General features: G+C 42.8%; 1 pseudogene; it reads left to right on the top strand.

The window, feature by feature from the left end:
* Positions 1-44,635: 44,635 nt before the first annotated feature.
* Positions 44,636-51,001, top strand: LOC139255895 (probable G-protein coupled receptor 139; annotated as a pseudogene).
* The last annotated feature ends 21,088 nt before the right edge of the window (positions 51,002-72,089 follow it).

Below are 72,089 nucleotides of genomic sequence, written 5' to 3'. Positions count from 1 at the left end.
TTGCATTTGGGTTGTATGCTCATGAAATGTTGTTGGTAATGTTCAATATTGAAAGCTATTAATTTGTTGTGCGATGGATAGGAGGTGTGGTGGGGTGTTTCTATACAGTTATAATTATGATTCCTTACAAATGTTCTCTTTAAATGTTTTGGGCGGAGAGGGTGAACAGACAGAGCACGTGGTCCGCATCGGTACCAATGACATAAGTAGGAAAAGGGATGCGGTCCTGCAGCTAGAATTTAGGGAGCTAGGTCAGACATTAAATAGCAGCACTTCAAAGGTATTCATCACAGGTTTACTCCAAGTGCCACGAGCTATTGTGTACAAAATGCGGAGGATGGAGCAGAAGAACATATGGCTGAACTGATGATGCAGGCGGGATGGATTTAGGTTCCTGAGCCATTGTGACTGCTGCTGGGACAGGTGTCACCTGGACATGCAAGACGGTTTGTTCCTCAACAGAGCCGGGACTAATTTATTCACGGTGGGGGGGGGGGGTGTTGGGGGTTTTGGGAGTGTCGTTGGGGTGGGTTTAAAATAGCGTGACAGTGATTAAACTAGTTTGAAAATGATTCAGTAGGGAGGGGAGAAAAGCTGGAATTAGAAGGCAAAAATAAAGAAAGTGCGTTCGAATGAGAGAGAAAAAAGTAGGCGAAAAGTGTAAAAAAAACTTTGTCTCAATGCACGTTGCATATGTAAAACATTGATAAGTTGATGTGGCACACATTGAGACATGTGGGTATGATCTGATATCTATCGCAGAGATGTGATTGCAAGGTGACCAGGACTGATAATTAAATATAATGCGGTATTTGACAATCCATTGGATAGCCAGAAAGAACTGGAGTTTGGGTAGCTCTATTGATAAAGGAGTGAATCACTGCAATAGTGAGAGACGATATTGACTCACATAATCAGGATGTTAGATCAGTTTCGGTGGAGATTTGGAATTGTAAGAGGAAACATTCACTGGTTGTTGTAGTCTATAAGCCACCTAACAATAGCAACTCTGTTGGTCGGAGCATAAACCAGGAAACAGTTGTTGTGAAAAGAGATAAACATGGGTGATTTTAAGCTCCATATTGATTGGACAAATCAAATGGTCAGGGTAGCTCGAGGAAGAGTTCATAGCTTGCATAAGGGATGGGTTCCTTGAGCAGTATGTAACGGAACCAAACAGGGGGCAGGTAGATCTGGTCATGTTTAATGAGGAAGGATTAATAAACAATCACCTAGTAAAGGATTCGCTTGCTTTGAGTGATCATGGCATAACTGAATTTAAATTCACATGGAGGATGAGAAATATGGATGTCGAACCAGCATACTAAGCTTAAATAAAGGAGACTATGAAGATATACGTGCAGAGTTGGCTAACATGAACTGGGAAAATAGATTAAGCTGTAGGACGTTTGATGAACAGTGGTGTACAGTTAAGGCGATATTTCAAAACTCTCAAGAAAATATATTCCAGTGACGAGGAAAGGGTGCAAGAGAAAATATAGCCATCCGTGGCAGACTAAAGAAATCAAGGATGGCATCGAATTAAAAACAAGTGCATAAAAAATGTCCAAAACTTGTGGGAGGACAGAAGATTGGGAAGCTTTCAAAAGGCTGCAAATAATTACGAAACAATGATTAAGAAAGGTAAGATAGATGATGAAAGTAAATTAGCACGAAATATGAAAAGAGATACCAAAAATTCCTAGCTATATAAAAAGCAAAAGAGTAGCTGGAGTAAATGTTGTTCCCTTAGAGGACGAGACTGCGGAATTAGTAGTGGGGAACATGGATATGGTAGAATCTCTGAATAAATATTTTCTATCAATATTTAGGGTAGAAGACACTAACAATATCGCAACAGTGGATAGTCAAGGCGCTTTAGCGGCAGGTGGGGGTGGGGGGAGGGGAGGGGGAAGGAACAGATTCAGAATCACGAAGGAGGTGGTACTCCGTAAGATAATGGGACTAACGGCAGATAAATCCCCCTGGACTTGATCGCTTGCATCCGAGGGTCTTATGGGAAGTTGCTGCAGTGTTTGTGGATGCAGTAGTTATAATTTACCAAATGTCCCTGGAGTCTGCGGTGGTACCAGCAGATTGGAAAACTGCCCTTATTTTAAAAAGAAGGCAGACATCCAGTTAGCTTAATATCTGTGATTGGGAACATATTGAAGTCCATTAAAAGAGAAACAGTAGCAGGACTTTTGGAAAAGCAAAATTCGGTCATTCACAACAAGCAAGGATTCATGAATTGGAAGTCATGTTCCAAAAATTTGCTGAAAGGGGAACCAGTTAATGCGGTTTATTTCGACTTCTAGAAAGCATTTGCCACGTAAACGTTTATTGTACAAGATAACATTTCACAACTTGAGTGTAATATATTAGCATAGATAGAGGATTGGCTAACTAAAAGAAAACAGAGAGCCTGCATAAATGGTTCATTCTCAGGATCACAATCAGTAACTAGTGGGGTGTCGCGTTATTCAGTGCTGGGACCACTACCATTTACAATCTAAATTAAAGAATTGGAAGAAGTACATGCTGTAATGTAGCCAAGTTTGCTGACGATAAATGGATGGGAGGAAAAGCAATGTGCGATCAGGACACAAAAAGTATGTAAAAGGACACAGACATGCTAAGTGAGTGGGCAAATATTTGACAGATGGACTATAATGTTGGAAATGGCGAAATGATGCACTCTGACAAGAGAAAATCAAAGAGAAAGTTATTATATAAATGGTGAAAAATTGCAAAGTTACGAGTACAGCGGGATCTGGAGGTGCTTGTGCATGAAACACAAAATATTCGTATGCATGTAGAGCAAATAAATGATCAGGAAGGCCAAAGGAATCTTTGCATTATTTCAAAGTGGATGCAGTATAAAAGCAGGGAAGTTTTGCTATCGTTATTCATCATATTGTTGAGACCACGCGAATAATACTGCATGCAATTTTGGTTCCATATTTGGAGGCAGTGCAGAGAAGGTTCACTAGGATAATTCTGGAGATGAGTTGGTTGACTTATGCAGAAAGGTTGAGTAGGTTGGGTCTCTACTCATTGGAATTCAGAAGAATTTTAGGTGACCTTATCGAAATGTATAAGGTTATGAGGGTGCTTGACAAGGTGGACGCAGAAAGGATGTTTCAACTGATATGGGGAGACCGTAACTAGAGGGCATAATCTTAGAATAATGGGCATCCCATTTAAATCTGAGACGAGGGGAAATTTATTCTTTCAGAGACTTGCAAATCTGTGCAATTTCGTGCCTCAGAGAGCGGTGGAAGCTGGGACTTTGAATAAATTTAAGAATGAAATAGACAGTTTCTTAAATAATAAGGGAATAAGTGATTATGGGGAGCGGGCAGGGAAGTGGAACATAGCCATGATCCGAAAAGCCATGACCGTGTTCAACGGTAGTACTGGCTCGACGGGCCATATTCTTAAATCCCTCTCATAATTTTCTTGTTCTTTTGTTGATATAACATTGTTGCTCATTCTCACAGATAGCTGCACCATTACAAAATTGTCATTCCTGAACACGAAAGTGGATAGTGAAAGTTAAATTGAATCAACTTAAACTGAAACTGTCACCAAGGTAATGCACAGCATCCATGTATGAGCTACAGACACAGCAGTGTTGCAGCTTTTTAAAAACGACCAACGTTATTTCAAGCAAAGCGCTCATTTATGAGCTCCTACCGTTGGAGTATTAATGCTACCGTTGCCACCACGAGCCATTTCCTACGGTCTGGAGCGGGAGTGGGCATGATTTCATTGTCAGACTGATAGTCTGCCCTGAGGTCAGCATCCACCTCCTCGTCCTCCTCTTCCTCTCTCCTGATGTGGAGCGGCGGTCGCTGAAGGCAATTCTTGTCCTCTTCTGATAGCCAAATTGTGCAGCATGCAGCACACAACCACGAATTGAGCCACCTGCCCAGGGTGACATTTGCAGCTCGCCTCCTGAGTGTTCTAGGCATCTAAAAAGCTTAAGCACACCAATGGTCTTATTGACGATACTGCGTGTGGCTCTCGTTTTATCACTTTTCGGCTTTTGTCTGGGTGTTATGTAATGGGGTGGCGGGTGTGGGGATTTATTACATGGTGGCAAGGCCTTATCCTTTTTCACTAAGCATCCAGCATTGACCTTGTGGCTGATTGGTATACATGTCAGGTACAGCACTCTCAGACAGGATGTGAGCATCATGGATTCTGCCGGAAATTTTGCATTTACTGCCATTATTCTTTGGTTGTTGCCGACAACGAGTTGCATATTCAGCGAATGCTATCCCTTTCCGTTCCGATAAGCCTCTGCATCCTGAAAATGTGGCGGAATGGCACTGTGTACACAGTCTATTGCACCCTGCACCTTGGGGATGTTTGCAATACTAGAGCCTCTCAGTCTGTGACTCACTGGTCAAAGGGAAGCTGGAAAACTCTATCCTGCATGTGTAAAAGGGTTCAGTGACCTCTCAAATGCAGCAATGTGTTGCATGCTGAGATATAATGCAAATGTTGCCAGCTGAGGCCTAAAATGAATCCTATGTATATAAGGCAAGTCCGGCAGTGTCAGAGACCTCGACGGACAGTACGTTACTGAAGATGATGGCAGACGGCACATTTCAGCTGTTGAGCTGGCATATCTCACTGATAACCTCTTTGTGGAAGCGCGGTCTCCTAAGGCATGTGTTATGGACAGATCAGGTAAGACTGGTTCTGCCTGTAATTGCATGATGTAAAAAGTCTCGTCCTCCTCAACAATCTGGCACTTCTTTGATTGTGCACATCATGCTGATCAATATACCTTCTGCCTTCTCTTGTCTGCAGCATCTGGATGGTCATCAAGACAGGCTGCGGAATTAAAGGACGAATTCCAAAATTCTCAGTGATATACCAATTGTTCACCAGCGATATTTTTTCCTACTAAGACACCAAAATTAACTTCAAATCGTCCAAATTATGATAAGATGCTTTTCAGATGTTCAAATCACCTTAAAAGACCTCCAGAGAACATTCAAACGCCCCAAACGTTGTAGCACCTTTTATATGAAACGACCTCAAATTTACAAAAAGGCGTCCATACCGAATGGTTTCTATCAGGATAGAGCAACTTTTTCGCAGCAGCTTTTTCAACGAGCGTTATTTTCGGCAATATGTGGCCGAGGTGCCAAAAGTAAGGCTCGGCGTTATAATGGTCATTAACTTCGGACATTCTGACCTTAACGACAAACCAAAATGGGCAGGCGGTATTATTTATTCGTGCTAATGAACTGCTGAAAGTAACGCTGGGCGATAAGTGAGCGAAAAGCGAGCGTTAGGTTCCATTCTGTGCAAAAATGGCCGATTTCTGAGCGTTCACCTCATCTTGGCTTTAAAGTAAATGTTGGTGGCCGGTATCGATGCAGAAAAAGAGGGGTGTCTAGCCCACTCGAAGGAGGGATCCATTTTGTCTCTTCCTGCAAACTCATTGATATATATATATATATATATATATATATATATATAAAATTAAGAATCAATTTCATTATTAATAAACACTTTTATCCTTACACTCTATGTTAATTATCATATCCAACTTAACAATTACATGTAACATGTAACATGTGTATTGATTATCATCCCTACTTTAACAATGACTTTTAACAGTTTTAACATGTGTATTGCTTATCATTCACAATTTCTCAAATAAATGTAGCAGTCGTACACTTTGTATTGGTTATCATAACAAATTTAACAATTAATTATATGTTTTACTCTTTGGAGACATACATTCATACACACATTTTACAATTAAATATTGTTTATCACACCCAATTTAACAATGTAGTCGAAAGTTTTTATCCTATTTATTCGTTATTGTTGTGTTTGTGGACTTGTACTTACGATGTACAGCCAGCAGAGGGTTCATTCCCTGAAGTCCCAAGGGATCTTATAATCCCTTGGGAGCACAGGTATTTAAGGAGGCTTCACATGTTGGAGACGCACTCTGGAGATCTGCAATAAAAGACTAATGTCACACTTTACTTTGAGCTCAGAGTGTTCAGTCTGACTCTTTCTCCATACACAGCAGTTTCATTTCCAATTTAACAATTAGATTTAACAGTTTTATGCTTTTATCAATTATCATAACCATCTTATTAATTCCAGGTAAGGTTTGCCCTGCGTATTGGTTATAAATTCAGCTTTAACTATTAAATGTGTCAGTTTTACACTGTGAATTGGAAATCCTACATACTTAACAATTAAAATCAATATTCCTAAACTTGTATTGGTTATCATAACCAATTTAGCAATTAAATGTAACAGATTCGCTCTTCTTTTTATTATTATACCCAAGTTAACAAATAACTGTAAGAGTTTTAACCTGTTTATTAGTTATCATATGCAATTTAACAATGACATGTAAAGCTTTTACCATATGTTTTAGTTATAATTAATTGAACAATTAAAAGTAACGGCATTTTATTTCATATTTGATATCATGCCTTTTTTAACAATTAAATGTAACAGTCTTAACCTGTCAATTAGTTATAATCAATTGGCAATTGAATGTAATAATATTACGCTGTTCATTATATATCATATTCAATTTAACAATACCGTGGATATTGATTATCTCACCCAATTTAACAATTAAATGAAACAGTGTACCCTGTCTATTAGATATCATACCCAAATTTTCAATTAAATCTAACAGTCTTACACTGTGTTTTGGGTGTCATACTTGATGGAGACGGTAGGTGCCGCATTAATTACTTCAGTCACCTGAGTACTCATTTAAAGTGTGGAAGCAAGTCATCCTCGACAAGGAGAGACGGCCTGTGATGATGATGATGGTTATCATACACAATTTAACAATTAAAAGTAACAGTTTTACACAGTATATTAGGTATATCCAATTTACATTTAACTGTAACAGTTTAACCTATGAATCATACACAATTGAACAAGTAAATATAACAGTTTTACGAATGTATTGGTAAGCATACCCAATTTGAAAATCTAATATAAAAGTTTACTCTGTATTGGTTACATACCGAAGCTAACAATGAGCTGTAACTGTTTTACCCTGTATATAATTTAGTTTTTCCAATTTCACAATTAAATTAATTTTTAGCCCGTGCATTGATTATCACATCCAATGTAGTTAAATAACAGTTTGCCACGGTGTTTTTGCTACCATTAACAAATTAACATTTACAAGTAACAGTTTTACCCTTTGTATTGCTTACCACCCCAAATTCAACAATGAAATGAAAAGTATTACTCTCTGTATTGGAAATTATATCCAATTCAACAATTAACTGTGAAAGTTTTACACTCTGTATTAGTCATCATACGACGTTTTACAATTCAATGTCACAGTTTAACCCTGTGTATTAGTTATCATACACAATTCAACAATTACATCTAACAGTATTGCTCTGTATATTGGTTTTCATCCCCAATGTATTAATTGAATATAAGAGATTTTACTTCAGAAATTGATTATCATACCCAGCTTAAAAATGGCAAGTTAAGGTTTTACTTTGTGTAATAGTTATACCCAAATAAAACATTATATGTAAACTTTTAAACAATATTTCAATTCTTATACAACATTTTACATTTGAATGTTAACCGTTTTACACTGTGTATTGGTTACCATACCCAATGCAACAATAACATGTAAGCGATTAACCCTGTGTGTTGTTGTCAAAATCAATTCAACAATTTGTTGTAGCAGTATTACCAGGTGCATTCCTTTTCATCCTCAAGTCATAAATTAAATGCATTGGTTTTACCTTGCGTATTGGTTATCATATCCAATGTAACAATTAAATGTAAGCGTTTTACCCTATGTATTGATAATCAGTCCCAATTTAACAATGTAATCCAATAGTTTTACTTTGTTTAATGGTACTCATACGCAATTTAACAATTAGATGCTCCAGTTTAACAATGTATAATGGTTATCATGCAGAATGTATCATTTAAATCTATAATTTTGACCCTGTGTGTTAGATATTGTACTCAACATAATAATTATATAACAGTGTGATATTATGTATTGCAAAAACTTCTATAGATATGTCAAGAAAAAGATTATTGAAAAAAAACGTCGGTACCTTGCAGTCAGAATCAGGTGAATTTATAATGGAGAACAAATAAATGGCGGACCAGTTGAACAAATAATTTGGTTCTGTCTTCACGAAGGAAGACACAAATAACTTTCCAAAAATACTATGGGACCGAGGGCCCAGTGAGAATGAGGCACTGAAGGCAATCATTATTAGATGGGAAATTGTTGTTTGGGAAATTGATGGGATTGAAAGCCGAGAGATCCCCGGGGACTGATCGTCTGCATCAAAGAGTACTTAAGGAAGTGGCCCTAGAAATAGTGGAGGCATTGCTGATCATTTTCCAACGGTCTTTATACTCTGGAATGGTTCCTATGGACCGGATGATAGCTAATTTAACACCACTTTTTAAGAAAGGAGGGAGAGAAAAACCGGGTACATATAGATCGGTTAGCTTGACATCAGTACTGGGGGATATGGTCGAATCAATTATTAAAGATGAAATAGCAGCGCATTTGGAAAGCAGTAACAGTATTGGTCCAAGTCAGCATGGATTTATGGAAGGGAAATCATGCTTGACAAATCTTCTAGAATTTTTTGAGAGTGTAACAAGTAGAGTGGAAAATGGAGACCCAGTGATGTGGTGTATTTGGACATTCCAAAGGGTTTTGACAAGGTCCCACACAAGAGAATGGTGTGCAAAAACAAAGCACATGGTATTGGGGTTAATGTACTGACATAGATAGAGAACAGATAGGCAGACAGGAAACAGTGAGTCGGGATAATTGGGTCCTTTTCCAAATGGCAGGCAATGAACAATGTGGTGCTGCAGGGCTCAGTGCTTGGACCCCTGCTTTTTACAATATACATTAATGAATTAGATGAAGGAATTGACTGTAATATCTCTTGGTTTGCAGATGACACGAAGCTGGGTAGCGGTGCGAGGTCTGAGAAGAATGCTAAGAGGCTGCAGGGTGACTTGGACAGGTTAGGTGATTCGGCAAACGCATGGCAGATGCAGTACAATGTGGATAAATGTGAGGTTATCCACTTTATTGGCAAAAACACGAAGGCAGAATATTATCTGAATGATGACAGATTAGGAAAAGAGGAGGTACAACGATATCTGGATGTCATGGTACATCAGTCATTGAAAGTTGTCATGCAGGTCCAGCAGGCGGTGAAGAAGACAATTGCTATGTTGGCCATCATAGCTAGGGGATTTGTGTATCAGATCAGAGAGGTCTTATTGCAGTTGTTCAGGGCCTTAGTGAGGCCTCATCAGGAAAGTTATGCACAGTTTTGCTCTCATCATCTGAGGAAGTACGTTCTTGCTATTGAGGGAGTGCAGCGAAGGATCTCCACACCGATTCTAGGGTTGGCATGACTGATATATGAGGAGAGACAGGATCGACTGGGCCTGTATTCACTGGAGTGTTGACGTTTGAGGGGGGCTCTCATAGAAATATATAAGACTCTTACTGGACTGGACAGGTTAGATGCGGGAATAATGATCTCGATGTTGAGGAAGTCAAGAACCAGGGCACATAGTCGAAGGATAAGGGGTATGCCATTTGGGACTGAGCTGAAGAGAAATTTCTTCACTCAGAGAATTGTGAACCTGTGCAATTACCTACCGCAGAGAGCTGTTAATGCCAGTTCATTGGATATAATCAAGAGGGAGTTAGATGTGGCCCTTGCGGCTAAAGATATCAAGGGGTATGGAGAAAAAGCTGAAAATATTACTTAGGAGAATGATCAGCCATGATCTTATTGAATGGTGATGCAGGCTAGAAGGGCCGACTGGCCTACTCCTGCAACTGTTTTCTATGTTTCTATTTTTCTATGTTTCTATGATTATCTTTCCCAATTTAACAATTGACTCCAACAGTTTTTCCCCAGCTATTAGTTATTCTATCCGATTTAACAAGTAAATATATTTTCTCACCTATATATTGGTGGTCTTGCCCTATTTCACAACTAAATGAAACAGTTTATGGCTGCATTAATTATCTTAGCAAATTTAACAATTAAATATTGTTTTTACACTGGTTATTGTTAATCATACCATATTTCGCCATTAAAGGAAGGTTCAAGATTTACCCATTATTGATTGCATACTCAAATTAGCAATGCGCTGCACGAGCTTAACGCTGTATACTGGTTATCATTACTAATTTAACAAATAAATGTAACACTTCGACAAAAGAACATCTGGGAGGAAATCGGTGTTAAATTGAATATTTACAAGACGTGGGATAAAATCCCATTAGGTTTCAAATCCAACACCTTGACCATTCTGACATCTCAATGCTGCAAAAACTCGGAGTCTGTCACTCTGAGAATGCGCGAATCAAGCCCCCGCTGTCAACGTGTTGAGCAGAGCAGAGCTTCCCAAGTTTTCAGGACAGGTTATTAGAGCTGTTGACAAAACATATGGGATCTTGGGCTTAATTAACATAGGCACAGAGTACACAAGCCAGGTACTTATCTTAAACCGATATAAAACGCTAACTCGGCACCAGCTGGAGTATTGAATCCAAGTTTGGGCATTAATAAATTCAGCGAGGAATTGAATGTTTGTTAATCGATTAAGGCACATCAACACAGACATGCAAGTAGGCAAACACATAAACACAGGCAGATACAGACATATAATCATAGAATCATAGCGGTTTACAACACGGAAGGAGGCCATTTCAGCACATCATGCCCATGCCGGCTAACAAGAGGCTGTCCAGCCTAATACCACTTTGCAGCTCTGAATCAGTAACCCTGCGGGTTACGGCACTTCAGGCGCATATCCAAGTACTTTTTTAACGTGGTGAGTGTTTCTGCCTCGATCACTCTTTCTGACAATGAGTGCCGGACTCCGACAGCACTCTGCGTGAACTAAATTCCCCTCAAACCCTTCCAAACCTTTGACCAACCATGTTAAATTGATGCCCATTGGTTATTGAAGCCACGACTAAGTGAAATCGACCCATTTCATCCAATATATCTGGAGCCTTCATAATTTTATACATATCTATTGAATCTCCGCTCCGCCTCCCCTGTACCAACGAAAATAAATGCAACCTATATAATCTGTCGTCATAACTTAAATTGTCCACTCCCAGCAACATCCTCATAAATCTCCTCTGTAAGCTCTCAAATGCAGTTACGTTATTCATGCAAAGTGGTGACCAAAACTACAAGAATTACTGTTGCTGTGGCCTAACCAGTGTGTTATACAGATGAAGCATAACGTCCCTGCTGGTATATTCTATGCCTAGGCTAACGAAGGAAAGCATTCCGTATGGCTTCTAAAGCACCTCATCTACCTGGTCTGCTACATGCAGGGATCTGTGGACATGCACTCCAAGGTCCCTTTGTTCCTCTACACTGCTGAGTATATTTAATGTGCATTCCCTTTTCTTGTTATCGCTCCCCATAATGCATTACTTCAAACTACTTTGGATTAAAATCAATTTACCACTGTCCAGCCCACCAGAAAAGATGAATGAAATCTTCCTGCAGTCAGCAACTGTCTTCTTCATTATCAACAACAGAGCCGATTTTAGAATCATCATAAAACTTCTTCATCGTACCCACTATATTCAAGTCTACATCAGTGATGCATATCAATAAAAGCAAGGGAAGTAGTACTGAGCCATGCGGAACTCCACTGGACACATCCTTCCAATCACAATTATACCCAGACTTCCTGCCTCTGAGTCAATTTTGGATCCAATTTGCCACTTGCCCTGCATGCCATTGGCATTTACTTTTGTGCCAATCTGCACCGTGGGACCTTGTTAAAAGAATTGCTACAATCTATACACACTTTTACTTCGCCGACGCTCCCGGTTATGTATTCGATAATTGCAGTTAAGTTAGTCAGACACGAACTTCCATTGACAAATCCGCGTTGACTATCCATCAACGCAGACAGACATACACACACACAGTACTGAGTGAAGCACAAATCAGACAGTCACAGGTAGACACATGTTAAAGTACAGAAAGCACAGAAAGACATACAAATAAACACAGAGAGACAGAAACATTAACACAGATTGAATGAGACACAAACATCTGTGATTGGGAAAATGTGGAGTCCATGATGAAAGAGGCATTGACATGATATTTGTAAAAGCATCAGTCATGCTCAGTCAGCATGGATTTATGAAGGGGAAGTAAGGTTTGACAAATTTACTGTCGTTATTTGAGGAAGTAATGAACTGAGTTGATAACAAGTTAACAGAACTGGACACCGTGAGAATGAGGCAGATCAATTGAGAGACAAACATGCTCTGCCCGTGAGAGCTGTAAAGGCTAATCATTGAATATATTTAACGCAAAGATAGACAGATGTTTGAGCGTTTAGTGTGCAAAACGGTTATGGGGAGCGGAGCTGAGTCCATGCCCAGATCAAACTTGATCCATTTGAATGGCGGAGCAGGATGAAGGGATTATGTAGTCTGTTGCTGCTCCTATTTCTTATGTTACCCATAGTCGGCAGGATTCGAATTTGCGCGGGAAAATCCCAATGTATTTTTAGTCCATCCCCTAAACCACTCAGCCACAACTACTGGATATCTGCCTCTATAAATGTTACTCAGGCAAAACTCCATCATCCATCTGTCTGCAGCAGAAGGGCACATCATCCAGAAACCTTCTTGAAGAGACAATCTCCATTTGCCGTATATGCATTGTTCTGTACTGCTCCGGAGCATTTAAAATCAATCTGCACCAAGAAACAGAAGTAAATTCCATATCATAAAAATGCTTCCTCCCCGTCGCTGAATTGAAGCCCCGTCACACACGTGACAAGCAGCGATACTCACTGCAACACTAACGAGGATCTGACGGTCGCAAAATCTGTCAGAACAGTAATCGAGCTGCAAACAGAACTGGACACCGTGAGAAAAAGACAAACCACTTGAGAGACAGAGCCACACAGAGAAGCAGCGAGTGACAGACAAAGAGATAGACACAAATTGAGACAGAGAGATAGACAAAGAGAGACAGACAGATTAAGGTGGATACAGACAGACTGAGAGTGACAAAGACTCAATGCTGGAGTTTTTTGAGGATGGCACGAGCAGGGGTGGATAACGGCGGACCAGTGGATGTGGAATATTTAAAGTTCCAGAAGGCATTCGATCTGGTGCCACATAATAGGTAACTGTAGAAAATAAAAGTGCACGGGTTTGGGGGTAATAGTTTATAACAGATAGAAGTTGGGCTAACTAACAGACAACAGAGGAACGAGATAAATGCATAATTTTCCCTTTGGCAAATATTGACGAATGTGGTGCCGCAATAATCGGTGCTGGGTCATCAACTATTTGCAATCAATATGAATGACTTGGATGAAGGGACCGAGTGTAATGTAACCAAGTTTGCTGAACATGCAAAGAAAGGTGGAGAAGAAAATTGTGAGCGCACAAGAAATCTGCTAAGGGACAGAGACAGGCTAAGTGAGTGGGAACATTTTTTCCAGATGGATTATAATTTGGGAAAATGCGATGTTATCCAGTTTGGCAGAAATAATAGAAAAGCACGTTACAATTAAAAGGGCGAAATATTCGCATAGTGCCGCAGTACAGCGAGACCTGGGGGTTCAGTCCATGAAAAACTAGACTTTAGATTGAAGGTACAGCAAGTAATCAAGAAGGCAAATGGAATTCTGGCTTTAATTGCAAGGGGGTTGGTATATAAAATCAATTATGTCCTGCTAAATTGTATAGGTTATTGATGAGGCCACACCTAGAAAACTGCGTACACTTTTCTTCTCTGTATTTAAGGAAGGGTATTCTAGCATTGGAGGCTGCTCAGGGAAGATGTACTAGGTTGATTCTGGAAATGCGGTGGTTGCCTTTTTCGGTCAGTTGAGTAGGTTGTGCCTACACATATTGGAGTTCAGAAGAATGTAAGTTGATCTTATTGTAACTTAAAAGAAAATGAGGGGGCTCGACAAGCTGGATACAGAGAGAATATATACACATAGCTTCAGCCCAAACTAGGCGAGATAGTCTTTAAATACGGGGCCGGCCATTTAAAACTGAGATGAGGAGTAATTTCTTCTCTCAGTGGGTGGTAAATCTATGAAATTCTCTGCCCCAGAGAGCTGTTGTCATTGCATATATTTAAGGCAAAAATAGACAGATGTTTGATCGATTATGAAGCCGAAGGGTAATGTGGCACCAATGAGTCCACGATAATATTGAATGGCAGAGCAAGCTTAATGTTTAAATAGTTTATCCTGCTCCTGTTTCATATGGTAACCTTAGTCGGAACGATTCTAAGCTGCGTGGGAAAACACCAATGGATTTCGAGTCCATCGCCATAACTAATGGGCCAAGACATCTATAAATGCTACTCAGGCAAAACGCAATATTCCTTCTCTCTGCAACGGAAGGGCGTAACTTCCCGAAACTTACTGGAAGAGACAATCTTCTCTTGCCGTATTTGTACTGTTCTATATTGCTGTGGAACATTTTAAAATCAATCTACATTGAGAAATAGAGGAAAAATTCGATCTCTTAAAAATGATTCTCCCCGTCGGAGAATTGAAGCCTGTCTCCCGTCTGAAAGGCTGAAGCACTCGCAACAACACTAACGAGGAACTGACGCTGGCTAAATCCGTCAGAACAATAATCGAGCTGCAAACACAGCTGGACACCGTGAGAAAGACGCAAAACAATAGAGAGACAGAGACAAACAGAGAAGCAGCGAGGGACAGGCAGCGAGATAGCGACAAAGTGTGAGAGAGAGATAGGCAAAGAGAGACAGAATGAGATGGAGACAGACAGACTGAGAGTGACAAAGACACAATGCTGGATTATTTGAGGATTTCACGAGCAGGGTGGATGAGGGGGCACCAGTGGATGTGCAGTATTTAGAGTTCCAGAAGGCTTTTGATATGGTGCCACTTAAGAGGGTATTGTAGAAGATAAAATCCCTCGGGTTTCGGCATAATATTTGACAATGTATAGAGGATTGGATAACTAACAGAAAACAGAGAGTCTAGATAAATGTGTCATTTTCCCGTTGGCAAACAGTGACGAGTGTAGGACTGCAAGGATCCGTGATGGGTCAACTATTACAATCTATCTCAATGAATTGGATGAAGGGACCGAGTGAAATGTAACCAAGTTTGCTGATCATACAAAGAAAATCGTGAAAGCAAATTTTGAGCACACAAAACATCTGCAAAGGGAAACAAACAGGCTAAGTGAGTGGGAAAAAGTTTACCAGATATATTATAATGTGGCAATATGCGATGTTATCATCTTTGGCAGAAATAATAGAAAACGACATTGCAATTTAAATGGCGAAAAACTGGAAAGTGCTACTGTAAAGGGAGACCTGGGAGTGCTTGTCCATAAAACACAACAAGTTAGTATGCAAGTACAGCAATAATCAGGAAGGCAAATGGAATGTTGGCCTTTAATGCAAGGGGAAAGACTATAAATGCGATTAGTCCTGCTACAACTGTACAGGATATTGATGAGGCCACACCTGGAGCATAACCTATAGTTTTCTTCTCTGTATTTTAGGAAGGATATTCCAGCATTGGAGGCTGTTCAGAGAAGGTTTACCAGGTTGATTCTGGGGATGCGGTGGTTGACTTATGAGGGCAGGTTGAGTAGGTTAGGCCTACATACGTTGGAGTTCAGAGGAATGAGAGGTGATTTTATTGTAATGAAAAGAAAATGAGGGGGCTCGCCAAACTGGATGCTGAAAGGAAATTTCAACATAGGATAAACCAAAACTAGGGGAGATAGAAACATAGAAACACAGAAAATAGGTGCCGAAGTAGGCCATTCGGCCCTTCGAGCCATCACCACCATTCAATGAGTTATTGGCTGAACATGAAACCTCAGTACCCCATTCCTGATTTTTCGCCATATCCCTTGATCCCGCTAGTAGTAAGGACTACATCTAACTCATTTTTGAATATATTTAGTGAATTGGCCTCAACAACTTTCTGTGGTAGAGAATTCCACAGGTTCACCACTCTCTGGTTGAATAAGTTCATCTCGGTCCTAAATGGCTTACCCCTTATCCTTAGAAGGTGACCCCTGGTTCTGGATTTCCCCAACATTGGGAACATTCGTCCTGCATCTAAACTGTCTAAACCCGTCAGAATTTTAAACGTTTCTATGAGATCCCCTCTCATTCTGAACTCCAGTGAATACAAGCCCAGTTGGTCCAGTCTTTCTTGATATGTCAGTCCCGCCATCCCAGGAATCAGGCTGGTGAACCTTCGCTGCACTCCCTCAATAGCAAGAATGTCCTTCCTCAAGTTAGGAGAAAAAAATTGTACACAGTACTCCAGGTGTGACCTCACCAAGGCCCTGTAAAACTGTAGGAGCACTTCCCTGCCACTGTACTCAAATCCTCGCGCTGTGAAGTCCAACATGCCATTTGCTTTCTTAACCGCCTGCTGTACATGCATGCCAAGCTTCAATGACTGATATACCATGACACCGAGGTCTCGTTGCAAATCCCGTTTTCCTAGTCTGTCACCTTTCAGATAGTCTGACAGTACGGGGCCGCCCATTTAAAATTGAGATGAGGAATAATTTCTTCTCTCAGAGTGTTGAATGTCTATAACATTCTCTGTCCCAGAGAGCTGTGGAGGCTAGTGATTGAACATATTTACGGCAAAGATAGACAGATATTTGAGCGATTATGGTCAGTTCAGCCATGATCATATTGAATGGCAGAGCAGGATCAAGTGCTTAAATCGTCCATTAATGCTCCTTTTTCTTACGTTAACCGTAGTTAGCAGGATTCGAAGCTGCATGGAGAAACGCCTTAACCACTTGGCCATGACAAACTGTTATCTATCTCTATAAATGTTACTCAGGCAATGTCAATCATCCATCTCTCTGCAGCAGAAGGCCATATCTTCTCCAAACCTTCTGGAAGAGACAATCTCCTCTTGCTGTATTTGTTACTGTTCTATATTGCTCTTTAACATTTGAACATAAATCTACACTCACTAATATGCACCACACCCCTCCCTGTAAAACTTACATACAGCACATTAATCACTGTAACACTGCTATACCTCAAACACCTCACTGTCACACTGCTATACCCCACGCACCTTACTGTTTCACTGATACAACCAAAACTCTGATGGCAACTATCTGTAATAGCCCACATCATCATTGTAAAATGCTGCTATTTCTCATGTCCTTATGATCTTACATTCTTATGTAACATACGAATATACACCACATCCCTCACTGTAACACTGATATACACCATACCCCTCACTTTAAGAGTGATGTCCCGAACATCGCTGAATGTAAAACTAATGTTGGCCACAGCCCTCACGGTAAGGCTGATAAACCCACATACTTCACTATAACACTGGTTGATGTAGAGTATGAAAAAGACGCTCAGCAAAGACCTGTTGTAGAGACAACATGTTTAATTGATTGATCAAGAGAGCCACTATCGACACCAGTCCCTCAACTGGATGCCTTCCCAACCGTTCTCGTCGAAAACCTAGGAGCTGCTTCTTTTATACAGAATTCTTTGCAAACTCATCATTACATTATCATTGGTCAGACTTTCTACCACGTGACAATTTTTATCGCCTTGTTGCAGATTGTTTAATTTCAAATGTGTTAATTGATTCACATCCTCCTTGCGTATGAACATATGTATCCTGCATCCTGCCTCCTGCCATTAAGGGGAATTTATTTCTAACTTTTGAATACAACATGAAGCAACTTCCTGGTCCTACGATCTTAGTTCTGAATAACAGGAACTGTATCATTGGAGTACAGTTGCACCTGCCAATTCTGCCACATCAGCAAATTGTGTTTTTTCCTTCCTAATCTAAAACGTGTTTAATTTCTTAATTCCCGCTTCAATTCCCACTTTGTTCACATGGCTATTCTATTAACCCACGGTGACCAATTCTTTTACCACACTAGACACCTGTGTCTCCAGCCCCGATTTTGTTGATAAGGCGAAAGGATTGGGACACACATGATTCATATCAGGTATTCGTGTTGGTGTGGTTCGTCTCCCCTGTTAGCAACTTGCAGCGAAGGCATCCTTTTGTATTTCTGAGTGGCTTTTTACCAGAGCTTGCATACATCTACTCCTACATCTAAAGGACTTTTCAAACAGCTAAATAAATATGACCAATATCTGCACGATCACTAATACATGTCATGCAATCCTTTTTCAAGCGTGTACATGGACATTAAGTCCAAAATCCCATGGTCGTGTATACCAGGGTTGATTGGCCAGCACTTTCTTTGATTCCTTTTGCAGCTCAACAATCTCTTTCATCAGGATGAGATATTTTTTGTCGTGGCTCCAGGATACTCTTCTCCAAAGCTGTCTGTCCTCACATAGTTTGGGAAAAGGATTTCGCTGAGGCTCCTCGAATCCTTCATAACCCGGCTTTATCGTGTCTACCACCATCCCATTGCTAGTTTCGTATCATAATTCTGGGTATATAATATGTTCCTGAATATTAAACTCTTCTCTGGTCACAAAACAAAAGTCGCTGGAAGTGATGGGGCAGTGCATTACTGCTCCCACAGATATGTTAGTGGCTCTGCTGCTAACACACCATTGCCCGTTACTTTGTGGGGCTGATATTGTCTCGGATTGGGTTTATGCCCAGGACGCATCCTGCTGTGTGACTGTATACACAGTCATCTTGATCAAATTTGGGATGTTCTCGGCACAAGGCAACCTGGTTATTCTTATAACAATCTTTCACCCACACATCCTTGCTATCATTTCCCTTCTTAATGACGTATTGGTGCAGTTTATGATATCTGACCCATGTTTGTTTTGTTATTTCTCAAATATTGTCAACTTTATGCCGAAGTTTTCCCTTGGTCACATCATATTGTGGTATTGAAAGTGCAAATCCAATTAGATTCTGATGACAAGTTACACATTTAGTTTTAGAAATCCATGCATGGCTCATTCACCTGATTTCAGAGGCATCTATTTGCGATCTGCTGCGGCCCTACATTGAGGCATGCGAGGTCGTCATAGGTTTTCTGTCCACCCGCACACTCCCTGCCCCACTTTCGGCCTTGCTTATGCAGGGACAATCTAGCAATATATGTGTTGGATCTCACCCTTCCTTCCAGCAGCCTGGGGTCCGTAGACTAACGCAATGGTCGCCAACTTCACCGTCTGATCCTTTATAGTTTGGGTGAGATTTAGGATGACACGAGGAACATTGTTACTTCTGATTCCTGAAGTAGTGTGTGATCGCATTGTTGTCCTCGGGGATCATATTCTCGTTGTCATATCTTTTGGACAGAGACACCGTGTATTTTATTCCTCTGGCCAGTGTAAGCAGATGCAATATGGCCAATAACCGCATTCTTTCGAGTCACCTTTTTGGGGAAAAACAATCTGGTCAGGCCATACTGTGGTCAGAGTCTTACCATCTCCGCTTGGCCATTCCAATTCGTCTCGTGGGTCTTCTCCGACAGCCAGATTATCACAACGACTAGGCTTAACATTACAAACATGATACACATCCCTACTATACACCAATTGAACAAGTACTTTGGTTCGATATTCACGAAGGAGGACACAAACAACCTTCCGGTTATAAAGGGGTCGGGGGGTCTAGTAAGGAGGAGGAACTGAGGGAAATCCTTATTAGCCGGGAAATTGTGTTGGGGAAATTGATGGGATTGAAGGCCGATAAATCCCCAGGGCCTGATGGACTGCATCCCAGAGTACTTAAGGAGGTGACCCTGGAAATAGTTGATGCATTGACAGTCCTTTTCCAACATTCCATTGACTCTGGATCAGTTCCTATAGAGTGGAGGGTAGCCAATGTAACCCCTCTTTTTAAATAAGGAGCGAGAAAGAAAACAGGGAATTATAGACCGGTCAGCCTGACATCGGTTGTGGGTAAAATGATGGAATCAATTATTAAGGATGTCACAGCAGTGCATTTGGAAAGAGGTGACATGATAGGTCCAAGTCAGCATGGATTTGTGAAAGGGAAATCAAGCTTGACAAATCTTCTGGAATTTTTTGAGGATGTTTCCAGTAGAGTGGACAAGGGAGAACCAGTTGATGTGGTATATTTGGACTTTCAGGAGGCGTTCGACAACGTCCCACACAAGAGATTGATGTGCAAAATTAGAGCACATGGGATTGGGGGTAGTGTGCTGACATGGATTGAGAACTGATTGTCAGACAGGAAGCAAAGAGTAGGAGTAAATGGGTAATTTTCAGAATGGCAGGCAGTGACTAGTGGGGTACCGCAAGGTTCTGTGCTGGGGCCCCAACTGTTTACATTGTACATTAATGATTTAGATGAGGGGATTAAATGTAGTATCTCCAAATTTGCGGATGACACTAAGTTGGGTGGCAGTGTGAGCTGCGAGGAGGATGCTGTGAGGCTGCAGAGCGACTTGGATAGGTTAAGTGAGTGGGCAAATGCACGGCAGATGAAGTATAATGTGGATAAATGTGAGTTTATCCACTTTGGTGGTAAAAACAGAGAGACAGACTATTATCTGAATGGTGACAGATTAGGAAAAGGGAAGGTGCAAAGAGACCTGGGTGTCGTGGTACATCAGTCATTGAAGGTTGGCATGCAGGTGCAGCAGGTTGTTAAGAAAGCAAATGGCATGTTGGCCTTCATAGCAAGGGGATTTGAGCACAGGGGCAGGGAGGTGTTGCTACAGTTGTACAGGGCATTGGTGAGGCCACACCTGGAGTATTGTGTACAGTTTTGGTCTCCTAACCTGAGGAAGTACATTCTTGCTATTGAGGGACTGCAGCGAAGGTTCACCAGACTGATTCCCGGCGTGGCGGGACTGACCTATCAAGAAAGACTGGATCAACTGGGCTTGTATTCACTGGAGTTCAGAACAATGAGAGGGGACCTCATAGAAACATTTAAAATTCTGACGGGGTTAGACAGGTTAGATGCAGGAAGAATGCTCCCAATGTTGGGGAAGTCCTAAACCAGAGGTCACAGTCTAAGGATAAGGGGTAAGTCATTTAGGACCGAGATGCGGAGGAACTTCTTCACCCAGGGAGTGGTGAACCTGTGGAATTCTCTACCACACAAAGTTGTTGATGCCAATTCACTAAATATATTCAAAAAGGAGTTCGATGAGGTCCTTTCTACTAGGGGGATCAAGGGGTATGGCGAGAAAGCAGGATTGTGGTACTGAAGTCGAATGTTCAGCCATCAACTCATTGAATGGCGGTGCAGGCTAGAAGGGCCGAATGGCCTACTCCTGCACCTATTTTCTACGTTTCTATTTTATATGTAAGTCCGCCTACTAAACCATTTAACTAACTGCCGTATGCCTCTGCATACCATTCAGAGAGGTGTATTGGTGCAGATTTCTGGCCAGTCATTGGTAAGGTCCCTTATATTCTTTCAGCTGAGACGAGTGTTTCCACCTGCCCCCACTTTCACATTTATGCCTGCACACGTGCCTCCGCTAATCACTTCCTCAAAGGGTTCGCTGCACCGAGGGGCAAATCCTGTTTTTTCTGGTAACACCCTTACCATTACCCTTGCCCCACCTCGGGTCCTACCGCCGGGTGTTTTGTTCTTAACAGAATGGCAGACAGTGACCAGTGGGGTGCCGCAGGGTTCAGTGCTGGGACTCCAGCTATTTACAATATACTTCAATGATTTAGATGAAGGAATTGAAAATAATATCTCGAAGTTTGCAGATGAAACGAAGCTGGGTGGCAGTGTGAGCTTTGACGAGGATGCTAAGAGGCTGCAGGGTGAATTGGACAGGTTATGTGAGTGGGCTAATGCATGGCAGATGCAGTATAATGTGAATAAATGTGTCGTTATCCACTTTCGTGGCAAAAACAGGAAGACGGAATATTATCTCAATGGTGACTGATTAGGAAAAGGCGAGTTGCAACAAGACCTGGTGCATCAGACATTGAACGTTGGCATGCAGGTAAAACATGCGGTGATGAAGGCAAATCGTATGTTGGCCTTCATTGCAAGTAGATTTGAGTAAAGGAGCAGGGAAGCTTAGTGCAGTTGTACAGAGCCTTACTGAGGCCACACCTGGAATAATGTGTTATGTTTTGGTGTCCTAACCTGAGGAAGGACGTTCTTGCGATTGAGGAAGATCAGCGAAGTTTCACCAGACTGATTCCCAAATAGCAGGACCGACATATGAAGAGCGACTGAATCCACTGGGCCTGTATTCACTGAAGTTTAGAAGAATTAGAGGTCATCTCATGGAAGCATATGACATTCAGACGGGATTGTACAAGTTAGAAGCAGGTAGAATGTTCTTGTTGCTGGGGCGTTCTTGAACCAGGGGTCATAGTGTAAGAATAAGGGGTAAGCCATTTAAGAACGAGACGAGGAGAAACTACAACACTCAGAATGGTTGACATCTGAAATTCTCTGCCGCAGAAAATTGTTGAATTCAGATCGTTAGATATATTCAAAAGGGCGTTCGATATGGCCCTTACGGCCAAAGGGATCAAGGGGTATGGAGAGAAAGCAAGAAAGGATTACTGAGGTTGAATGGTCAGCCATGATCATAATGAATGGCGGTGCAGGCACGAAGTTCGAAAGGCCTGTACCTGGATCTAATGTCTATGCTGCTATGATTCAATCTTCCTTTATCCATACTTCTTGCTTATCTCACACTTCCTGTCGCATATATTTCAACAGCCTACAGTTCCACCACATATTTCCTAATTCTATCACATAAAGGTCCGAACTCTACTCCTCCTGCAAATATTCCCTCATGGAGTTTCATTGCTCGTCATTGCATTAGTTAGTAACGGGTGAGTCCTGTTGTGCGGTTTGGTGTAGCAAGCAATCTCATTGATATCATGGGCAGAAGTTACGACCATGACTGTCTGGTTCCCTCGATTGCTTTACTCAGGGAGGTTTTGAGGGTTCTATTCATTCTTTCTACCCTTCCCGAATTCTGGGACTGGTAGGGTATGTGGAATGTCTGCTTAATATTCCATATTTACGTTTCCTTCATTACATTTCCTGTGAAGTGAGACCCTCGTCCAACATATATGAATGGGCGTCCCCCAGCTATGCAGTACCCCTTCTGCGAGGTCTACCATGGTTGCAGTGCAATTGCGGTTGCCGAATGCTTCCACCCACCTTTTCAACTGGTCAATAATCACCAAGCAGTAATTCCTTCCCCTGGAGTTGATTAGGGGCCTACTAAAATCACTCTGTATGCTTTCACATGCGCTTTGTGGGCGGGGTTGGTGCGGTTATTTTTATCACTTTTCCCGGAGTATTTTGGGCACACATAACACAGCGCTGGCAATGTTTGGCCAGGTCACGTCCAATTCCCGGCCACAACCAATCCCGGTCGATATTGAAGATCATGGCGATACGCCAGGCATAGTTAATGCCGTGGTATTAATGCATGATCATTTGTCGATTGCAGGATGGGGCCATTACCTTTCCGTACTTTCTCCAACTGAGTCTACACCAGGTGAGCCTTCCTTCCTCTCCCTTCAGCTCTTTTGTCCGCGTTCGAGCCTGCGAGCAGTTTAACTATGATTATGCCCCCCCCCCTCTTTAGTAATACTTCCGACTGACTCTGTCTCTATGTCTGTGGATGTGGCCGCTTCTCGAGCAGTATTGTCCACAGCCTCATTTCCTTGCCGTATTTCATCCACTGCACTTGGATTGGCCTTTACCTTTAGCTGCTTTGCTGGCTGCATCTGATAGTAATGCTGTACGTTCATTGTGTTTGATGGCCTCGCCGCCAGAGGCATCAAACCATCTCCTACCCCATGCTACCATGTAGTCATGTACCACTCCAAATGCATACCTGCTATCTGTATATATATTGACTGTCTTTCCCTCTGTCAGTAATAAGGCTTACGTCAGTGCAGTTAAATCTGCTATTTGGGCCGAAAGGCCTCCGTCCAGCGCTCCCTGTATCATTAGTTCAAGATGCTGGTTTAATACCGCCCTACTCGTACATGGGTGGCCGTCGACCTACTTTCGGGATCTGTCCACATACAATATGAGGTCTGGGTTTTCGAGAGCTACCCAACTTACATTACCTGGTAAATCTTCCGATTCTAATGCTTGCACTCGGTGAGCTCCACCCTAGTCAGGACTTCTACTGCTGGGTTGTCCCCGGTGAATCTGACTCTCTTTACTGATTCATCCTGGGGCAATAAAATGACTTCCCACTTTGCTCGGCAGAAATGGAAACGGCCAGGAGCTTTCCAATATTCTACATTACTACTAGATTGTGTTTGGTGTGTAGGTCAATTTTCACCTGTCTTCACGACAGCTTCGCTGACTATGATTGCCCATGAGGCGCATTCTAGTGCAGTCACGCATCTGGATCAGCCGCGGCTACTGGTGAATGTTGGGTTGAATTGTAAGCAAAGGGTCTCATCCTTTCCCCATACATTTCTGTTACGACGGCTCCATAAAAAACGTCTTGGTACTCAATGTCAACGTGGAAAGGTATATCCATATTCGGAAGTCCAAATCCTGGGGCGGACATTCGGGACTACTTCCGATTTCCATCTGCCGTCTATTGCTCTGGACGCCATTCCTTGCTCTCTCGGGACGGTTTTCCCCCCTTTTACCAAACTCTGCATGGCTTCCACAATTGCTGCGAAGTTGGGTATAAAACGCCTACAGTAGTAAAGTGTCCCTGTACCTTGCACACCCCTCGGACTGTTTTTGGATGAGGCATGATTCCAATGGCTTATTTCCTACCCTTGGACGTTGTAAGAGTGCCGTGGGAGAGCTCCTGTCCATAGTATATTTCTTTGACTTGTTCAATCTGTGTCTTTTTGGGGTTTACCTTAAACGACACTTATCATAAGGCTTCTAGGAATTATTTTTGCGCAACTTTGTGCCCCCTTTCGTCAACTGAGACTGTCAACAGGTCGCCTAAATACTGCAGAATCGTACTTCTGTATGCTGTGAGGACAATTTTTTCAATCCCCGTTCATGGTTCGATGAAATATTGCCGGACTATTGTGACATACTTGTGGGACCCACATCCAGATATAGTGGTGGAAAGCCACCGTAAAGGCAAATTTATACTTCGATTCCTTTGCCAGGGATATGGATGAAATGCCGTTGGCTATGACTCATACCATGAACGCATGATGTTCGGTCTTCAACCCATTTAATATGGTCGTGGGGATTGTCACAATGAGGTGCTGTCATGGGTTGGCTTATTCAAGATGTGTAGTAAATGGTCACCCTGTATGACCCGTCTTGCTTCTTTACTGGCCACACTGGTGAGTTAGTAATTCCTTCTGCTTCTTTAAGTATCACGTTAATTATAACTCCTTTAAGATTTGTTTTACAATGGTCATAGCCTCTAGTTTAATCGAATATTGTTTATGTGAGTTATGTCCTGGTCCTGGGTTCACCACCAGCTCACTCCTACAAACCAGCAGTCTTGCTTGGACTTTGCCCAAACACCACTGACGTGCTGGCAATCGCCCTGCCTCCCGCCCCCTGCCACCCACCCACCCCTCCCGCCCCTAGCACTGTCTTATCGCACCCCAATCACTTGTTATGATCTGGGCACTTCCTACTTAGGCATGTCATTCGAAGCTATGTTGATTTTGCATGATCCAGTAAATCTATTCTTAATACCGTCCCCTCATTGTTGTGCATTATGTAAAACTGTGCCGGTAAAATCTCAGCTTTTTCAATAATACAATCTCGCTTAATTTGGCAGGCGAATTGGTCGCTTCCAACCCGCCTCGGCATCAGGATTTTTTGGGTAGTTGGCAAGGGGTTGTCTGTAATAGAGACCGCTGCCCGAGTATTCACTAACAGATCACGCTGCCGGTCCCCTATCACTGTTGTCGCATGAATATACACGTCACATACACTCCATCGGGGGGCCGCTGACCTTCGATCATATCCCAGTTCCTTCAAGGCCTGGAGTAGTTGCTGCCTAGTTGCTCCGGTTAGTTTCGCCGATGGGGTTTCCTTATCTCGTCTCTGTTTTTCCTGCCCCCCTCCACCTTTTTCCCAGCAACTGTCCTTGGGGTGGCGGGTTCTGTCGCAGCTCTGGCACTTCTGTGGGGATAATCTATACTCACTTTTTCGATGTCCCATCTTTCCACAATTAGAACGCTCCCGACTCTCTCGGCCGGCACCTCGGACTTCATCTGTTTTGTTGCCTCGCTATCTACCTGACATGCCCATTGTGATTATTACCCCCATTTTGAGAATTTTCTGATGCTCTGCCGACAACCCATCTTTAAACATTTTACAGAAGGGGATATCATTCCGGTCTGGGTTTGCCTTACCTGAGGACTGTCCATAAACTCTCTCTCTATTCAATAACTTCTCATTTTTCTTTTATTTTAACAACATTGAAGGCCCCAATTGCGCTGTCTCAAGACAGTCTGTACAGTGGATTTGAATCCATAGTAAGGAGCCGTCCTTGCGGCCCGGTGGCTTTTACATTGGGAAACCAGTAACCCTACCTCTAACATTGTGCCAGGGTGTTCCATCTCTCACGTGGGCACTTTTCCCTTACTAGTTCAAGAACGTGCCGTTCATACATATCATGTGTGTCGTCGATTTCTTGCACGGACTTTCAAAACTCGATTTATCTGTTGCGCTGTTTTATTACTCCTAATTCCTTCAATAAAGCCTGTTTTTCCAGGAGGGTGAAGGCCCTATATTTGTGTGCCCCTGCATTGCGACCTCCTACTTTCACTTTCACTGGTCCGATGGAGCTTTCGTCTTCATCGTCGCTGCTCTCCCCTTTTCGGGCAGTTGGGAATATTTCCTCATATGGCGGAGACACATCATTTGTCATACTGTTTATATCGTCGTCCTGGTCATTGCACAGGGGCCCAAACCGTCCCTCCATCTGCTATATTAAACTACTTACTTCTACCCTTAATTTATGTAATGTCCTTATATTGCATAAATTTCCAACCACCATCAAACCCGCTTTGGCCATCATTTTGCTTTTATTTTTCAACTAATATAATTTTTGTTTTGCGGTGTCTTCTTTGGGATCCCATTTGTTACTCAACATAGTAACTATACATGTTCTATGGCCGTCAGCAAAATACCTACTCTGTGAAATTACGGCACCCTTTCTCTCATAAATTTGCATGCCAAATGTTGTGTATCTGTAAAACATACACTCCCATGTTTCCCTACCAGGGAGCTCATCCGCTGAAGTCACAACGGATCCCATCATTCTTTGGGAGCATTGTACATGAGGTGGCCCCTAAGGCCTTTTCATCACTCTGGAGTGTCTCATTAAAGGCTGAGGTGACTGTTACTTTAACCTCCCTGTGTGGGGCCTCATCTGTGTTAGGAATTGACGACGAGAATACGAATCCAACGCAAAGAATCAGCAAACTATGGTCATCCTGGAGAAGTTCTCGGAATGTGAGGACTGGGAAGCCTATGGCGAACGCTCGACCAGTACTTTGGAGCTAACAAGCTGTAAGGAGAAGGAAGTGCTGCGAAAAGGAGAGCGGTGCTCCTCACAGTCTAATGGGCCCTAACCTACAGCCTCATGAAGAATCTTCTGGCTCCGGTGAAACTCACAGATAAGTCGTATGAGCAGCTGTGTGCACTGTTTCGGGGCCATTTTTACTCGAGGGACTGCCTGCTGATGGCGAGGTATCGGCTCTATACGAGCTGGAGGTCGGGATGTGGCGAGCTACGTCGCCAAGCTATGGCGCCTTGCAGGATAATGTGAGTTTGATGGCGACCTGGAGCAAATGCTCAGATACTTTTTTTACTGGGCATTGGCGACGAGTCCATCCTTCAAAAAAGTTTGACTGCAGAGATATCGACCCTCACTAATGCCATTGTGATAGCACTGGGGTTTATGTCCACCTGTGATATCATCAAACAAATCTCTCAGCACAAAAGTGCTCGCAATGTTCATAAATTTACTGGAACTTTGCGAGCAGCAACTGCCAGCAGGCCTCAGGTGATGCAGATGATTTAGAGTCCCCAAGAAAGGAGGAATGCAAGGCAATTCACACCTTGTTGGCGTTGTATAGGCTTCCATTCAGCCAATTCATAATGCTTCAAAGTGTATGTTTGCAACAGCTGTGGGACAATGGGGCACCTCCAACGAGCATGTAAGCGAGCTGCAAGCTCTCCAAAACCTGGTAAGCACATTGTGGCAGAGGAAGATCGGTTCATGGTGGATCAAAGCAATTTCGAGCTTCAAAGAGAGGAGGCAGATGCTGAAGTTCACGCGTGAACATATTGCTGATGAAATGTCCATCTATAATTCTAAACGTAAAATTGAATGGCTTTCCCATGACCATGGAACTGGACACTGGCAGTAGCCAATCCATCATGAGTGAAATCATGTTTGAGAGGCTGTGGTGCAAAAAGGCTTTCAGAACAGACCTGAGCCCCATCCACACGAAATTGAGAACGTACACCATAGAGCGTATTTCTGTCCTGGGCAGCACCATGGTAAAGTTCACATACGAGGGCACGGTGCACGAAATGCCACTCTAGATTGTCCCGGGAGATGGCTTGGAATGATCTGTCTGGACAAAATGCGCTGGAACTAGGGTGACATCCGAGCGCCATCACATGTTGATGAGGCCTCATGTACCCATGTTCTGAACACATTTCCTTCCCTTTTTGAGCCAGGCATTGGAAACTTTTCAGGTGCGAAGGTGCAAATCCACTTGGTCGCAGAGGCACAACCCATTGGCCATAAGGCGCGAACCGTTCCTCACATGATAAGGGTGAGAGTGGAAATCGAGCTGGACAGGCTGCAAAGCGAGGGCATCGTCGCCCCAATGGAATTCAGCGATTGGGCCAGCCTGATTGTTCCAGTACTTAAAAGTGATGGCACAGTCAGAATTTGTGGCGATTATAAAGTATCCATTAATCGTTTCTGCTGGCAGGAGGCAAGACGTTCACCAAGCTCGAACTGACTTCTGCCAACATGACGCAGGAGCTGGAGGAGTCATTGAAGGGCCTCATCTGCATCGACACGCGCAAGAGACTATACATCTACAACATATGCCTGTTTGGAATTCGGTTGGCTGCAACGATCTTGCAGAGAAACATTGTGAGCCCACTCAAGTCGGTACCACACACGGTGATCTTTCAGGACGAAATATTGTTCACGGGTCGGGACACCGCCAAGTACGTACAAAACCTGAAGGAGGTCCTCCAGCGAATGGATCGCGGAAGGCTGCGGCTGACGAGGTCGAAATGCGATTTCAAGGCAACAGAAGTGGAGTTTTTGGGTAGAAAGATCGAGCCGGACGGCGTTCTGCCCACAGACGCCAAAACAGAGACTATCAGGAACGCGCCCGGGCCACAGAACGTCACGGAGCTGCGGTTGTTCCAGGGACTCCTCAACTATTTTGATACCTTTCTACCGTTGTTCAACACCGTTTTAGAGCCCCTACCGGTGTTATTGCGCACAAGTGAGAACTTGGTATGGGGAAAAAGCCAAGTAATTGCTTTTGAGAAAGCCAGGAACATTTTATGCTCCACCAAGCAGCTTTTATTGTATAGTCCATGTAAAAGGCTTGTGATAGCATGTGACATGTCGTCGTACGGAGTCGGGTGTGCATTACAACACGCTAACGTTGCAGGGAAGTTGCCACCAGTCGCCTATGGTTCCAGGAGCTTCTCTAAGGACGAGAGGGCCTACAGTATGATTGAGGAAGAGACATTAGCATGTGTGTTCGGAGTGAAGAAAATGCATCAGTACGTGTTTGGCCTAAAATGTGAGCTGGAAACCGATCACAAGCCCCTCACATCCCTATTCGCTGAAAACAAAAGGTTATTACTAATGCCTCAGCCCGCATACAAAGGTAGGCACTCGCGCTATCAGCGTATAACTATATAATCTGCCAAACGCCAGGCAATGACAACTGTGTGGATGCTCTCAGTCGGCTACCATTGCCCACCACGTGGGTGGAAATGGCGCAGCCTGCAATCTTATTGATGGTTGCGCAGCCCGCAGACTTGTTGAAGGTCATGGAAGCGTTTGAAAATGATAAATCACCCATCACGGCGCGCCAGATTCGGACTTGGACCAGCCAAGATCCTCTGCTGTCCCGAGTAAAAAAACTGTGTACTGCATGGGAGCTGGGCCAGCATCCCCTTTCAAATGCAAGACCCAATCAAACCGTTCCAGCAGCGAATGTACGGACTGTCCATTCTGGCAGACTGCCTGTTGTGTGGAAACCGCGTAGAGCTAGCAAAAAAGGGCAGGGAGACGTTCATCTCGGATCTCCACGGCGCACACCAGGTTACAGTAATGATGAAAGCGATAGCCAGATCCCACGTGTAGTGGCGCGGTATCGACATTGACTAAGAGTCCTGTTTAGGGCAACGCAGCGTATGTGCTCAGTTTAGCAATGCGCCGAGAGAGGAACGACTAAATTTGTTGTCCTGGCCCTCCAGACCATGGTCGAGGATCCATGTCGACTATGCAGGCCCGTTTCTCGGTAAAATGTTACTGGTGGTGGTGGATGTTTTTGAAAAGGGATTGAAAGTAAAATAGCGTCGTATAGCACCGCCACCGCCAGCATTGAAAGCCTGAGGGCCATGTTTGCCATCCACAGCTTGCCTGACACACTGGTCAGTGACAAGCGGCCATGTTTCACCAGTGCCAAATATAAAGAATTCATGAAAAGTAATGGAATCAAATATGTCACCTCGGCCCCGTTTAAACCAGCCTCCAATGGATAGGCAGAGCGGGCAGTACAAACGATCAAACAAAGCCTTAAACGAGTCACAGAAGGCTCACTCCAAATCCAACTGTCCCGAATACTGCGTAGCGACCGAAGGAGATCCCACACGCTCACAGCGGTGCCCTCGGCTGATCTACTCATGAAAACAACACTTAAAACGAGACTCTCGCAGGTTCACCCCAACCTGCATGATCACGTAGAGAGCGGGCGGCAACAACAAAATGTAAACGATGGCCACGCCACTGTTTCACAGAACATTGATCTGAATGATGCTGTGTATGTGCAAAACTATGGACATGGTCCCACAAGCAACGTGGGCAAGGTGACAGGTAAATAAGGAAATGGGTGTTTGTAGTCAAACGAGACAATGGGCACATTTGCAGAAAGCAACTGGACCAAATAAGGCTGCAGTACAAATGCTGCCCTGAACAACTCACAGCAGACATCACTTTTTTCGAGACCGCAACACACTAAAAGGATCAAAGGCACCACGCCGGAACAGGAAATCAAAGCAATTATGCCCAATAGCCCAGCAAGGCCAGGCTCACCAAGCAGCCCTGCAGGGCCAACAACTCGCCAGCCCAGCGAGGGCACAGCCAAGACACCAGAACAGACATTTGTACCGTGGCAGCCCACCAGGGAAAGAAAGGCTCCCGACCGCTTCAAGTTGTAAATAGTTTTCACTTTGACTTTGGGAGCGGGATGTGATGTTGCGTATCTGTAAAGCATGCACTCCCATGTTACACCACAAGGGAGTTCATCGTCTGAAATCCCAAGGGATCCCTGCATCCCTTGCGAGCACTGTATATAAGCCGGCCCCTCATGCTGTTCCTCTCACTGGAGTGTCTCATTAAAGACAGAGGTCACTGTTACTTTAACCTCTGTGAGTGCAGCCTCAACTTTGTTCAGAGCACAATACTAACCCTACATCTACCCCTCCATCGTTTCGTTGTCGCCTTTGAACTGGTTTCCTCCAACCTGGGGTCTGCAATTACAAACCTACGAAGCCGATCATACATTGATAATTACAATTGTGATCTCTTAACTACCCTCATGTCTTTTTCACCATTACAGATCTTTCTCACAAGTTCAGAGAGCCCAGGCGACCGACATGTTTTGCAACAGATTACATCAGATTTATGAGTCGTACTTGAAATATATACTTACTCGTAATGGTATGCAAACGTCTGTCTGTCCTTCGCCAGGGTGCGTCCTGCCAGACCATGCTATTTGATGTGGAGTAATGCAAAGTCACTCAACACAGTCCTTTTGTGGAGAATAGATTTGCTTTATTGCTTCATCAAGGGAGACAATGTCGACACCAGTTTATTAACTGGATGTCTTCCCAACCGTTCACTTCCAACACTTTAGGAGCTTCTTCTTTTATACTGAATTCTTTGCAAAGTCATCATTTACATTATCATTGGTCATCAATTCTACTGCGTGACGATTTTTTTCGCTTTTTACAGATTGCTTAATGTCAACTTTGCTAATTGCTTCACATCCTCTTTGGGTATGAACATATGTATTTTGCACCCTACCTCCTGCCACGAACCTGAATGTATTTATTGGTTCTGAATAACTACAGGAAGCAACTTCGAAGGCTACGACATTATCTCTGAATAACAGGAATTGCAACATGGTCCGAATGTTGCACCTGTTAATTGTGCCACATCAGTAATTTGCGTTTGTGCCTTCCTAATATGAAACGTGTTTAACTCTTTAATTACCGGTTCAATAGCCAGCACACCGTGTAAAACTGAAATATGTAATTCTTGAAGCTGATTTTATAACAAACAATTACATGTAATTATTAACTTGGATATAATAACTAATGCACAACGTAAAACTGATAAATTTAATTGTTATAAATTGGGAATGGTAACGAACAGACAGGGTGAAACCTTGACATTTCATTGTTAAATAGGGGATGGCAACCATTACAAGGGTAAACCTGTTGCATTTAATTGTTAAATGTGTACATGAATATATGTATACAGAAGGTAAAACTTATATATAATTTCTCAAGTTTGGTATGATATCTAATGCAAAACTGTAGCATTTAATTGATAAATTTGTAATGATAAGCAATACACATTTAAAAACTGATGTACATCATTGTTAAATTGGGGATGATAACGAACATGCATGTTATAATGTTACATTTAATTGTTAGTTGAGTATGATAATTAATACAGACTGTAAGAATAAAAGTGTTTATTAATGATAAAATTGATTCTGTTTTATATGAATATATATAAAATATATATATATAATATATATATAAAATATATATATAATATATACATAAAATATATATATATAATATATATATATATATAAATTAAATTATACAAAGAGACAAGAGGGATATCTTTCCCAAGTGGGCGAGGCAACCGATTTTTTTGCATCGATACAGGCCACCTTACATCCATTTTAACGCTGAAATGAGGTATAGCGCCCAGGTATCGCACATTTAGGCACATAATGAAAACTAACGTCTACTTATATCTCACCTATCGCCTAGAGTTATTTTCGCAATGTAATTAACGCCAAGAAATAAAATCACCCACCCATTTTTTTTGGCGCAAATTTCAGAATGGGAAAAAAACAACACCCTTTGTATCGCTGAGCATTACATTTGCCATCTAATTAATGCTGAGAATAAATAAGACCGCCCACCTACTTTTTTTGTCGCAAAGGTCAGAATGGCTGAAATCAACGACCATTATTTCGCCGAGCATTATTTTTGACATCTCGGCCTCATATCGCCGAAAATATCACTCACCGGAACAGCTGCTGAGAAAACGTTGCTCGCACTTGAACGAAACTGAGCGGTATGGATGCCATTTTATAAATTCGAGGTCAGTTCATATAATTTCTGCTTCAACTTCTCGGGAGTTTTAATGTACTCTGGAAGTCGTTAAAGAATTTGACCATCTGAACAAACATCTTATCATAATGTGGACGGTTTGAAGTTACTTTAAATGTCTTAGTAGGTAAATTTATTGCTTGTGAACAACTGGTGTAAAACTGAGAGATTTGGAATGCGACCTGTAATTTCGCAAACTGTCTTCATGAGCACGCAGATGCTGCAGGCTGGAGATGGCAGAAGGTATATTGAACAGCATCATGTGCCAAATCAATGAAGTGCCAGAATGTTGAGGAGGATAAGACCTTATACCACAGTCACTTACAGGGAGAAGCGGTCTTAGCTGAAATTCTCTGATAACACGTGACTTAGGAGACTGCAGTTCCACAAAGAGGTTATCAGCGAGATATGCCAGCTCATCAGGTAAGATGTGCAGCCTGCCAGCATCAGCAGAACAGCATTGTCCGTCAAGGTCAAGGTCACTGCGGCACTTGCTCCTATGCATCGGGTTGCTTTCAGGCCTCAGCTGGTCAGATTTGCGCAATATCGCAGCATTCCATTCTTTGCTGCTTTCGACAGGTCGCTGAATCCCTTTACAAAATGCACGATGGATGTTACCAGCTTCCCTATTACCAGGGAGGCACAGACTGAGAGGGCTCTAGGATTCTCCAAAATTGCAAACTTCCCCAAGGTGCACTGAGTAACAGAGTGTACGCACAGGGTCCAGCGGCCAGCTTTTCAGGATCCACAGCTTTTTTCGCACCGAAAGCTTTCCACTCACTGAATGTGCAACACGATGTAGACAACAACCAAATTATAATGGCAGTAAATGCATCATTTCTGGACCGCATCCATGATGCTCATATCCTGCGTGAGATTGCTGTATCTAACATATTTACCAGTCAGCCACAAGTTCAATGCTGGAAGCTTGGTGAACAAAGTATATGGCCTAGCCACCTGGCTGATGAACACCTGCTTAACACCCAGACAGAAGCCGAGAAGCGATAAAATAAGAGCCTCATATGATATCATTAGGAATGCCATTGGAGTGCGTAAGAAACGCTTCAGATGTCTGGACCAGTCAGGAGCCTCGCTTCAAATACCATCCTAAACAGGTAGCTTGATTCGTAATAGTATGCTGCATGCCGCACAATCTGGCTATCAGGTGGGGACAAGAATTTCCAGAACGGACTGCTGGTCCAGATCAGGAGAGAGAGCAAGAGGAGTATGAGGAGGTGGATGCTAAGCTCAGGGCCTACAACGAGGTGACGATGAAACCATGCAACCTCCACCTATGGACCACTGGTAAGGGCCCGCCGTGGCTGCATAGTTTGAAACAGGTCAGTCGTTTTTACAAAGCTGAACATTGCTGTCTCTGCAGCTCATACATTAATGCTGTGAATTCCCTTGGTGACAGTTAAAGTTTGAGTTGATTCAAGTTAAGTTTAATTATCCCCTTTCATGTTAGGGAATCGCAATTGTGTAATGGTGTAGCTATCTGAGAAAATGCACAACAATGTTACAGGAACAAAAGAACATAAGAAATAGGAGCTGGAATAACCAATACAGGCCCTCTAGCCTGCTCCGCCATTTAATACGATCATGGATTTTCTGATCATGGACTGAGGTCCACTTCACTGCCCGCTCCAAATACCCGTTTATTCTCTTATCTTTTGAGTAACTCTCTAGTTCTGTATTAAATGCATTCAATGTTCCAGCTTCGACCGCTCACTGAGGCAGAACATTCCACAGAATTACAAGCCTTTGAGAGAATAAATTTCTCCTCGACTCGGTTTTAAATGGGCGGCCACTAATTCTAAGAATATGCACTCTTGTTCTCGTCTCTCTTGTCAGTGGAAACATCCTGCCTGCATCAACCTTATAGCGCTGCCTCATGACCTTACACATTTCGATGAGAGGACCTCAAATTCATCTGAATTACAATGAGTAGAGGCCCAACCTATTGACCCTTTCCTCGTAACTCAACCCCCTCATCTATAAAGTCATCCTAGTGAACCTTCTCTGAACTGCCTCCAAAGCAAGTACATCATTTCGCCAATATAGGAGACCAAAACTGAGCGCAGTATTCCAGGTGTGGTCTCAAAATATCCTGTATTTCGGTGGAAGAACTTTTATACTCCATCTCCTTTGCAATAATGTTCAAGATTCCATTGGCCTTGCTCAACAATCACTGTGCCTGCATCGTAATATTTTGAGTTTCAAGTACCCCCAGGTCCTGCTGTACTGGAGCACTTAGCAATATATCCCCATTTAATGAATAACTTGTTCTTTGATTTTTTTCTGCGGAAGTGCATGACTTCACATGTTAGAACATTATATTCCATCTGCCAAATTTTTAGGAAGCACGTCGCCTGTCTATGTCCGTTTGCAGATTTTTGTGACTTCCTCACAGATTGCTTCTCCTCCCATTTTTGCATCATCAGCGAACTTGGCTACGTTACACTCAGTCCCTTCATCCACGTCATTACTCTAGATTGTAAATAATTGGGGTCCTAGCAATGATCCCTGCGGCACCTTACTAGTTACTGATTGAGAATCCGAAAATAATCGATTTATCCCGACTCTCTGTTTTCTGTTCGTCAGCCAATACTCTATCCATGCTAATATATTACCCCCAAACCCTGAACTTGCAGTAAACTTTTATGTGCACCCTTGTCACATGCCTACTGGAAATCCAAATATACTGCATCCACTTGTTCTCCTTATCCACACTATTTGTTACATCCTGAAAAAAATCCCAGCACATTTGTTGAACATGAATTCCACTTCATCAATCCACGCAGATTATGCCTGACCGAATTTTGCTTCACCAAATGTCCTGCGATTGCTTCTTTAATAATTGATTCCAACATTTTCCCAATCCCAGATGTTAGGCTAACTGGTTGTCCGCCTCATCTTTTAAATATAGGCGTTGGTTTTCCGTTTTCCAATCTGCCGTGACCACCCCAGTATCCAGGAAATGTTGGTAAATTACAGCCAATGCATCCAGAATCATTGCCGCTACTTTGCTTAGGCTGCAAGCGGTGAGGTCCATGGGATTTCTCTGTCTTTAGCCCCACTATCTTACTGAATACCACCTCCTTATTGATTGTGATTATGTTAAGATCCGCCACGCCCCCCCGCCCCCTATAGCGCCTTAACTATCTACTGTTGGGATATTGTTAGTGTCCTCTACCGTACACACTGATACATAATATTTATTCCGAGATTCTGCCATTTCCATGTTCCCCATTACTAATTCCTCGGTCTCGGCCTCTAAGGGACCAACATTTACTCCAGCCACTTGTTTCCTTTTCGTATACTTATAGAAACTCTTGCAATCTGCTTTTATATTTCGTGCTCGTTTACTATCATTGTCTATCTTCCTTTTCTTAATCATTGTTTAATCATCCTTTTCTGGATTTAAACGCTTAGCAATTTTCTGTTCTCCTTCAAGTTTTCGCCACTTTGGTTTTAATTGGCTGCTTTCCTTTGGTTTTTACACCCTTTCCTCCACACTGGACAATATATTTCTTGGGAGTTGTGAAATATCTCTCTAAATCTCTCAACCATGCTGCACTTTAATATATTTCCCCAGTCCACTTAAGCCAACACTGCCCTCACATCTTCATCCTCTCCTTTAGTTAATCTTAGTATGCTGATTCGAAATTCAACTTTCTCACCCTCCATCTGAATTTGAAGTTCATTCATGCTATGATCACTCATCTCAATGGGATCCTTTACTAGGAGATAGTTTATTAATACTTTCTCAATACACATGACCTGGTTGGTTCCATTAGATTCTGCTCAAGGAACATGTACCTTTTGCGGCCTATGAATTCTTTCTCGAGGCTACCCTGACCAATTTGATTTGTTCAATCAACATGGAGGTTAAAGTCACCCATGATTATTGCTGTTCCCCTTTGGCAAGCCCCCACTATTCCTGGTTTATGTTCCGACCAACAGAATGACTACTGTTAGGGGAGCTTTCGTCTACGCCCCCTTAGGATTCCTTATGAGCCAATATCATGTCTCACTATTGCAGTGATTCCATCCTTTATCAATAGAGCTACCCCACTTCCTGTTCCTTTTTGTCTGTCTTTCCGAATTTTCAAGTACCCCATAATATTTCATTCCCAGCCCTGTTCACCTTGCAGCCACGTCTTTGAAAGTGCTATCAGAACCTACCCATTTCTCTCAATCTGTGCCGTCAACTCAGTAATTTTGCATATGCTAAGTGCATTTAGACAAAGTGCCTTTCAATTTTATTTTTTTACACGTTTTTCCTCTCTCCTTCGATCTCACTGTCTTTATTTTTGCTTTCTATTTCTAGCTCATCTCCCTTCCCAACAGAATCATTTTCAGGGACCGGTCCTCCTGTCAAGCTACTTTAAACCCTCCTCAACGGCACTAGTGAAGCGCCCCCCCCCACCACCCCCCAACCACCCCAACCCACGCACAAGCAAATTGGTCGAGGCTCTGTTGCGGTAAAACTCTTCAGAACCGGTCCCAAAGCCTGAGGAAACTTAATCGCTCTGGCCTGCACCACCTGTTCAGCCACGAGTTCAACTGCTCTTTCCTCCTGTTTCTTTATTCACTAGCTCGTGGCACTGGGAATAATCCGGAGATTATTACCTTAGAGATGCTGCTTTTTAATCTATGCCCTAGCTCCCTAAACTCAGCCTGAAAGACCTCATCCCTCTTCCCACCTATGTCATTGGTACCGATGTGGACCACGCCCTCTGTCTCACCCTTCTCCCCTCAAAACATTTAATGGGAACATTTTTAAGAAACCATAATTATCACTGTAAAGAAACACACAGCTTCCCCACCCCAGCCAACAACAAATTAATAGCATTTATAACATTCATTCAATGTTAACAAATTCTAATGCTTCGTAAGCATACGACACAAATACAAAAACATAGATGTTCCCCCCCGCCCTCCATCAAAACTATCAACAAAATAGCAGCAATAACCTTAAATACTCTGACTAAGACCACACCTGCGACCAAGCACAACCCATTCCTACGCCCCCCCCAACTCATCGCTTCACCTACCCACCATTAGCTCTTCCCCTTCCCCTGCTGACTCCAAGCCTCCTGGCCGAGGAGCTCCTCAGGGGCTGTTTCATTGCGGGGGCGGACGGCAGGACCGGTGTTTGGATGGATATGGGAGAGGACTTCCCAAGGTGGGAACGTGCACCGAGCCAGAAGGAAGATCTTCCTGGTGGCTCTCATGTGACGTACGCAATCGCTTGCGGCACCTTGGGGTCCAGTGTCGTGCCTCGAGACCACTGGGAGGCCTTTTCCACCAGTGTTCGTGGCTATTACTTTCAGGTACTCCACCATCCATGGCACATAACAGCACATGCTTGCAGACATGCTGTCAATTTGTAGGGATATGGCCCCATTGTCTGTAAGATCAGCTGACCAATGTCAAAACTCTTGCTGTACATATGTTACATGTCGCCGCTCAGATCGGCTGCTCGTGGAGCAGACGTGCTGCATCGAGCCAATCTGCGCATTATCGGTGCCATCCTGCAGACACCTCGGCTGCCCTCCGACAAGGTGACGGAGCCCACTACCTCGGTGGATGGCGTAATGGCTGCTGGGGCACTTGATACCGTGGAGCTTGGCGATGCGGGCTCCGATTGCAACATGAATGATCTTCTGCCGACTACGGCCTCGCAACCGCAGCTTTTGTGATCGGTGGTGTTGCATGGGACCGCGGTACTGGCTGATTTACAAAACATAAATGAGGTTAATAGAGGAGAAGGGTCACAAGGTTATTCCAGCGGTAAAGGCAGCATATGCACGACCAAAGCACCACCGTTATCAAAATCTTCACCGACATCACAGTTCATGACCATGACGAAATTCTGTAAAAGATTTTTCGGTATGTAAAAAGCGAAAGATTGGTGAAAGTAAATGTGGTTCCCATTCAGGCTGAGAAAGGATTAATTACAATGTGGAATAACGAAAAGCTACAGAAATTAAAGAAGTTGTGTATGTCTGCCTTCACGAAAGACGCAAAAAATACCTCCCAGTAATAGTGGAGAACATGGTATCTAGCAAGAATGAGCAACTAAATTAAATAATAATTCGTAAAAAATATAGTACTGGAAATATTAACGGGACTGAAAGCCGAGGCATTCTCTGAACCTGATGACCTACATGAAATGGTTTTGATAGAGGTCTCTATGGAGAACCTGCTTGCATTGGTTTCCATCTTGCAAACTTCAATACATGTTAAAAGGGTTCCTGCATCGGAAATGGGGGAGAGAGAAAACGGGGAATTACAGGCCAGTTAATGTGACATAAGCCTTCGTGAAAATGGTTGATTCTATAATTAAGAAATGGTAAAAGGGCACTGAGAATATAATAATAGGATTGGGGAGAACCAACACGGATTTATGAAAGGAAAATCAGATATGTCAAATCTGTTAGAGTATTTTGAGGTTGTAACTATCAGAATTGATCAGAGTGGAACCAGTGGATTTGGATTTTCAGAAATATTTCGAAAAGGTGCCACAAGCTGTTATGAAACAAAATAATGGTTCATGGGATAGTTGGTAATATATTGGACATCCATGTGTGAAGGAGCTGTCTCCAGCTTCAATTGCTCGAGCTCCGTATTTCGGAGCTGCAGCAGCGGGTGCAGTCAATAAGGTGCATCCGCAACGCAGATAACTCCGTGGATGGCACGTTTCAGGAGGTCGGTATCCCGCAGCTTAAAGGCGTGCAGGTGGAGGGGACGTGGTTGACCACAAGACATAATAAGTGTTCCAGGCAGGTAGCGCAGGAGGCCTCCCGTGAGTCCCTCTAGTTTTCAAGCCAATTTTCAATTCTGAGTATCAGTAAGGAGGATGTGGCCTCTCGGGATTGTGGCCAGAGCCAATTCCAAAGCACCACGGCTGGTCCAGCAGCACAGCGGGGAGGGCAGAAGAACAAAAGATCCCTAGTGATAGGGGATTCTATACTTAGCGGAACAGACAGGCGATTCTTCGGACGTAGACATGACTCCCGAATGTTTATCTTCTTCCCTAGTTCCAGGGTAAAGGATGTCACAGAGCGGATGCAGGTCACTCTGGGGGAAAGGAGTCGGGGGTGGGGGGGGGTAAGCAGCTCGAGGTCATGGTCCATATAGGGTGAGTGATGAGGTCTTACAGGGAGAATTTATGGAGCTTGGAAAAAAATTAAAGGGTAGGATATCAAAAGTAGTAATCTCTGGGTTAATACCGGTGCACGTGCCAAAGAGTAAGAATATAAGAAGAGAGACGATGAGCACGTGGATGGAAAATTGGTGTAGAAGGGAGGGCTTTAAATTCTTGAGTCTTTCGGACCGCTTGTGGGGGAGATGGGACCTGTATAAATCAGACATGTTGCCCCTCAACAGCGCCGGGACCAATATCCTGGCGGGGAGTTTTGTTAGTGCAGTTGGGGAGAGTTTGAACGAGCTTGATGGGATGGGAACCTGAGAACGAATACAAAAGAGATGTAAGTAAAGCAGAAGTCGGATAGCTTGAATATCGAAAGCGAATATTTAAGACAGAGGAAACATGGCTTAGAACGTAACAAGCAAGGATGTCTTCCTGTGCTGAATGGTACATATTTACTGCAAGGAATATAGCGAATAAGGCGGATAAGCTAAGAGCACATGTCGACTCTTGGGATTATGACCTTATAGCCATTACATAAACTTGGCTGAAAGAGGGGCAGGTTTGACAGGTCAATATCTCTGGCTGACAGATTTTTGGGAAGAGAGAGAGGGGGGCAAAACGGAGTTCGGTGTTGCTGTACTGATTAGATAAGCACTTACAGCGATGAGAAGGGATGATATGTTTGACGGATCATCAACTGAGTCCAGATGTGTCGAATTGGAAAAAAGAAATCGGCGATCACACAGCTGGAAGTGCATTGTAGACATCCAGAGAGTGGGAGGGAAATAGAAGGAGCAAATATGTAGACAAATTGCTGTGAAGTCTAAAAATCATAGAGTAGTAATAGTAGGGCACTTTAATTATACGAATATTGATTGTGACAAATTTAGTGTGAAAGCTATCGAGGCTGACAATTTCTTGAAATGCTTTCAAAAGAACGATTTTAGTCAGTATTTGGCAAGCCCAACGCGAGAGCGGGCGGTATTAGATTTTTTTGGGGAAACAAACTGGGCAGTTTGAAGTGTTATTCGTGGGGGAATAATTGGGTGACTGTTCCCAAAATTCAGTGAGATTCAAGTTGATTATGGATAACGACAAGAATAGGCCTGCAATAACATTTCTGAATTGCGGAAATGTTAATTTTGCTAATTTAAGGAGTGATTTTGCCAGAGTGGACTGGAAATAGCTAATTGTGGGTAAATCGGCTTCGAACCAATGTGAGGCATTCTACAAGGAGATCTGGAAGGTAGAAGCCAAACGTGTGCCCTTAAATAAAATGTTGGAAAAATAATTCTAGAGCGTCCTGGATGTCTAGGGAATTATAGGTGAGGATTAAGAAAAAAATTGGACGCATATGTCACATATCAATGGTTTAATATTTTAGAATTTGTACAGCAATATAGAAAGTTAAGAGGCGAAATTAAAAACGATATTACGAAAGCTAAGAGTGAGTATGAGACTTTCTTGACCATTAAAATCAAGGAAAACCCTAAGATGTTCGATAACAATAAAGAGTAAGAGGTTAACTAAGGAAAGCGTAGGGACCATTAGAAATCATGAGGGTAATTTTGTGTGGAGTCGGAAACTGTTTGCAGTGTTCTTAAAGAAAACTTTGCATCTGTTTTCACAAAGTAAAGAGGTAATGCAGATACTGCTATCGAGTAGGATTGTCATATTCTGGATGAAATAAATATGGTGAGAGAGGAAGTGTTGAGGAGTTTTGTAGCTTTGAAAGTAGATAATTCCCAAGGCCCGGATGAAATGCATCACATGCTGTTGATCCAAGTAAAATATGCAATAGCAGAGGCCTTGACCTTAACTTTCTAGTCCTATTTGTATATGGGCATGGTGCCGGAGCATCGGAGGACTGCTAACGTAGTACCCTAGTTTAAGAAGGAACAAAGAGATATGAAGAGCAATTACAGGCCTGTCAGCCTAAACTCAGTGGTGGGAAAAGTATTGGAAAAAATCCTAAAAAAACAGGATAATTCTGCATTTGAATAGGCAAGGATTATTAATGCACAGTCAACAAGGATTGTTATGGGAAGATCAGGTTTGACTAACCTAATTTAATTTTTTGAGCAAGTAACCAAGAGGGTCGATGAGGGTAGTGTTTTCAATGTAGTGTATATGGAATTTAGCTAAGTTTTTGATAAGGACCCACATGGTAAACTGGCGATGAAGGTTATAGCTCATGGGATCCAGGGTAAAGTGACAAGTTGAATCTAGACTTGGCTTGGAGGTAGGAAGCAAAGGATAATTGTTGATAAATGTTTTTTTGAGTGGGCGGATGTTTCCAGTGGGGTCGTACAGGGCTCAGTAATGTGTGCCTAGCTTTTTGTGATATATACCAACGATTTATATTTGATTAAACGGAGTATGATTGAGACGTTTGCAGACGATTCTAAAATTGGCTGTGTTGTTGACAATGAAGAAGAAATCATGGCCTGCATTAGGATATGAATCTAATGGTCAGTTGCGCAGAGCAGTGGCAAATGGAATTTATTCCATAGAACTGTGAGGTGATGCAATTAGGGAGGGCATTTTCGTACCACCCTCTTTCATTAAGGGCACATGATTGACCTGAGCCTTCCGGATCTCCACCTTCAATGCCTCCCAGTGTTCCGACATAGATTTCCCCAGAAATATCCGTTTCCAGTTCTCTGTGGCCAAATCACCCCTTAACGTAGCAAAAATATATTTTCCCCAATTTGGAACATTTATTGCAGGCCTATCCTTGATCTTATCCATAACAAACTTAAATCTGTCTGAATTATGGTCACTGGCAAACATGCGCTCTCCCACTAATACACCTTCAACCTGCCCAGATTCAATTCCCAAAACAAAATCCAAAACCGCCCCCTCTCGTGTTGTGCTTGTTACATACTAGCTAAAAAAAAGTTATCTTGAATGCATTTTAAGAATTCCACACGTTCGATACCTTTCACACTATATTTGTCCAAATCTATATTTGGATAATAACATACCCTACTATTATTACCATATGTTTTTTACACTTCACAGCAATTTGCCTAAATTACCTGCTCCTCTATTCCACTCCCACTGTTTGGGGGCCTATAATATACGCCCGGCAGTGTGATCACCCTTTTAAATGTTTCAATTCGAATCATATGACCTCAATTGACGGTTCCTCTAAAATATCATCGCTCCTCACAGCTGCAATAGTTTCTTTAATCAGTACCAAGTTGCCCCCTCCCCCTCTTTTTACTAACTTTTCATTTCAGATATATTTAATAGAATTTGCTGCCATGGTGGGATTTGAAATCAAGGCTCTGGAACATTACTCCGGGGCTCTGGGTTTCTAGTCCAGTAACATAACCACTAAGGTAGACCGGGGAAATGTGCTACATAAATGTTGTGCAAAAAGGGAGTTAGATTACTACTCGGGGGATCAAGGGGTATGTCGAGAAAGCAGGAAAGGGGTACTGAAGTTTCATGTTCAGCCATGAAATCATTGAATGGCGGTGCAGGCTAGAAGGGCTGAATGGCCTGCTCCTACACCTATTTTCTATGTTTCTATGTTTCTAAAATGTGTTGGATTGAAATGGGTTAAGTGAAGCTGCTTGTTCAGTGACTGTAATCAATGTCAGTCTGCACGATTTAACTGAAGCTGTTTGTTCAGTGACTGCAATTAATGGTATTCTCCATAGATCCTAATGTGTCTGTGATTGGTTTCCCTCTTCTATTAAAAAGGAATTCCTTTCAAAGTATTATCACAGAGTATCAGTTAGAGTTTCAACTTCGGCACTAACAGGGATCAGAACACGGCTCCACAGAGAGGCAGCCAGAATCTGCATTCTGGTAAATTGGAATGTTATAACAATGGATTGGAATCTGACAACAGTGAATTGGAATGTTCCAACAATGGACAGGAGTTTCATCTGGGAGTTTGACATTCTTTATGAACATTATAATAGAATTCCATTACACATACGGATAGAATTGGCACTTCGCGCTTTTAAATACAATAACTATCCGTTGCTTGCTGTTGTTGGTGTTCCGGGTAAGTCTCTCTCTATCCAGTTATTAACTCGGCAAACCATGGCTAACTGTATATCTGTTCTTGTAATTTACTTTGTTATCTCGGTTGAATTTGCTGTCCGTGGTAAGATTCTAAATCCAGCAACTAGATCTGTAAATCACGTTTCACTGTATTATTGTGCTTGCCAGTTAAGTCGCTGGTCCTTATCACAAACTCAGTTTCTGTCTATAGATGTATTCCCGCTCAGTGAGCAATATCTGATGCTGATTATGACAGCTCGCAAACTGTGCCCTTTCTTTGGCCCGGAGCTGAGTTCCGACCTCACATCCTGTGAATTAACAATACTGCCAATGACTTCCTCCATAATTTCGTCTGCTCTCTGCACGATATCAGGGTTTGTGCTGCATAAACACTCATCCATTTATTTGTTTTATCTCGACTCATCTATTCGAGAAGTCATACAAAACTCTGCTGTCCACATCATATCTCGCACCAATTACCTTTCCACAATCATTGCCATGATCACTGATGAACATTTGCTCCTGATCCTGCAATCTCTCAGTTTTAATATTTCCATATTTAAGATTTAACATCAGTCTTAGGAGTTTTTGAGGGGATTTCAGGAGAAATGTTGATTCGCGCAGTGTGGGATAGGGGTCTGGAACTCACTGCCTAAAGGTTGGTAGAAGCAGAGAATCTCACCACATTTAAAAAGTACTTGGATGTGCGTTTTTTTTGTAATCTAACCTACAAGGCAATGGAACAAGAACTGGAAAGTGGGATTAGATTGGGTACCGTTTTTTCAGCTAGCCCGGACACGATGGGCCGAATGGCATTCATCTGCACTGTAAATTTCAATGATTCTATCATCAAATCCCACCATTGCCTCACCCCTCGAGTTAGTCCCATTTCACACTGCTGTGGAAGTCCCTGGTAATCTCTATCCAGCGATTAATTCTGTAAATATTGCTTATATGTGTTTCTCTCCTCGTCCTTCGCTATCCTGTTCACTCTTCCGTTGGCTATTAATTTTGAATGTGAAACGTTTTACCAAGATTTTAATTTTCTATATTCAACTCTGGCAAAAAAATTGGTCGAGAAATTTTATTAAACGAATGTCAGTCTTCTCTCTCTCTCCTGAACGTTTGTAACAGTGAAATGAATGTTGCCTTGGTTTACTAGACCTTAGTCCTGATGGATTAAGATCATCGACGTGAAACGTAACTGTGTTAATCTCTCCATGGGTGCTGCCTGACCTGCTGGGTATTTCCATCATTTGCTTGATCCATTTCACGTTTCCAACATCCACAATATTTTGCTGCTGTTATCACCTAATGCTCATTATGGTTATTGACACCCACATTCACCTAATTGAAGATATTTTACTGACACACAATCTCACCTAATCTCCGGTATTGTTACTGACACACACTGTCACCGAATGTTCACTATGGTTATTGACACACACTGGCACCTATTATTAGGTACGGTTAATGACACACATTGTCACCTAATGTCCAGTATGTTTATTGACACAAAATGTCACATATATTCGGTATGGTTAATGACACACAGTATTCGAATGCTAGGTATGGTTATTAACACCCACTCTCACCTATTGCTCGGTACGGTTAATGACATGCAGTCACCTAATGTCCAGTATGGTTACTAACACACACAGTTAATTAATGTTCGGTATGTTTATTGACACTCAGTCACCTAAGTTTCGGTATGGTTGCTGACACATTTTCAGCTAATGCCCTTTATATTTGCTGAAACACAGTCACCTAATGCATGGTATGGTTCCTGTCCCATACACAGTAACCTAATGCTCGGTATGGTTACTGGCACACACAAAGTCACCTAATGTTCGGTATGGTTACTGACACATCGCACATAATGCTAGGTGTTCTTACGGACATACACCATCGCACCTAATGGTCGGTATGGTTACTGAAATAAAGTCACTGGAACAAATCCTGGCAGATCATCATTAATGTTTGAAAAGTTTAGTCATCTTTCAGTTCCAGTCAGTGTCTCCTTTGCAAACCTCTGCAGTTCTGCATTCGTGGCACTGCTTCCGATGGTCAGAATAAGATCACAAGGATAATTTACAGTCTCACAAAATGTTCATTCAGACAGATCTCTCTTGCCTTATTCCAAATCTTTGTCATGAATTTACACGTGGATGCCATGTCTGTCTGGCACAGGTCTCTATCGCCTCCTGCTATATTTCAGGATAAATAATCACAGCTAATTTAACCGAAGTTTTGAGAATATGAAAGTCTATTCAAACTTTCTCGTCTAATTTTCTGTGGACAAGTGAAAACCAGCAAGTGAGAAAGTGCATGGACAAATCTCTTCCATTTTTGTTAATATCCTTTACTAAATCGTTCGCTGACTCTTTGCCTGAGGGATAACTCGCCTGGTCTCGATACTAATACATGCATTTTGTCGGGCATTACCTGGACAAAGATAACTATTCATTTTATTTCGGTGTTTATTTGTTGGAATTTTATTTATCATAGCTTCCTTTCAATAAGCGACAATTGCAGTATTTCAACAACAATGCAAAAAACTAAATATTTAATACATTCTCTCAGGCCTTTTTATTTGTAACTACATGCATACGTATTCACTATCTTAGCATTGTCATATTATATCCGTACATTTGAAATACAATTGCCAGTAATCATTGCATGACAAGGGAAATGGTTTTGCAGTTTGTTGTTGCATTCATTTCTCTTCTAAATATAATGGATACTCTAACCAAGCAGGAAACCAGCGCAATTTCCAACTCCCTAATCCAGGGGCACAGAAGCGCATTACACTGCTCCAAATGCTGACTGACGCCGGGACACGATGATTTCATGAGGGGTTCTGGTCCTTTTTGTCCTGGTACCTGGTACGGCGCTTTCGTCTGCAGGGATAAAGGTAGTTCTATCATTTGACATCCCATTGATCAAACATCTATTTATTTCCATTTCATTTATTGATTCCACGATAAATTATTGATAATTCTTAAAGTAAACACTGTATTAAGCCCCTGGAAAAATAATTAGACCATTTCATCCAATGTTGTAGAAACATAGAATCATAGGAAAACAAAGCGTATAATTAGGCCATTTCGTCCCATCGTGTGCACGCCAGGGGAAAAAGAGCCACACGGTCTCGGCCAGCAGCCCTGAAGGTTATATCTAAACATATGAACAATTAACCATGGTGGAAAGGTAAAGAGCAGCCAGGCCAACCAATCTTCCGCATACAACTGCGACACACATTCCATCGAAATATTCTACACTCTAACCCTGCCCGAACCATCTGATCTCTTGGGAGGCGCAGAAAACAAATAAAAACCCAGACGAACTGAGGAAAAGGAATCTAGGAAAATTCGTCTCCCAATCATGCAGGCTATCTAAACCAGTCAAGGAGATCACAATGGCCGTATTCGATTTTCTGCAGTACTTACCATCGTATCTGCGTCAGCCATCAACAGGTTATATATTATATTCCCACTTAAGAGCACTAGGTCCTAATCCTGCAGGTTATGCCACTTTAAGTTACAACCACGCACATTTTAAATGCGGTGATGATTTTTGCATCCACCACCTTTTCCAGTCAGTTTAGTCCTGTAACGCAGAACCCTCTGCGTGAAGTAATCCCCCTTCAAATCCCCCCTCAACCTTCCAACATCTACCTTGTACTGCTCCTAATTCACCCCTCCACAAATGGAAATTTGCCGTTGCTATCCACTTCATCCAGACCACTCAAAATGTTGCAGACCGCAGTGCGGTCTCCTCGCAAACTCCTCTGTTCCAATGAGAACAGACGCAGGCTATCCAATCTTTCCTCACAGCTACGATTCTCAATTCAAGGCATCATCTGCACCCTCTCTATTGCAATCCTATAAGATGGCACCCAGAACTGCAATCAGTATACCAGCTGTGGCCTAATCAGAGTATTATAGAATGTAAGCTTAACATCCCTGCTCTTGTATTCGATGCCTCGCCCAATAAAGCAAGAACTCGACATGCATTCTCCACCAGCTTTTCCACCTTGCCTGATATTTTCAGCGAGCTGTGTACAAACACTCCAAGGTACCTCTGCTCATCAACACTGTTAAGTCCTCCTAAAATGCATTAGCTAAAACTTCTCCGAAAGAAATTCCATTTTACCACTTCACTGCCCACCAGACCAGTATATTGATATTCTCTTGCAGTCCATGACTTTCCTTTTAATTCGCAACCACAGAGACAATTTTAGTATCATGTGCAAACTTATTAATCATGCTCCCTATATTCAAATGTGGATCAGTGATATCTATCACTAAAGCAAGAGATCCAGTGCTGAGCTCTGTGGCACACCAGTGGAAATATCCTTCATGTCACAAAAAGATCCATCAACCATTACATTTTGCTTCCTATCTCTAATCCAAATTTTGATTCAAGTTGTCACTTTGCCCTGGATACACGGAACCCATGGGCATTAACATTCATGACCAGTCTAACATGTGGAACGTTAACAAAAGTTTTGCTACAGTCCTGTACACTACATCGTATGCAGTACCCTCATCGAACCTCTAGTTTACCTGCTTAAAAATTCAATCACGTTCGTCAAGAATGAAATACCTTTAACAAATCTGTGCTGACTGCCCCTAATTAATTCTTGCCTTTCCAAATGTAGATCTTTCCAATAAGCTTCCCATCACTGAGAATAGGCTGACAGCACTGTAATTATTTGGCCTATCTATTTTTCCCTTCTAAAACAACGGTAGCACATTAGCAGTCCTCCAGTAATCCGGCACCAGGCACAAATCTAAACATGAAGTTAAAGTAACATAAAGTCAAGGCCTCGGTTATTCCGTCTTTTACTTCGCTCAACAGACTGGGATGCAATTCATCCGGGCCTGGGGAATTATCTACCATCAAAGCTGCTAAACCACTTTAAAACCTCCTTTCTCATTATGATTACTTCATCCAGAATTTCACACACTTCGTTGATAGCAGTATCTGTAATTTCACGTTCTGTTCTGAAAATAGAGGCAACGAATTGATAAAGAACCATTCCAACATTTTCCACCTCCAGACATAGATTCCACTCAAGGTCTGTATTACGCACTACTCTTTCTTTAGTTATCCTTTTCTTCTCAATATATTTATGGATACGCCTTTGCAGTTTCCTTAATTTTATTTTCAAAAAGTGAACATTTCGATAATGATTTGCACTTTTCACCCCAAATTCCTTTAAACTGTTGCTCTTGCTCACAGCTGAGGTAAACTTTCTCTGTTTATTTCCCTTCCTCACAGTGAACGTAGTAACGATTGTGATCCTGTCTCGGGGAAAGTGCGGTCTCTCTCAATGTGTCACTCGCTACCTAGTGGCCATGGCAGCGGCGGATCTGCTGGTCATTATCCTCGACCTGATATTGAGGCACATTCCGATTGTTTATCGGCGATATTTCTATATCCTGATGTCCCTCCCCGTGTGTAATGTCCACGCTGTCCTGGTTATGCAGCCACAAACTGTTCTGTCTGGTTCACTGTCACTTTCACCTTTGACAGATTTGTGGCGATTTGTTGCCAGAAGCTGAAGACTAAATATTGCAGCGGGAAAACGGCGGCTGTGGTTCTGGGAACAGTGACTGTGATGAGCTGCTTAATTGATATTTTCTGGTATTTTATGCTGTCACATGCATATCAGCAATTTAATAACCCCTGGTTTTGTCGTATACAAAGCAGAACAATAACTTCGACGGTCTGGGGAACAATCGAGTTCCTGCATTACATCCTCACCCCGTGTGTCCCATTTGTGATCATAGTGCTGCTCAATGCTCTCACCGTCAGACACATTTTAGTGTCCAGCAGAGCCCGCAGGAGACTCCGGAGTCCCAGCAATGTGCAGAGTCCCAGAGACCCAGAGATGGAGTGCCGCAGGAAATCCATCATTTTACTGCTTCTTATCTCGGAAATTTCATGCTGTTATGGTCGGTATATATGGTGCATTCTCTGTGGGGCACAATGCGCTGGTTCGATGTTTGGCTGATATATCTACCGTTTTATGTGAGGGAATTTGGATTCATGCTGCAGCTGCTGAGCTGCTGCACAAACACCGTTATTTATTGCGTGACACAGACTAAGTTCAGAGAGCAGTTAAAGAATGTGGGGAAATATCCCTTAACTTTGTTTGTAAAATTCATTAAAAGATGAGAAGCAGCGGCGATTTTGTAGCCTCCGAAACCCTGCGTCCAGATATTGTGATCGAGATGCTCTCACTGCGTGGAACAAGTGATCTGGCTGAATATTAAAACGTTCACTCACAAACTGTGAGCACTGGGCACGCTGAGAGGGACCCATGATCGGGGGCAACATTAATATGCTCACTCACACACTGTCTACAATGCGCTCTGCGTAAGCGTTCAGTGATCTGGGCGAATAATAACACCGTCACTCACTGCTTGTCTCCACTCGGCTCTCGGTGATGGGCCGGTGATCCGGGTGAAGGATCACACGCTCACACACTCACACACTCTCTAGACTGGGCTCCCTGTGCGGGGTACGACTCTCTCTCAGGCCTTTTTGGAAAGGGCCCTCTACCCTGCACAAACATGGACAGCTGTTACATGCTTCCTGAGTCAGTGCAACTCCTGTCCGCACGAATACGGGCAGCATCTCCAATAAAGGCTTTGTAGCCCTTTGAAATCCGATATAGCCACATCTATTCATAATGTCCATTAATGAATCATTATAAAACTTTCGAAAATCATAGATTCAGTGTAATAAAATTGTTACAGCATGGACGAGGCCTATTCGGCAAATCGAGCCCATGCCGACTCACGTCCTGTCGCACACCACCTCGCCATTTCTATGTAGTACTGCACTGTCTTTCTTTCATTTAGAAAGGTCCGGGTGAATCAACGACTGTCAGTATGGTTTTGTTACGGGTAGGTCGAGTCTGACTGATATTTTTGAATTTTTTGAGGATGCAAGAAGAACTCTCGATGAGGGCAGTGCATTTGCTGTAGTGTCTATGGAGTTTTGCAAGGCTTCTGATAAGGTGTCACTTAGCAGATTGTTCACGAAAGTAAAAGCCCATCCAGGGCAAAGTGGCAAGTAGGATCCAAAAAATGCTCAGTGCCAGGAAGCAAATGGTAAAGGTTGATGCATGCTTTTTGACTGAAAGGGTATTTTCAGCGTGGTTCCGCAGTGCTCAGTACTACGTCGCTTGCTTTTTGTGTTCAAAGATTTAGAGTTGAATGTAGGGGGTATTAATAAGAAGTTTTCACATTATACTATAATCGGCTGTGCGGTTGATAATAAAGAAAAAAGCTGTGGACTGCAGGAAGATATCAACGAATTGGCCAGGTGGGCAGAACAAATGCCAATTGAATTCAATGCGGAGAATTGTGAGGTAATGCATTTGAGGTGGCTACCGAGGCAAGTGAATACGCGTTAAATGGTACGGTACTGAAAAGTGGAGAGGAACAAAGGGATCTTGGAGTGCTTGTCCACAGGCCCCTGAAGGTTGTATGTTAATGAGATGCGATGGTAAAAAGGCATTTGTTATACTGACGTTTGTTAGCTAAGGCATAAAAGACAAGAGCAGCGAGATTATGTTTGAACTGAATAAAACACTATTTAGGCCAGTACCAGAGTATTGCCTGAAGTTCTGGTCTCCATATTAAAAGAAAGATGTGATTGCACTATAGAGGGTACAGAAGAAGATTTACAAGAGCGATGCTTGGATTGGACATTTTTGCCTATTAGGCATGTTTGGATTGGTTGCGCTTGAATGCATTAGATCAGAGGAGGCTGATGAGAGACGTTATTGAGTTGTATCAAATGGTTTCTGCAAAGGTTTGTCACCATCCTCTGCATGCTCCACGAAGGCATGGAAGGCGGGATTCTGATCAACGGACCCATCACAGACCAACACACGTCCGGACCGGGGTCAAACAGTGCTGCGCCATTCGCGCCAACACTCTTCTCGATCTTGCTTGCTGCAATGCTCCATCTCACACTCAACAAGCTCACCACATGAGTGGAAATTGAACACAGGACCAGTAGGAAGTTGTTCAAATTTGCCATCTCTCGGCCAGAAAAAAGACCGCCCCAACCAATGTCGTCAAACTACAATATGCGAATGACACTTGCGTCAATGCACGTTCAGAGACTGAAGTGTCAACAACCAAGGAGCATCGATTTATGTAACTGGGGGAGGATTAGAGGACGTATGAGAGGAAATGTCTTCACCCAGAGGAAGGTGGGGGTCTGGACCTAACTCCCTGACAGGTTGATAGAGGCAGAAACACAAACCACATTAAAAAATTATATTGGATGTGCTCTTGGAGTACTCTAAGTTACAGGGCTACGGAGTAAGAGCTGCAATGTGGGATTAGGCTCGATAGCTCTTTAGCGGCGGCGCGGACACGATGGGCCAAAACGGGCTGCTTCCGTGCTGTAAATTTCTGTGCTTCTATGATTATCCGACTCCCTTTTGATCTGCCTCCACCACCCTTTCAGACAGTGCATTCCAGATATTAACCACTCGACGTATAAAACATTGGTTCCTTTGCCATTAACCTTAAATCTGTGTTCATTGCTTCTCGACCATCCGCCATTTCTCTCTATCTACTCTATCTGGATAGCTGGTGAATTTGCAGATCGCTATGAAATCTGCTCTCAATCTTCTCTGCTCCAAGGCGAGCAATCCCTGCTTCTCCAGATTATCAACATAACTGAAATCCTTCATTCCTGAAACATTCTCGCAAAAGCTTCACTGAACCCTATTTGCCGTCTTCACATCCTATCTAAAGTACGATGTCCAGAATTGGTACAGTACTCCAGTTGGGGCAGAACCAGTGTGCTATACCGCTTCATCATAGTTACCATATTTTGTATCACATAATTATATTTATGAAGCCCAAGATGCCAAAAACATTATTAACCGCATTCCCAACTGCCCTCTGCATCCACATCGACGTCAAGAATATATATCAAGAAAAGCAGTGGTCCTAGAACCGCCCCTGGCGAACACCACTGTTTACTTTCGTTCGGTCCGAAAAACAACTGTTCACCACGACGATCTGGTTCCTGTCACTTAGGCAATATAATATCCATGATGTCACTGTCCCTTTCATTCCATGGGATTCAAACTTGCTTGCTAGGCTATTATTGGCAAATTGTCAAAATAGCTTTTGGAAATCCATATACTGATCAAAAAAGTTCTCCTGAACACACTTCAGAAACTCTGCAGCACTCTGCCATTTACACTATTACAATCCGACTCTAGATTAGTATCGTTGAAGTCCACCGTTTCCACTTCCCGAGAGTTCTTGCTCCTCTCTCGATGGCTCTGTTAAATTGCTCCTCCATATCTTTCCCAAAATGTGAAGTTCTATATAATACATCTTGCAGTTTGATGTCAACTCTATTATTTCTCAACTCTAGCCATATAAATTCTGTGTTTGAGCCATCCAGATTATCCTCCCTCTCCAATATTATAACATTCTCCTTATTCAATAATGCCACACCAAAACCTCTCTTTCCTTCCCTATTTTTCCTATAATATAACCAGGAATATTTACTAGCCACTCCTGTCCATTGTGCCAGGTCTCAGTTATTGCTACTATATCATATTCCCATACGTCTATTTGTGCCTGCAGTTCATTTGCCTTGTTTCCTACACTTCGTGCATTCATATCTATACAATATAACCGCAACTTGGAATATCCATGTATTCCGTCTGAGATTTACCCAAACTAATGCCATACTATTTTAGTGCACTCAGCCTCCTCTAATATTTTGAGCACCCCCACACACTCCGCGTTCTAATTTTACATCACCCTTCCAGATTAGTTCAATCCCTCACCAACAGTACGAGCAAATCTTCGTTTGAGCGTACTGATCCCAGTTCTGTTGAGGTGCAACCAGTTCGTCTTTAGAGATCCCACCTCCCCCAGAAAAGATCGCAAGGCCTCAGGAAACTAAAGCGCAGCCCCTTGCACCATCCCTCCTGTCACGCATTAATCTGCTGTATCCTCCTATTTGTTTACTCATTCGAGCATGGCGCCGGAATTAATTGGGAGATTATTACCTTGGACGCATGCTCTTTAAACTTTCTATTCGCTCCCTAAAATCTACTTGCAGGACCTCATCGCGCTTTGTACCTATGTCGTTGGTACTGATGGGGAAGAGAAGCTCTGATTGTTCAGCCTCCCCTCTCGGAAGTCCTGCAACTGCTCGCTACCTTCCTTAATCATGAATCCTGTGAGGCAACATGCCATCCTGGATTGTCGAAAGTCGCAAAAACGCCTGTTTGCTCCCCTGACTCTAGAATCCACTGCCATTATTGCTCTTCCATTATTCTTCCTCCCCCCAATACAGCTGAGCCAGCCTTCGTGTCGTGCACATGGCTCTGGCTGCATTCCGCAGCGTCCCTATCGCCCTCACCAGTACTCAGAGCAGAATACTGGTTGGAGATGGCGATTCATGCATGGGACTCTTACAATACCTGCTTGGTCCTGTTTGTCTCTCTGGTTGAATACTCTTAAGCTGCGTCGTAATCACCTCTATAAGCATGCTATCCACGCAGCTCTCAGCCTCAAAAATGCACCGGAGCGACGCCAGCGGCTACACAATCACTGAAGACCAGATCTCGAGGTCCTCCAGCTGATGACAATTGCTGCACATGTGTTTGCCCCAGACGCGGAATGCACCCAATACTTTCCAGTGGACTGAGCTGTCCTATTTAATAGAGTAAGAATTGACTTAAAAGAAGTGAACATAAAATTTTGAAAAACATTCACCAGCTACGGACCAATCAGTTTCATCCCATCTGCCGAGCGCAGTTTGGGTATTTCACTCTGACATCAAGCTTTCAAATTATGCATGTGATGAGATGCTTGCAAATCTATTTTATTTCCCCATCTCGCCGCCTCCGCACACGAGCATGCCGCGCTGTTTATTCCAAATCTGAACCTGCTCCCGCCCATGCCCCCTCTGCTCTCGGGCCTCCCCTGTTCTTCCTCTCACCTCGCATTTCGCCGATATCTCGCAACCTTTGTCAAGCAAGAAATATTTTTCACAAATCAATGCTGGCACTCTCTGACCAACTGAAAATATTCTAGTTGTTCAGAAACCCTACACTTAATTGTAGACTCTAGTACTTGTCCGACAACACATAGCATTTTAGTGATATATCATTCCCTGGTTTCCATCTCGCAACAGTTTTAAATAGCAGATTGACTTGCGCTAGGTACCAATCTAAAGTGATGGTCCCAGAATTGCGAGAACTTTGGTTAAATAAGAGACACAGCAAGAGAGAGACAGAGACCGAGAAAGAGATGGTGGAAAGGAAAGAGAGAGAGAAGATGGGAAGGAGATGGTGCGAGAGAGAGAGATGAGAGAGAGACGGAGTGCGAGAGAGGCAAATAGAGATGGTCGGAGAGGGAGAGAGCCGATGGGAGGGAGAGAGAGAGGCAACGAGAGAGAAAGCTTGAGAGGGAGAGATGGAGCGAATGTGCAGAAGGAACTTTAATTTATATCTAACCAATGCTGTGCCTGGCCTGGATGTGTTTGATACAGCAGTGTAGATAAAGAAACAATAGAACATAAAGATTTGGAGCAGGAGAAGGCCGTATGGTCCATCCAGCATTGTCCACCATTCAATAAGATCATGGTTGATCATCGACCTCAACTCCACTTTAGCGCCCGATTCCATTATCCGTCGACTTTACTCGACTCCATAAACCTACCAATCTCGGCCTTATATTCAGAGGTTCAGCATGCACAGCACTCTGGGACAGAGAATTCCAAAGATTCCCAGCCCTCTGAATAAAGAAATTCCTCCTCATGTCTGCCTTAAATGGTCGACCACGAATCCTGAGTCTGTGAATCCTCGATATATGCATTACATCCAGGGGAAACAACCTTTCAGCATCTACCCTTTAAATCCCCGTCAGAAATTTCTATGTTTAACCTCTCATCCATCTAAACTCCAGAGAATACAGTCAAACTTTAATCGTCTCTCTTCAAAAGGCAGCCCTCTCATCCCACGAATCAATCTAGTAAACCTTCGGTATGCATCCTTCAACGAACGTATATCCTTCTTTCGATAACTTGAGCAAGTTTGTGCACAGTACGCCATGTGTGGTCTCACCGAGCCGTGTTCGATTGTAGAAATGCTACTTTACTCTTGGAATTCAAATCGCTTGCAATAAAGGACAATATGCCATTTGACTTCGTTAATGCTTGCCTTACCTGCATGCTAGCTTTCTGTGTTTCTTGCCCAAGGACAACGATATCTCTCTGAAGACCAACATTTAAAAAAAATTCTGATTTCTATTATTTCGACAAAAGTGAATGAACTCACTTTTCCCCACAATTTGCACCAGCTGCCACTTTATTCCCTACTTAATTAGGCAATTCATATCATTGGCAGTATTCAGAATGCAGAAGGAATTTTACACTGTGTCTAATCCGTGCTGCAAATGGCCTGGGAAATCATAATTGTAAATTTGGATGGAGATAGGAGCATGGTGGGTAACAGGGAACCAGCGGATGTGGTGTAATGGGATTTCCAGAAGGCAATCGATAAGCTGTCACATAAAAAGTTACTTCACAAGATAAAACTTCATGGGCATCCACGTAAAATATTAGCATGGATAGAGTATTGGATAACAAAGAGAAAACAGAAAGTCGGGATAAATAGATCATTCCTGGTTGGGAAAAAGTGACTGGTGGGGTGCCGCAGGGATCGTTGCTGGTCATCAGCTATTTTCTATCAATATTAATGACTTGGGTGAAGGGACCGAGGGCAACATAGCCTCGGTTTCTGATGATACCAACATGAGTGGGAAAGCAAATTGTGAGGTGGAAACAACAAATATGCAAAGGGGGAAAGAGAGACTTTTCGAGTAGGTAAAAAAGTGGCAGATTGAGTATCGTGTGGGAAAATTTAAGGTTATCGTCCTTGGCAGAAAAAATAGAAAAGCAAATGATAATTTAAATGGAGAATAAATGAAAAGTATTGCTGTGCAGTGGAATTTATGTCCTCGTACATGAAACACATAATTAGGGTGCAGGTACAGCAGTTCATCAGAAAGGCACATGGAACGTTGGCCTTTATGGCAATGGATGTCGAGTGTAAAATAAGCGAATTCCTGATACAACGGTACAGGGTTTCGTAAGGTCACCCATTGTTTACTGCGTGCAGTTTTGCTCTCCGTATTTAACGAATCATATTCTTGCATTGGAGGCTTTTCAAAGAAGTTTCACTGTGTTGACTCCGGAGATGAGGCTTTTGAATCATGATGTCAGATTAAGTAAGTAGAGCATATACACATTGGAGTTCAAAAGATTGAGAGGTGATCTTATCGAAACAGAAAAGATAATGACGTGACTCGACAAGGTGGACGCATAGATGATATTTCCACTCAAGCGGTACATAGTATCAGAATAAGGGGAGATAGTCTCAAAATAAGGGACCTCCATTAAAACTGAGGTCAGGAGGAACTTCTTCTCTCAGAGCGTTGGAAATCGATGGAATTCTCTTCCGCATAGAGCTGTGGAGGCTGGGTCATTGAATATATTCACGGTCATAGATAGACCGATCTTTGAGTGATAAGGGAATAAAGGGTTATGGGGAGCGGGCAGGGAAGTGGAGCTGAGTCCATGGTCAGATCAGCCATGATCTTATTTGATCTTCTTGAATGGCGCAGAACGATCGAGGTGCTAAACGGCAGACTCCTAATTCTATATCTTATTTGCTTATGTTCTTATGAGATTTCCTCTGTCTTGCTACTTGCTGTAACTGCCCTTGGAATGTTTGATGGGACATTAGAGTAGGAGCTTTAATCGATAGCGAAACCATCGTGTACCTGCTCTGGGAATATTTCATGTGACAGTGTGGAGGGAGATTTAATCTGTGTCTAACCCTTGCTGAAATTATCCTGCGACTGTTTCAAGTGACAATGCAGAGAGAGCTTTGCTCTGTACATAACCCGAGCTGAACTTGCACTGGTAGTGTTTGATTGGAGAGTGTTGAGGGAGCTATATTCTTTATTTTATCCGTGCTATCCACAGTACGTTTGATGGGACAGTGTCCAGGAATCTTTGCTCTGAATGTAACCGCTGCTTTACCTGCCATTGGATTGTTTGATGCGACATCGGAAAGGGAGCTTTCCTCACTATCATAGTCATGCTGAAGCTATCCACGGAGTGTTTGATGGAGCAGTGTAGATGCAGCTTTAGTGTGTACCTAACCCGAGCTGGATCTGCACTGTTAATGTTTGATTGGACAGTGTAGCTTGAATTTTACTCTGTATATAACCATGCTGTTCGTGTACGAGAAATGTTTGATGGCACAATATAGAATGACCTTTATGCTGAATATAATCTGCCCTGGGAGAGTTTGATGGGACATTGGAGAGGGAACTTTTTGTACAGAAAATCCGTGCTGTACCTGTTCTGTGATTGTTTGATGGGGGAGTGTCGAAAGATCTTTGCTCTGAATGTAAACCGTGCTTTACCTTCCATTGGACTGTTTGATGCAACATCGGAGAGGGAGCGTAACTCACTATCCAACCAGCGCTGTAACGGCAATCGAAGAGTTTGATGCTACAGGGTAGCGGGAGCTTTACTCTGTATCTGACCCGTACTTCTTATAGAAACATAGAAAAAATTTGCAGGAATAGGCCATTTAGCCCTTCGAGCTTGCACTACCATTCAATAAGATCATGGCTGATCGATCACCTCAGTGCCCCTGTCCTGCTTTCTCTCCATACCCCTTGATCCCTTTACCCGTAAGGGCCATATGTAACTATCTCTTGAATATGTCCAATAAACTGGCACCAACAAATCTCTGCGGTAGGGAATTCCACAGGTTAACAACTTGCTGAGTGGAGAAGTTTCTCCTGATCACAGTCCTAAGTGGCTTACACTTATCTGAGATTTGTGCGCTGGTTCCTGAATTCCCCAACATTGGCAACAATCTTCCTGCATCTAACCTGTCCAGTCCCTTCAGAATGTTTTATATTTCTATGCGTTATCCTCTCATCCGTCCAAACTTCAGTGAATGCAGGCCCAGTCGTTCCCGTCTCTCATCATGTTTCAGTCCGCTGAACCTTGGCTGCACTCCCTCAATATCAAAGACGTCCGTCCTTCGATTAGAAGACTAAACCTGAACACAATATCCAAGTAAGGCCTCACCAAGGCCCTGTACAACTGCAGTAAGACTTCCCTGCTACGATACTCAAATCCCCGAGTTATGAAGGCCAACATACAATTTGCCTTCTTTATCGCCTGATGTACCTGCATGCCAACATACAATGACTGATGTACCATGACACCAGGTTTCGTTGCAACTCTTCTTTTTCTAATCTGCCGGCATTCAGAGAATATGCTGCTTCGTGTTTTTGCCACCAAAGTGGATAACCTCACACTTATCCACATTATATTGCATCTGCCATGCGTTTGTCCATCTCACCCTGCAGAATCTCAGCTTCCTCCTCACATTTCACACCGCCACCCAGCGAAACGTCATTCGCATATTTGGAGATATCACACTCAATTCCTTCATGTAAATCATTAATGTATATAGTAAATAGCTGGACTCCCAGCAATGAGCACTGCGGCACCCCAGTAGTCATTGCCTGCCATTCTGAAAATGACTGGTTTATCCAGACATTCTGCTTCCTTTCTGCCATACCAGTTCTCTATCCACGTCAGTACATTACGCCCAAAAGCATATGCTTTAATTTTGCACACCAATCTCTTGTGCGGAACCTTGTCAATCGACTGTTGAAAGCCCAAATTCACCAGATCTACGGGTTCTCCCTTGTCCATCTATCAATTACAACCTCAAAAATTTCTAGAAGATTTGTCAAACATGATTTCCCTTTCTTAAATCCATGCTGACTTGGACCGATCCAGTCTCTGCTTTCCAAATACGCGGCTATTTCATCTTTAATAATTGATTCGAACATTTTCCCCAACACTGCTGGCAAGTTAACCGGTCCATAATTACAAGTTTTCTCTTTCCCCCTTTCTTAAAAAAAGTGGTGCTACATTATCTACTATCCAGTCTTTCGGAACTGATCCCGAGTGGATAGACTGTTGGAAAATGATCACTAATGTATCCACTATTTCTAGGGCCACATCCTTCAGTATTCTGTGATGCAGCCTATCGTTCCGCGGGAATTTAACAAACTTCAATCCCATCAATTTCCCTAACATTATTTTCTGACTTATAAGAATTTCCTTTAGTTCCTCCTCCACACTCGGCCCTCGGTCCCCTAGTATTACCAGAAGTTTATTTGTATCTTGCTTCGTGAAGACTGAAGCAAAGTATTTGTTCAACTGGCCTGCCATTTCTTTGTTCCCCATTAGAAATTCACCTGAATCTAACTGCAAAGGACCTATATTTGTCTTCACTAATCTTTTTCTCTTCACATATCTATTTTGAAGTCAGTTTTTATGTTCCCAGCAAGTATCCCATCCTACTCTATTTACCCCTCCTATTTAAACCCTTTTTTCTCCTCCACAGAATTATAAAATACACCCAGTCCACAATTTTGCTGCTTTTTCTGGCCAATTTATATGCCTCGTCCTTGGACTCAACACTATTCTTACTTTCCCTTGTTAGCCACGGCTGAGCCACGTCCTGTGTTTTATTTTTACTCCAGACAGGGATGTACAATTGTTGAAGTTGATCCATGTGATCTTCAAATATTTTCCATTGCCTATCCACCGTCAAGCCTTTCAGTATAATTCGCCAGTCTATTTTAGCCCATTCACGTCTCATATCATCGAAGTTACCATTCCTTAAGTTCAGAACCTAGTTCCTGAATTAACTGTTGCCACTCTCCATCTTCATAAAGAATTCTACCATATTATGGTAACTCTTCCCCAAGGGGCCTCACACAACAAGATTGCTAATTAGTCCTTTCTCATTTCACATCACCCATTCTAGAATGGCCAGCCCACTAGTTGGTTCGTTGACAATTTAGTCTGGAAAACCATCCCTCATACACTCCAGTAAATCTTCCTACACCGCATTGCTACCAGTTTGTTTAGCCCAATCAATATGTAGATTAAAGTCGCCCATGATAACTGCTGTACCTATATTGCACACATCCCTTATTTCTTGTTTCATGCTATCCCCAACCTCACTTTACTGTTTGGTGCTTTGTACACAATTCCCACAAGCGTTTTCTGCCTTTTAGTATTCCGTAGCTCCAACCATAGCGCTTCCCCATCATCTAAGCTGATGTCCTTCCTTACTATAGCGTTAATTTCCTCTTTAACCAGCAACGGCCCCTACCTCCTTTTCCTTTCTGCCCTGCCACTGGTGATGGGTGAGTACAGAGGAAGCTTTACTCTGCATGTAACCCGTGCTCTGCCTGCCCTGATATTGCGTGATGGGAGTGTGCAGAGGGAGCTTTAATTTTTAGCTAACTGCATGGTCTACCTGCTTTAGGAATTTAATCTGAATTTCAATCTTTTGGTCCGTAGCCATGTAAGTTATGGCACTTTTAGCGCGCACCCAATTATCTTCTAAATATGGTGAGGTGTCCTGCCTCCACCACGCTTTCAGGCAGTTAGTTACCAACCTCCAGCACTCATTGGGTGCAGTCATTTCCCCCCATATCTTCTCATATCTCTGCCCAATTACTTTAAATTTCTAAACCCTTGAGTGTTGTCCCCTCTGCCAATGGAACCAGATCCTTCCTATCCAATCTTTCCAGGCCACTCATAATTTTAGCCAGCTGAATCTGGTCTCCCCTCAGCCTCCTATTTTACAAACAAAACAGCTCCAGCATCTTCAATCTTTCATAAGAACATAAGAACATAAGAATTCGGAACAGGAGTAGGACATCTAGCTCCTCGAGCCTGCCCCGACATTCAATAAGATCATGGCTGATCTGGTCGTGGACTCCGCTCCACTTACCCGCCCGCTCCCCGTAAACCTTAATTCCGTCATTGGTTAAAAATCTATCTATCTTTGACTTGAAAACATTCAATGAGCTAGCCTCAAATGCTTCCTTGGGCAGGGAATTCCACAGATTCACAACCCTCTGGGAGAATAAATTTTTTCTCAACTCGGTTTTAAATTGGCTCCCCTGTATTTGAGGCTGTGCCCCCGAGTTAAAGTCTCCCCCACAAATGGAAACAACCTCTGTGCCTCTATCGTGTCTATCCCTTTCATGATTTTAAATGTTTCTATAAGATCACCCCTCATCCTTCTGCACTCCAAGAAATAAAAATCCAGTCTAGTCAATCTATCATCATAATGTAACACCCTCATTTCTGTAATCAGCCGAGTCAATCGTGTCTGTACTCCTTCCAAAGCTAGTGTATCCTTCCTTAAGTAAGGTGACCAAAACTGCAAGCAGTACTCCAGGTGCGGCCTTACCAATACCTCATACAGTTGCAGCAAGATCTCCCTGCTTTTGTACTCCATCCCTTTAACAATGAAGGCCAATATTCCATTTGCCTTTTTGATTATCTGCTGCTCCTGCAAACTAACCTTTTGGGATTCATGCACAAGGACCCGCAGGTCCCTTTGCACCACAGCATGTTGTAATTTCTCCCCATTCAAATAATATTCCCTTTGACTTTTTTATTCCCAAGGTGGATGATCTCACACTTTCCGACATTATATTCCATCTGCCAAACCTTAGCCCATTCGCTTAACCTATCCAAATCTCCTTTCAGTCTCTCTGAGTCCTCTGCACAACCCGCTTTCCCACTAATCTTAGTGTCATATGCAAATTTTGTTGCACTACACTCTGTCCCCTCTTCTAGGTCATTTATGTATATTGTAAACAGTTGTGGTCCCAGCACTGACCCCTGTGGCACACTACTAACAACTGATTTTCAACCGGAAAATAACCCATTTATCCCTACCCTCTGCTTTCTGTTCGCCAGCCTAATCTCTATCCATGCTAATACATTTCCTCTGACTCTGCGTAGCGTTATCTTCTGTAGTAACCTTTTGTTTGGCACCTTATCGAATGCCTTTTGGAAATCTAAATACACCACATCCATCGGTCCACCTCTATCCACCATGCTCGTTACATCCTCAAAGAATTCCAGTAAGTTAGTTAAACATGATTTGCCTTTCATGAATCCATGCTGCGACTGCTCGATTGCACTATTCCTATCCAGATGTCCCGCTATTTCTTCCTTAATGATAGTTTCAAGCATTTTCCCCACGACAGATGTAAAACTAACCGGCCTAGAGTTACCTGCCTTTTGCCTGCCCCCTTTTTTAAACAGGCGTTACATTCGCTGCTCTCCAATCCGCTGGTGCCTCCCCAGATTCCAGAGAATTTTGGTAGATTATAACGACTGCATCTGCTATAACTTCAGCCATCTCTTTTAATAACCTGGGATGTATTTTATCAGGACCAGGGGAATTGTCTACCTTCAGTCCCATTAGCCTGTCCAGCACTACTCCCCTAGTGATAGTGATTGTCTCAAGGTCCTCCCTTCCCACATTCCTGTGGCCTGCACGTTTTAGCATTGTTTTTATGACTTCAACTGTGAAGACGGAAGCAAAATAGTTCTTTAAGGTCTCAGCCATTTCCCATTATTAAATCTCCCTTCTCATCTTCTTAGGGACCAACATTTACTTTAGTCACTCTCTTCCGTTTTATGTATCGGTAAAAGCTTTTACTATCTGTTTTTATGTTTTCTGCCAGTTTACTTTCGTAATTTATCCTTCATTTCTTTATTGCTTTCTTAGTCATTCTTTGCTGTCGTTTAAAATAACCACGGCTGGTTATCACTTCTCTTGCCGCCCTTCTTTTTCACTGGAATATATTTTTTTTGCGCACTATGAAAGAGCTCCTTAAAATCCTCCACTGTTCCTCAATTGTGCTACCGTTTAGTCCTTGTTTCCAGTCTACTTTAGCCTACTCTGCCCTCATCCCACTGTAATCCCCTTTGTTTAAGCATAGTACCCTCGTTTCTGATACAACATCCTCATCCTCATAGCTGAAAGTCTCCAGTCCAGGCAACAGGGTTGTAAGACTCCTCTACTCCAGCTGCTGCCTAACCAGGGTTTTGAACTGTTCAAGCATAAACTCCTTGCTCTTTTATTCAATGCTTCGACTTTTAAAATGAAGCATTACATATGTCTTCTTACCCATCTTATCTTCCTGGCCTGCTACCTTCAGGGAGCTGAGGACCTGCAGACCAAGTTCTCTTTGTTCCACTGCACTCTTAAGTGTCGTACCATTCAGTCTGTATTCCGTTGGTTGGTTAGACCTCCCTAATTGTATTACCTCTCACTTTTCCGGAGATAATTCCGTTTGCCACGGTGCTACACACCTGACCAGTACATTGATATATTTGTGCTGCACACAGTTGACTCCTTCATTATCAACCACGCAGCATATTTTCGTGTAATCTGCAAACAACACAATCAAAACGCAAATATTTAATCCAAGACATTGATGTATACTACAAGACAACAAGCGATCCAGAACTGAGCCATTTGCAACCACAATGGAAACAGCTTTCTAGTCACAAATCATCCACCAACCCTGAGCCTTTGCTTCCTGCCTCCGAGACAATTTTGTATCAAACTTGCCACGTTGCCCTGGATCCCAAGGGCTATTACTTTCGGGAACAATCTGACATGTGGGACCATGTGAAATGGTTTTCTAACTTTCATATACATTATATCATATGCACTGCCTCCATCAACACTATTTTCCCGAAAAATGCAATCAAGTTAGTCAGACACAAAATTCACTTGAAAAATCCAAGCTAACTGTTATTGATTAATCTGTGCCTTTACAAATGAAGATTCATCCTGTCCTTCCGTATTTCATCCAATACCTTTCCCACCACCGAAGTTAGGTTGACTGGCCTGTATGTAGTCGGTATGTAACTTTCTCCCTCATAAAACAAGTTTACAACATTAGCGGTCGTCCAGTCCTCTGGCATCGCACCTGCAGCAAGAGAGGATATTAAAATGATGGTCAGAGCGTCTGCTATTTACTTTTTTGCTTCTCTTAAAATCCTGGGTTAATTTCTCATCCATTCCTTAGGATTTATCTACTTTTAAAGCTGTTAAGCCCCTTTATACTCACAATAATACTATCACAGTATATTTATCACGTCCAATATTTCACACTCCTCCTCCTTCATTACAAACTCTGCATCGATCCGCTCTTCTTTGAAAAGGGATGCTAAATAGCCACTCAGAATCGGTCCAACCTCTTCCGCCTCCACACTCAGATTTCCTTTATGGTCTCTAATAGGCACAACATTTCAAAGTTATCTTTTTGCTTCCGCTAAAAACATAGCATATTAGAAATTCACATTGCAGAAGGAGACCACTTTGGAATAACGTGTCCATGCCGGCCGCTACCGATCAAGACGGCCCTCACTCAGCAGCTCTGAAGGTTACATATAAAACTATGAACAATGAACGATGGCAGATAGGAAAAGAGCATCAGGCCCAAGCAGTCTGCCCCACAAAACTGCGAGACCCCTTGCCCGCAGCATTTTACGCACCACCTCAACTGGAGGCCTGGGATCCACTGGGAGAGGCAAAAAACAAGGCAAAATCCGAGGCAATTGCGGAAGAAAATCTAGGATAATTCCTCTTCGACACAGCCAGGCGATTGAACCAATCCGGAATTCCTCTCTGGCTGAATTAGACTGCCTGCAGTATTTGCGGTGCATGCTCGAAGGGCCTACTCCTGCACTTATTTTCTAAGTTTTCTATGTTTACCTTCGTATCTGGGCCAGACAACAAGAGGTTATCACAGTCTAATCCAACTTCCAATTTCTTGGGCCTTATCCCTGCAGGTGAAAGCAATGCAAGTGTCCATCCAAGCAACGTTTAAATGTGGTGAAGGTTTCTGCATCCATCAGCCATCCAGGCATCGAGTTCCAGAGCGCCACAAGCTTCTGCGTGCAGAAAGTTTCCCCTCAAAATCCCTCTGGTCTACAACCAACCACTTTAAATCTGTGACCCCTCGTAATTGACCCGTGCAGCACGGAAATATGCCCTGGCTATCCTTTATATTCAGGCACCTCAAAATGTTATAGAACTCAATGAGGTCTCCACTTAGCCTCCACTGTTCCAATGTGAAAAAATCCAGCCTAGCCAATCTGTCCTCATTGCTATGATTCTCCCATTGCAGGCAGCATTCAAGTAAATTGCCTTTGCACACCCTCCATTGCAACCACATCCCTCCTATGAAGTGGCGATTAGAAATGCAGGCAGAACTCCAGCTGTGGCCTAACTGGAGTATTATACAATTTAAATATAACCTCGGCTAATAAAGGCAAGCATTCCATATGCCTTATAAACCACCTTATCCACCGAGCGTGCAACTTTCAGGGTTATGTGGACAAACACTCCAAGATCCATTGTTCAACTGCGCTATTAAGTGGTCTACCGCTTAATGTGTATACCCATTCATTATTAGATTCCCCAAGTGCATTACATCACACTTCTGTGAAATAACTTCAATATGCCACTGTTCTGCCTGTCACTAAAACATCCATCTAACATTACCATTTTTTTCTATCTGTAAGCCAATTTTAGATCCATCTTGCTACTTGCGCTGGATCCCGTGGGATTTAAACTTCGTTACCAATCTACAATGTGGGACCTTATCAAAAGGATTGCTAAATCCATATACATTCCCCCATATGCAATACCCTCATCAACCCTTCTGGTTGCCTCCTCGAAAAATCTGCTCAGATTAGTCAAACTCGATCTTCCCTTAACAAATCCGTACAGACTGCCCCTCATTAATTTTTGCCTTTATAAATGTAGATTTATCTTGTATTTAAGGATTTTTTTCAATAATTGTCCCACCACTGAGGTTAGGCTGTGCGGTCTGTAATTACGGGGCCTATGCATTTCTCCATTCTTAAGCAAGGGTGATCATCATAAGCAGTCGCTCAAATCGAGTATAATTTGCTTCCATACCATAAAGTTCAGAGTAGTTTCAATGAAGGAGCTAAAATTCCAGGTCCCGAAATAAATCTTGAAAGGTGGAAGATGCATGTGCGTTTATTTTTAACGTGTGGTGGCCGTTGCACAGCAGCCGCCACATGGGCGTGAGAGAGCTAATCTTGGTCCAGTGGCAAGGTTAAATCAAGGCGACTGGAGACCAGCTGCACTGCATGCAAATTATGCGCACACATATCGCAGTGTGGGCTGTTCCGTGCTACCCCAGGACTCTCGCATCTTCTGGGCCCCAAACTCGCGACTGTCCTAGTCCCCGGACACGTCCCTCTACAATCTCTTGCTGCTCCTTCACCCGACCTCGCCGTTCCTGCTGAAACTTCCCACGCTCCCACAAGAGTGCACATGAGCAGTCCAGAAGGTGAAAATGAAAGTGAGATACTTACCAATCAAACAGATAATAAGAACAAAAGAACATACATAAGAACATAAGAATTAGGAACAGGAGTAGGCCATCTCGCCCATCGAAACTGCTCCGCCATTCAACGAGATCATGGCTCATCTGGCCGTAGACGCAGCTCAGCATACCCGCCCGCTTCCCCATAACCCTTAATTTCCTTATTGGTTAAGAATATATCTATCTGTGCCTTGAATATATTCAATGAGCTAGTCTCAACTGCGTTACAGAGGAGAACAGATCCATGGCTGATCAGGCTGAACTAGAGACTGGAACCGAGGCGGCAGTTGTGTATGGTTTACATAACTTCATGATAAAATGTCCACCGATCATGGTAAAATACAACAGGATGGAATTCCAGTATCCATGTAACTGGACATGGGTGCAAGTCAGTCTATCATGAGCAAAACGGCCTTCGACAGGCTGTGATGCAACAAGGCACACATGCCCAAGTTGAGCCCTTTTCAGACCAAGCTGAGAACTTATATTAAAGTACTGATCCCTGTAATTCGCAGTGCAGCAGTAAAAGCCTCCTATGATGGAACAGTGCACGAACTCCCACAATGGATTGTACTAGTAGATGGCCCCACAATGTTCGACAGAAACTGAGTGGCAAAAATCTGCTGGAACTGGGACGACATTCGAGCGCACTTGTCCGTTGACGCTGCAACATGTGCCCAAGTTCTAAGCAATTTCCCGTCATTGTTTGAGCAAAGCATCGGAAGTTTCTCGGGGGAAAAAATACAGAACCACGTGGCTCCCGGTGCATGACCAGTCCCCCACAAGGCACAGGCGGTAACGTATATAATGCAAGAGAAAGTGGAAATTGAGCTTGCCAGTGTGCAGCGTGACGGCATCACGGAGTTCACCGAGTGGTCCATTCCTATTGTTACAGTTCTCAAAGGTGACTGAATGGTCAGAATTTGTGGGGACTATAAAAAGTAATGATTAAACTTTTTTCGCTGCCGGACCAGTAACCAAGGCAGACGACCTATTTGCGTTCGTGACTGGAGCAAAGACATTCACCATGTTGTGCCTGACCTCGTCCTACATGGCGCAGCGGCTGGCAGAACCACAAAAGGCCTCACCTACATCAACACGAACAAAGCTCTTTTTCTTCTACAATAGATGCCTGTTTGGGATTCGATTGGCCACAGCAATTTTCCAAAGGAACATGGAGTGTCTGCTAAAGTCGCTTCCGGGCATCGTGGCTTTCCAGGAAAACATACTGGACACAGGTCTGGACAGCATAGAACACTTGCAGAACCTGGAAGCGGTTCTAAGTCGGTTAAGTCGCGTGGTACTCAGGTGGAAACATTCGAAGTGTGTTTTCCAGGCGACAGAGGTCAAGTTATATAGAAACATAGATAAATAGAAAAAAGTGCAGGAGTAGGCCGTTCGAAACTTCGAGCCTGCACCACCATTCAATACGGTCATGGCTGATCATTCCCTCAGTACCCCTTTCCTGCTTTCTCTCCATACCCCTTAATCCCTTTAGCCATAAGGGCAAAATCTAACTCCCTCTTGAATTTATCCAATGAACTTGCATCAACAACTCTCTGCTCTAGAGAACTCCACAGGTTAATAACTCTGCGTGAAGACGTTTCTCCTCATCTCAGTCCTAAATTGCTTACCCCTTATCCTTAGACTGTGTACACTGGTTTTGGACTTCCCCAACATCGGGAACATTCTTCCTGCATCTAACCTGTCCTGTCCCATCAGAATTTTATATATTTCTATGCGATCCACACTTATCCTTCCAGTGAATACAGGCCTAAGCGATCCACTCTCTCCTCATATGTCATTCACGCCATCCCGGAAATCAGTCTGGTGAACTTTCGCTGCCCTCCCTCTGTAGCAAGAACGTCCTTCCCCAGATCAGGAAACCAAAACTGAACACAATATTCCAGGCGATGCCTCAACAAGGCCCTGCACATTTGCAGTAAGACTTCCCTGCTCCTGTACTCAAATCCTCTCGCTATGAAGGCCAAAATGCCATTTGCCTTCTTCACCATTTGCTGCACCTGCATGCGAACTTTCAATGACTGATGTACCATGACACCCAGGACTTGTTGCACCTTCCCTTTTTCTAATCTGCTGCGATTCAGATAATATTCTGCCATCGTGTTTTTGCCTCCAATATCGGTAACATCACCGTTATCCACATGATACTGCATCTGTCATGCATGTGCCCACTCACCTAACCAGCCCAATCACCTGCAGCCTATTAGCATTCTGCTCAGCTCAAACCACCTTCCAGTTTGTGTCATTTGCAAACTTGGAAATATTACATTCAATTCCTTCATCTAAATCATTGATGTACCTTGTAAATAGCTGGGGTCCCAGCACTGAGCTCTGCGTACCCCACTAGTCACTGCCTGCCATTGTAAAAAATACCCGTTTAATCCGACTCCCTGTTTGCTCATCAGTTCAATATCCACCACACACCCAATACCATGTGCTTTTATTTTGCACACCAATCTCTTGTGTGGGACCTTATCAAACGCATTGTGACAATATTCGAACGTACAATTGTAATGCACCCAAGGTTTGTCTGTTTATTAAATGTTACATGTGGCCAATGAGTTTCTTGTGACCCACAATGTTGCAATAGCCGGTGAGCATTGTATGTATTTTTAGATCGTCGAGATGTTATAAGCAAAGGCAACGGCAGCTGTATGTAAGATTCGAAATCATGGCCTCAGCATTTCCCCAAGTTTCCTCTATCATGTAAATAGCATGCACTAACCGATTGTGCCACTAATACCACGCAAAAATGCTGTGAGTTACCAGTACTCCCATCAAGCAGCTGCCTTTTACAGCTGTCTCATAAGAAATACAATATAGAATCATCGAATTATGCTGCACAGAAAGAGACCTTTTATCCCGTTGTTTCTATACCGGATCTCAGCAAGAAGCTATCAATTATTAAGGATCCACTGATATTCTCCATCGCACTGCTTTATATTTGCGTGTAACTGCTTCTTAGCTGCAATAAATTTGGATATGTGCGCTTCTATTAATCAATGCATTGGTGTATCTTTCTGCGAGTTGTTAATGCAATGAAATGAAATGACATTTTCGGCTTTTGCGTCCAAACAGACAAACTCTACATGAAAGTCAACTTTACCGTTAGTCTGACATCAGTAGTAGGGAAAGTTCGATGGAAGTGGTAACAGGGCACTTAGAAAATAATAATAGAACTGGGGAAAGTCAACACAGTTTTATGAAAAATAAGTCATGTTTGTCAAATCTTTTAGAGTTTACTGAGGCTGTAACTAATGGAATAGAAAAGGGGATCAGTGGATGTTGTGTATTTCGATATTCAGAGGGCATTAGATAAGGTGCCATAGAAGTGGTTACTGAACAAAATTAGAGCTAATGGGATTGTTGGCAGTGATCGAGGATTGCTTAATGGACTGAAATGAGAGAGTAGGAATAAACGGGTCATTTTCGGTTTGGCAGGTTGTAACTAGTGCGGTGCTGGAAGGATCAGTGCTTCTGCCCCAGCTATTCAAAATCCATATCACCGCTTTGAATTAATGGACCAAAAGTAATATATCCCAATTTTCTGATGATAAAACGTTAGATGGGTGAGTACGTTGTGAGGAGTAGGCATAAACACGGCATGCGAATAAAGTCTGGCTAAATGAGTGGGCAATAACAAGGCAAACGGATAATAATGTGGACAAATGTGATGTTGTCCATTTTGGTATGGAAAATAGAAAAGCAGATTATTTTTTTTAATTGTGTGAGCTTGGGAAGTGTTGTTATTCAGAAGGGACTCGGTGTCCTTGTACACGAATCACTGAATTTTAACCTGCAGGAACGGCAAGAAATTAAGAAAGAAAATGGAATGTAGCCATTTATTGAAGCAGGATTTGAGTATCAGAGTAGAT

This window comes from Pristiophorus japonicus, unplaced genomic scaffold (assembly GCF_044704955.1).
Source record: "Pristiophorus japonicus isolate sPriJap1 unplaced genomic scaffold, sPriJap1.hap1 HAP1_SCAFFOLD_66, whole genome shotgun sequence".
Taxonomy (NCBI): Eukaryota; Metazoa; Chordata; class Chondrichthyes; family Pristiophoridae; genus Pristiophorus; species Pristiophorus japonicus.
This window is presented reverse-complemented; position numbering and strand designations above follow the sequence as displayed.